General features: G+C 36.9%; 3 protein-coding genes across 3 annotated transcripts; all 3 read right to left on the bottom strand.

Moving 5' to 3' along the window:
* Window positions 1-10,314: 10,314 nt before the first annotated feature.
* On the bottom strand, window positions 10,315-11,259 carry LOC107135369 (olfactory receptor 1009). The gene has a single exon (XM_015477251.1). The coding sequence runs from the start codon at window positions 11,257-11,259 to the stop codon at window positions 10,315-10,317; it is 945 nt and encodes a 314-aa protein (XP_015332737.1).
* Window positions 11,260-23,899: 12,640 nt separating this feature from the next.
* Window positions 23,900-24,844, bottom strand: LOC107135370 (olfactory receptor 1002-like). Its single transcript, XM_015477252.1, has one exon. The coding sequence runs from the start codon at window positions 24,842-24,844 to the stop codon at window positions 23,900-23,902; it is 945 nt and encodes a 314-aa protein (XP_015332738.1).
* Window positions 24,845-44,666: 19,822 nt separating this feature from the next.
* LOC107159689 (olfactory receptor 5G3-like) lies at window positions 44,667-45,611 on the bottom strand. Its single transcript, XM_015506297.1, has one exon. It carries the CDS (start codon window positions 45,609-45,611, stop codon window positions 44,667-44,669), a length of 945 nt encoding a protein of 314 aa, XP_015361783.1.
* Between the last annotated feature and the right edge of the window lie 6,957 nt (window positions 45,612-52,568).

The raw sequence follows: 52,568 nt of genomic DNA on the forward strand, positions 1-52,568 counted from the left end.
ACCTCCCCCTCCACCCTCCTTTATTCCCCTCCATTCCCCCCACCGCCAGGAGGTTGCAGTGTTCAATCTTTGGAGAACTCCAGCCCTAGGCAGCTGAGCCCCTAGTGCCCTCCCACCCCTGCAGACTCTCACCTGTCACTCCAGTCCACCCTGAATCCAGCACCAGGTTTTATGTGGTGAGTGAGATGGACCAGGCAAAAACCTTTTAATAAGTTGAGAGTTTGACTCAAGTCCTTCATCTTCCAGATCTCACAAGTCCTGCTACAAACTCCTTTCCATCATGATATCTCACCCCTGTCTTTACCATGGAAGTGCAATCTCATGGACTACCCACTCCTCTCACTTCTGAATTTTGGGTCACATCTAAATGGGACCAGTCCAACTGCAGCCCAGTCTTCAAGATAGCTCAAACATGACCTCCTCCACAAAAAGATGTTCTTCCACCAGCATCTGTGGTTCAAAGCAGTATCTCCTTCTATGTTTCAGACATGTGGTGACCTTGAAGCCAGAATTAGACAGGCAATCAGTATAGATAGGCAAACGGAGTCAGGTCAGATGAGTCAGGCCAATTTTAAGTGAGTCCCAGGAAGTAAGAGACTGTCCCTCGAGGGATTGAAATGTTAATTCCTTCAGAGCCCTTCCTCCACCTTTATCGGGATCCAGCCCCTGCTCTCACCTGCAGCTAAGGTAACCTGTCCCAGGAATTGCCCTTCCCTACAGGGAGCTATAAAGTTGTTAATTAATGTGTCCTGGGCTGCTCCATCCTGCCCTTCCCCCTTCAGCCCACCTGGTTCCCATCTTTTAGCCATCCCACCTAGCATTCCTGGGCCCAGTCACCTACTCTGGAAGGAGAAAGATAAGGGGAAGAGCACAGGAGAGCAAAGGAAGACCAGGTCACATAAAAAGGGGCAGAACATCTCGCTTCTGGGATACCAGGATACCAGCTCTGGCCCCTTTCTCCCTCTGGGGAGAAGGCTATGTTACCTCTTTTTAAATAAACCATGCTTTATATGCTTGCCTCGGCTGCTTCTCTAATGTTCAAACTTCAACATGTGAGGAAGCAGAACTTGCCATAACCGGCGGTATCAACCTCACCTATGCAACTTACCAAAGTGATCTTCGATTATGGTAATTTTGTGGAGGACTTTGTATCCCTTTGACCCAAGATAATTAAGGCCATAACTTAGTTAATTCAGCAAAATCATATATAGTGTCCAGGGTGACGCTTAGTCTGGCTGCATCTGCTGCTAAATATCAAAATACACCCATACTCTTTGGAAAATAGCAGCCTAACTCAACCCTCACAGGCCCGCCACACCTGCTGACCACTCTCTAGCTCCTCTACTCCAACTGAAGACAACCCTACCTCCCAGTCACCAGAGCAGGGGCTGGTACGCAGGAGGCTTCAGGAGGCTGCTTAAGCCCACTTTCTTTCTGAGGGTTCAATATCCTCGTCCTAAAATTTTAATGCTGACTGATGTCCACTCTCTTAAAGACTTCATGACATGAGCTAAAGAATGACCAAAAATTCAGTTTACTTTCTTACATATGTCTTTATAAGCTGAACTACATTAATCACACACATACACACACAAAAAAAAAATTCAATATTCTTGGGTAAGCTTGTATCAGGGAAAAGGAATCACTAAAGCAATTAAATTACTCCAGTTAATAACCTTTTATCAAATTTTCCACTGAGGGATGATCAGATTTGTACAGGGATTATGTCTTTTAAAATTACCCTTTAAATTAAAACTTGATTCCAAATTTAAGTCAAACATTTCACTTTGGAACTATATCAGGATAAATTCCAAAAATAATAAGTGGTGCATAATAATACATCATGCACACTAAATAATAGCATTCTATGTAAGTAAGGTTTTGAGCAGGGAGACACTGGCACAAAGAGCAGAAGACAGAATCAAATTGATATTATGTGTGATGTTTCCTAATAACAACATACATGGCAGAGGAGGTAGTTTAATAGGGAAAGGAGAATCTGAGAAGGAAGAATTTAACTGACATCTGTGCCTGCCATTCCCTGCCATCTGGCTTCTTGCAAGTCAATACACTTTAAGAAATGTCAAGTTTCCTTATCTCTTGACTAAAGATAATCCCCACTTCACAAGAGTTGTCTTAAAATAAAACTTTCTGTGCACAGCTTACAACTCCAACAGTTACTTAAGAGTTTTATACACCTGTTTTTAAAAAGCATCTTAAAAGCTCAATTGATATTAACATTTAAAAGTTACCATTGTTATGAATATGGCATTGATAGTAAGGTGATTACATCTTAGATATTTTAGAATTAAAGTGAAATACAAATGTGAAACAGCCATAAGAACACAAAAATAAACATTTGCCAATTATTCTAATCTATGGTCAGTATTGAAAGATGAAAATAGCAATAAGAACAGAAAATTTTATTGTTTTTACTTATTTTTAAAGCATCAAAGAATAGACTAGAAAATTATTTGCAAATAATATTACAAACTCTACTGACTTTTCATTGTTTTAATGATGTAAGGAGTGTCAGAATATTTGATAAGTCAAAAGCTCTGAACTATGAGTTTCTAAAACAGATGTGGTGTAATTCCATCATGTATCCTGGGAAACTAGTTTCCCTTTATAATTAAGTTTCACAATCCAAACTTAAGTATGTTAAAATACAACAGCAATTTAAAATATTTATGAGCCATGAATTTGACAATCTAATGAAAATTCTGGTCCTTCCCTGTGGAATAATTGTTCATAGGCACCAACACACAAAACCTGTATGTGATTTCACAGCCCTCCAAAACTCAATCTCAGCCTTTGAACGTTTTTTTTCCAAGCCTAAACTCTTAAAGGCAACGCCGGTTTTGTGGATGACGGTCCGATGCTGCCATCTAGTGGTCATGTCTAGCAACACCTGAAGTAGAAACAGCCCAAGGAGGCCGTCTCCCTTGCCTTGAACAAGGCTTGCTTTCCCTGAGACCATGAACAGATGCCTGGAGCTAAAGGAGAAGGAGAAAAAAATATATTTTGTGGGGCTGTGACATTCTCATGCATGGTTACTGTAAAAAAAAAAAAAAGTTTGATACTAACGTTCTGAAATAGAACCAGTATTTAAAACTAGATTTGTAAAAATTCAGGATACGGAGGGAAAGAGGAAGTGTTGGAGAATGATATTGGCCAAATTATATTGTTATATTATGTACATGTATGAATATGTAACAACAGATCCCACCATTGTCCACAACTATAATGCACAAATTTTTTTAAATGGAAAAAATTCAGGACATAAGTTCATTTAGGGGGAATCTTTATTAGCAGAGAAATTGGAGAAAGGTAAATTAAACTTCTGAATTTGTCCCTAATACAGTCCTTTTAAAATACAACTAGAAGAAACTGAAGCCTGACAGACGTGCTCAGGTGCAGGTGAGAAGCCTGACAGACGTGCTCAGGTGTGGGTGATAGACTTCTGCTGAGTAGCAACTTGGCCAGATGCTACGCAGGACTCTCACCATTAAGAAGCAGTGTCTGCTCAGGAAAAAGATGAGAAATAATTCCTCTATTTCTTGTCCAATAAAATTTTATAAATTTTAATTAGGAGCAGATGATGTTGAGTCTTTCGGATATCCACAATGTTGGCCATATAGAATTTATACTAATGGAGATCAATAACAGTAATAATAGAAATATCAACCATCATCTTCTAAATATTCCCCTCTAATGTCATTTTTAAACAGATAATGATATAATGTCCTACATGATGTTATCCCCATTTCATAGATAAGCATATTAAATTTTTTGGTTTAAATTATCTATAATTTTGGATATGATTCATATTTGAATTTTTTCAATATGTAGCCCCAATTGTACAACCTGAACATAACCCTGCCACCCACATCTGAAGTTCCTTTCTCCCTCACCATCTCCCAGCTTGCCAACCACCCACCATATCCTTGAACTAAAAGTATTAAAAATGGACTATTTTAAAACTACTCACATTAGTAAAGACAGAGAGTGTGAAAACAGTGTCTCTCTCTCTCTTTTTTTTTTCTCCCTCCAAAACATTTTTGCTTAAATTTTTGTCACTTTTCAAGATCCCATTCCAGATGTTCATCTACCCAGCTAGGTTTCTCTTTCCCTTTCCCTTCTCTAGGCCATAGACCCATGGCTCTCAGTGTGGATGACTTGTGCCTCCCCCCCAGGGGGCTCCGCTGTCCATCAACCAGAAATAAGCCTTTGATCCAGGAGAGGAAGTCAGTCAGAACATCAAGGCCCTGAGCACAGCTACCAGAGCAGCAAACATTGACCAAACGTGGTGGTTGTTTTTCTCTCTGTTTTTCTTTGAGGATTTCAAATTAGTGACAGAGAAATGAGTAGAAACATTCTCCCAACTGTATTCTTCCACTTTTATTCTTTTCCAGTGTGCTGCTTAAAAGCCAAGCCAATTGTCCAGATAAATGCAGAACCCAGAAAACCTGTTGCTGCTATTGATGCATAACATACTGTTATTATTGATCTTTATACACACACACACACACACACATAAAATTGAATTTCTGGAAACTTTAGCTTTGCTGTCAACTTTGGGAAAAGTAACCCAGTTTACAATGTTGAATTGGTATTGTACAGAAATTAACAGCCATATTGATCTGGAAATATTAAATTTATTTTTTTCCATTTGTACAAAAATAACACACTAAATTAAATATGTAAGGTCTTATGTACATGGATTTGATTACAGAAACTAATAAAGTATTCTCTAAATAATGGTGGGGAGTTATTCCAATAGTTTATTGAAATTATCATGTGTATTTACTTCCCTGGACCCAACCTCTGAAAGAAGGACTTGTATGAGTTTGGCTTAGGTTTGCCTACATGAAATAATAATCTAAAATACTAAGAACTTAAAGAAGTGATTTAAAGGACTTTATTTACTCTTTCATAAGACAAATCTAGATCTAGTCACCAGATTTGAGCTGATATGGCTGAAATACAGTTAAGGTATCTAAGTATTTCCTATTGGTACAAGATGAATGCTTAAGTCCCAGTTATTATAGACATCCCAGGTCACAGAAAAGAGACAGGTGACAGGGGAAATACCTTGAAAATCTGAAGATATGCTCAAGAAACTCACAAATCTTCCATTTAAATGTCACTCATTGGTCAGCACTTGATCACATGGCAACAGCCACAAGGAGAGAACATTTGGAAACAGTCTTTTACCTTGGTTGCAACATGCTCAGTTAAAAAAGAATTACTAGAAGACAAGGAGAATGAAAAATGGGACTCTGCTGTGGTGTTTTATGACACAGAGGTAAATGCCACTTATTTGGCTTCTTTCCTTCTTCGCCAGTCTTTATCCTTGGTGACCATACTATCATGTCAATGTCAATATAAAAATAAAAACCTTGAATTTTGCTGCCTTGGGACCTGGGTTAGAATGGTTGCCCCGCTACATATTAGTTGCATGATCCTGCTGAACCCCAGGATGTCTTACACCCTACTATGCTCTGCTTTTTCTTTCCTAGTGCTGGTGCCTGGTAGGTTTGTCTTCATCTGCTAGCCCATCCCCCTCCACAGAGGAGGGAACTTGCCCTGGGTCACTCACAACTGTAGCCCAGAACACAGAATAACGCCTGTGAACTAGGAGTCATCACATGCGAATTTGTTAACATGATAAATTATTTTGGCAATTAAAAGTCATACTGAAAGGAATACTTAATAGACCCAAATTTATTCCAAAATATTTAGATATTATGATTTAGTTTAAGACCCGTTAAAAATAATATATTACATGAAATATTATTGCAAAAATATTATATAATTTTGAACATAGAAAAATACTAAAAGAATACGAGCAATAGATTTAGCATTGATTATCTGTACAAACAAAATTATACAAGAACATGTGCTTAAAAGTCCTATTGTCTTATAAGATGGACTATCTAAATTATATATTTCTAAATTCTAAATATACTATATAAACATACAGATTCAGGGAAATATTCAAAGTAAATATATTAAAATAGGCACTACCTTTATATATGAATAGTAGAGTTTCATGTTTTTTTAACTTCCTTTTGCTCTATTTTCCAAATATTCATCAATGATTTTTGCTACTACCTCTCTACAAATTATGATTCTCATTGCTTTTTCTAGGCAACAGTAACAATGAATTTAGGCCTGTATATTTAAAATGCATTCTGACTCAACTTATATATTAAATTATAAATAATCTAAGTAAGTTCAAATATTTTACCCATTAAAAAAAATTTTTGCTTCACCATTAAGAAGAAAAGCAAAAGGTAAAATGCATTGGTCAGGGAAAGTTACTCTGGGGTCTCTAAGAGGGACTGCCGTCTTCCTATCACACTGAGTGGAATCTGTTGCTAGGCTACAGAGAAGTCTGCTCTTTGGCAGCACGCTGGGATTTGCTCTGAAAATTGCAAAATATATTTGTCCTTGGAATTTCTTGAGTGAGATTACAGGGGATGGCAGTTCCTGGCTCTGAGTTTAGACAAGGGCCCTGTCTGTGTGAATGCAGGCAGTGGTCCACTCATTGGAGGGGCTTCCAATAAAATACCAAGGGCCTTAAGAAACGTGGCAACTACACATTGACTCCCTTTGTTTCTCAGGGGAATTTCTGAACATGGAAGACCTGCTAGCCACTGATGCATTCTGAGGACGGATTTCTGCATTCGGTTTATTTCAGCTGCACAGGGTAACCCCTGGCCTCACCCTGAGGTAACTCACTTTCTGCACCTGGCCTTGGAGCACACAGGGTCTCCTCATCTGCTCAGTGCCAGCCTGGGACTCAGGCTGAACCAGATCTCCCTGGATCCCACAACCAACATGAGAATGCAGTGATGGATAGACAGCATAGGTGAAGGAGCTGTTTTTGTTTTGTTCTGGGTTTTTTTGTTTGGTGGTGTTTTTGTTGTTGTTGTTGTTTTGATTTTGTTTATTTGTTTTTGTGGGAGTGGTTTTTTAGTATTGCCTGTTGCCTATTTTTCTTACACCAAAGTCATAGAAAAAAAGACATCAGAAATCAGAATTATAGGTGTAATTTATAGCATTAAACTTAGAGATGAGACATTCTACAGCCAAATACTTATGCAGGATTGGAAAGAGGCAGTGGATAATGGAATGCTCTAGAACTTTCCTCAGGTGCACAGATGCGATCATGAACCCTTGAGGGAACGCAATCTCCTGAAAATGAACTGGACGTTCTGAGCATGAGATTTGGTTTTTTCTTTTTCTTATTCAGAGAGAGGGGATGACAGGATAAATGGTAGAAGCATGGGTAAGGGACCTGGAATCCTAGGGTCCTGGATAAACCAGGGTCACTTGCTCTGCCTGGAAGCTCTTTATTTCCCTCTTTTCCACACTAACAATGAATTTAGGCCTTATTCTTTGCAGATAATCGTATTGCTGATGGGACTCAATATCACAAACATCACAACATAGAATGCTGACTCTTTTAAAGAGAGCCAGGAAAACTTGCTGTACATAATTAACAGGTGGGGAAGTGACTCCCATCCAGAACAGACAGCATTCATCATAAGGCACAAGGGAAGACTGTCTTCCAGCAGCAGAATGGATTCCACAATGGCAGTCAAGAAGTAAAGGAAGAAGCTGGGTGTGGTGGGCATGCCTGTGATCCAAGCAACTCAGGAGGCTGAGACAGAAGGACCACAAATTTGAGGCCAGCCTTGGCAACTTAGGGAGACCTATCCCAAAATAAAAGATACAAAGAGCTTGGCATGTTGCCCAGCGGTTAAATGCCCCTGAGTTGGATCCCCAGTACAAAAAAAAAGAGAGAGAGAGAGAGAAGAGAAGAGAGAGAGAGAGAGAAGAGAAGAGAAAGAATAAGAAGGAGGAGGAGGAGGAAAGAAGGAAGAGGGAGAAAGGGAAGAATATACAGATATTATGCCACCAAAGTTTGCTGAACTTCAGGTTAACTTCACATTTCAAGGACAATGACAACATGGGTGATAGGGACATAAGGATTCATCATTCTATTTTATTAATGTATACAATTAAAAGTGCCTTAATATAATACTTTTAAGGGAAAGTGTATTGGACGAAGTATCAGGATATTCAGTGGTGCATAGTAGAGAGATATCTCAAAAATGATAACGGAGAAGAATTGGAAATCAGCAGCTGTCATGAAATACTAAGGTGTTCATGAACCCAAAGCATGGAGCTTACCCACTTCTGAGACACAGCTGCTGTGGGGACACGGCAGTTAACGGAGCTCTGGGGTTCAGTGGAGCCGTATGTACCATGAATGACCAGAGGAACCCTATGCAGCTACAAGGGTCCAAAGAACCTCTGCTGCCGAGCACAGACCAAGCCTTGATAATTTTCCTTTTTGGAAAAAAAAAAGAAAAAGAAAAAAAGAACAAATTCACCTTGTTTTACTATAAGCAGCAAACACACTCATATCTGTGATTATTTATGCCATCTTCTGCTTATTTCTTTCAAAAATAAACAAATAAATATGAATTGAATGGAAGAATTTGTGAGCTATGGTATGTGCGGTTGGAATCCATTCAATAGCCTCCTGTGGGCACTATTTCTGTCCCTCTGGTTTTCTGGCTCATGACTCATTCTTTCCCCTAATCCATCTGTCTTCATCTGTGTCCAGCTCCCGGCACAGTCTGCTCATCTCCTCTGAACTCAAGTGACTCTCTCATCAGTGCCTGTAAAAAGCTACCTCTAGAATACCTGCAATACCCAAAGCAGCTTCTCCTATCCTTGGCGGAAAAAGCAAGGATTGTGACACTCAGCAGTGGATTCCATCTCTTTGCCTCAGAAAGCCCTAGCACACCCCGCCTCTCATCCCACCCTCCCATGTGGCAGGAGCTTAAGCTAAATCCACACCCTGGTTTTCCCTTGCATGACTTCTTGAATGTGTCTCATCCTGCTTTTAGCCCCCGCCCTCCCCATCCCCCCACCACACACTCAGGTATAAATCTTGACGTAGTCTGAACATAACTGTACATTTTTATATCATGCCCAACTATCAGGACTAAAGAAACACTGCAAACCCTGGTTTTATCAAATAGACACTTTTCAAGCATAATTTTATCTTCTCTGAAAAATAACAGTAATCCTTCTTGGATTCCTCAGCATATTCTCAGATGGTAAAGAGGTGTTAAAAGTACCTTTGAATTCCATTGCCTTACAATTTGGAAACAACAACAAAGACCAGCATGAAAACAGACTATAATTTTTCTACATCTTAGTTAACATCTGACTTCTCAATAACTGTGGCCTCTGAGTTTTTAGAATTTTTCTGGTTTTCTCAATCTTTTTTCTTTTCATTTTATGTTTAATTTCTATAATATGCTATTCCTATTGAATTTTATCTGTAAGAACTAGCAAAAAATAGATATAAAATAATAAAGTAATAGCTGGGATAGCTTAAAGAGTCAAATACACAGAGAAACACCCGGAACTTGTTATCAATATTTGCCTCTGGGTAAAAGAGTATGATTATAAGGATTTTGTATATATTTATGTATTTATTTGGTATTGGAGCTTGAGCTTGGGGTAGTTTACCACTAAGCTACATCCCCCAGTCAGTTTTGGAGGGGTTTGTGGGGTTTTTTTTGGGGGGGGGGATTGTTTTGTTTTTGTTTTTTGTTTTTTCAAGATGGAGTCTTGCTAAGTTGCTGAAGCCGACCTCAAACTTGCAATCCTCCTGTCTCAGTCTCCTGAGTCCCTGAAATTACAGGCATGTGCCACCATGCCCAGCAGGGTTTTTACCTTTATTGTTGTTCTTCTTTTGCTTCTCTATATTTTCTCTTTTTTTGGAATGATTATGAAATTTTATTTTAAGAAAAATAAAGAAAGTCTTCATAAAATAAAAATTTTAAAATAGATAGATATGAGAAATTCCTTCAGTTAAAAACGATCATTTATAGACCTAAATAACTTGTGCGTTTGATATTTTTAGTTCTGCACAAAGGGATGGGGAACATATGTTGCTGCAATGGATATTCACATTATTCCAACTGCTATAGCTCTATTACCAGCTATGTGGTTCCACCATGCATCGAGTCTTATTGTGTTTCCAGTAATAAGGATGTTTAAAAGAAGTAGAAATATTCTGACTCTTGAGTGACTAGGAGTTTTGAGCGTTTATAGGGACATGATGAGATGGAGCTTAAAATATTAAATAGTAAAATAAAAATCATGTGGAAGGAGAGATGACATCCCCCCTCCCTCCAAATTCTGCAAAAGGTTTGGCGCCCAGGTAGTCGAATCGCATCCAGAAGCTTTTTCCTTTGCTCTGATTCCTTGGATGTGAGTTTAATTCTTGATGAAAAACTTCCCCTTGGTGATGGTCCTGCCCATGGCAGCTTTGACTTCTTTATTCCTCAGGCTGTAGATGAGTGGGTTCAGCATGGGGATCACCGCCGTGTAGAACACCGACACCGCCTTATTGAGGTCCAGGGAGGAAATGGCACCGGGGCGCACGTAGATGAAGAAGAGGGTCCCGTACAGGATGGACACGGCGGTCAGGTGGGACGAGCAGGTGGAGAAGGCTTTGCGCCTGCCCTCGGCCGAGCGGATCCGCAGGATGGCCGCGAAGATGGACAAGTAGGAGACGATGATGGTCAGGCTGCTGACCACCAGGACAGCTCCGGCCACAATGAAAACCAGCAGTTTATTGAGGCGGATGTCAGCGCAGACGAGGGAGAGGAGGGGGGACATGTCACAGAAGAAGTGATTGATGATGTTGGAGCCGCAGAAGGGAAGTCGAAAGGCGGCCGTGGTGTGAGTCATGGTGTTCAGGAAGCCCACAGCGTAGGGTCCGGCCACCAGCTGTATGCAGAGTCTCTGGGACATGGCGACTGAATACAGTAGTGGGTTACAGATGGCCACGTAGCGGTCATAGGCCATGGAGGCCAAGAGAAGGCACTCGATGGCCACGAAGAAACCAAAGAACCACTGCTGCAGGGCACACCCCAGGAAAGAGATGGCCTTCCTCTCCGAGAAGAAGTCGGTGAGCATCTTGGGACCCACGACCGACGAAAAGCAGATGTCCACGAAGGACAGGTGGCTGAGGAAGAAGTACATGGGGGTGTGCAGGCGCGAGTCCACACGGATGAGGATGATCATGCCCAGGTTCCCCATCATGGTGATGAGGTAGAAAAGCAGAAAGAGCAAGAAAAGGAAGATCTGCAGCTGTGGATGGAACTTTAAGCCTATGAAAATAAACTCGGTGATCCTTGTGCAGTTTTCATCAGCCATCAGTAGGTTTGGGTCTCTGTGGTGAGAAAAGTCAAGAATTTATAAGGCATGCAATTATCTTAAAACCATAACATGATGCAGAGGAAAATAAATTAGGAATATTGATTTTTAAAGAAAATTCTAAATAAAATGCTAGCCAATCAAGTGTATGTATCATAGTGCTAAAGAGTAATATGACTTACAGAGAAAATGGATGTTTAAGAAAAGTTTGTGGGGCTGGGGATGTGGCTCAAATGGTAGCGCACTCACCTGGCATGCGCCAGGCACTGGGTTCCATCCTCAGCACCACATAGAAATAAAATAAAGATACTGTGTCCACCTAAAACTAAAATATAAATATTTTAAAAAAGAAAAAGACAAGAAAACTTTCTGCACTAGAAAACCTAATCACTACCCTTATAGACTAAATGGAAAAGCACAACTCTTTCAATAAAATTTGAATAAGTAATTTAATAAAATGATACTGTCAGAAAGCGTTTCAAACTAGAAATAAAAAGAACTATTATTTAATGAAAAGAAATCCCCAGTAAATACATGTGTGCAATGATAAAACATCAGAATCATTCATCATTTGTTAACAATGGGCACCATTTGTGGACAAAATGATTATCCACATAGAAAAACCTAGAAGAAGGGATAGGAATATAACTCAGTTGTACAAGCAAGGGCCTAGCATGAGAGAGGTCTTGGGTTCAATTCCTAGTACCTGCAAGCAAGCAGAAAAGAAAGAACAAACGAAGAAGAAAACCTAGAAAAAAATGAGACACGTTTTTTAAAAATAAAAGTTCAAAAATAGTATAATAGATGAATATGAAAAATCAAAAATAATTACATATAAATTATAACAGGAAAAATACATATAAGTTTGAACTGATAAAATAACTGAATAAGTCTAGTAAGAAATCTTCAAGATTTGTGAGAAGCAAAATATACACTATGCAGGCTGGGGTTGTGGCTCAGCGATAGAGCACCCACCTCGCATGTACGAGACCCTGGGTTCGATCCTCAGCACCACATAAAAATAAAATAAAGGTATTGTGTCCAACTACAACTAAAAATAAATATTAAAAATATATATACTATATATGTATATACATATACACACACACACACTATGCAACTTTTACTGAAACAAAGAAGTAAGCAACAAAATAACTGGAAAAAATACATTTTGTGGACTCCCCTCGTAAAGATTCACTTTTTCCTTTAAAAGTTTTTCTGCTCTCACTAGGAAAGTAAGCACCTGCTTGGCCATTCTTCAAGGTGGTCTAACAGACGAAGATCAAGCCAACTGTGAAGTTAGGAGGAAACTGTGTTTATCCCATCCATATGCTGTAGCTACAAACTGTCCCAACAACCCTCTCCTTTGAAAGACTGCTATTTTTTCACACAACTAGTAAAAATTTTTGGATCAAAATTATTTCAGTAGATGAAATATTCTCTCTGAAGGATCTGTGTCACTGACATAGGGAAACAGGGTGAATTTTCCACATAGGTAGAGTGTCAGGTAGCGGGCTTAAGGATGCATTACTCCACATCTATCTTAACTTTGCAGTTTCCAAGGAAACAGAGTCTCGTATCTGCCTTATTTCTAGCTGAGATTGATTCCTTTGCATTCAGCTCTGCTTTGCTGTGAACCTCTTGAAATGCTTTTTTGATATAACTTTCACCTAAACTCAACCCCTGTCAATGACTCCATTTTTCTTTTGTTCAGTAAGACACTGAAAGTTCTTAGGGTGTGTGGTGTGTCTCATTGCAAAGGACCAATAAAGCTGATTTGGTCAGAAAACAGACTGACTCCTGGTTTTCCTAGGCTGATTGAGTAAGGTTACTCACCAAACTATTCCAAAATTGAATATGCAATTCCAATCATAATCTAAAAATAAGTTTTAATGAAACAATCCAATTTTAAAATATGGGGAAGTGCTCAAAATTTGCCAAAATGATTTTTTTCTGTCCATTTTTTTTGTCATTGTTGTTCTACTTAGTTGTACATGACAGCAGAATGCATTTCAATTCAGTGTATACAAATGGAGCGCAACATTTCAATTCTCTGGTTGTACACGGTGTAGAGACGTACTATTCGTGCAACCATACATGTACCTAGGGTAATGATGTCCATTTCATTCCACCATGTTTCCTACCCCTAGGCCCCCTCCCCACTCGCCCCTTTGTCCAATCCAAAGTTCCTCCATTCTTCCCATGCCACCTGCATCATAGATCAGCATCCACTAATCAGAGAAAACATTTGGCCTTTAGTTTTTTAGGGTTGGCTTACTTTGCTTAGCATAATATTCTCCAACTCCATTTGTTTACCTGCAAATGAGGTAATTTTAATTTTGAGTAATATTCCATTGTGTGTATATACCACAGTTTCTTTATCCATTCATCTATTGAAGTCATCTAGGTTGCTTCCACAGTTTAGCTATTGTGAATTCAGCTGCTATAAACATTGATGTGGCTTCATCACTATATTATGCTGATTTTAAGTCCTTTGGGTATAGACAAAGGAGTGGGATAGCTGGGTCAAATGGTGGTTCCATTCCAAGTTTTCTGAGGAATCTCCACATGCTTTCCAAAGTGGTTGCACCAATGTGCAGTCCCACCAGCAATGTATGAGTATACCTTTTCCCCCACATCCTCTCCAACATTTATTATTTCTTGTATTCTTCATAACTGCCATTCTGACTGGGATAGTCAGTTTTGACTTGCATTTCTTTAATTGCTAAATATATTGAACAGTTTTTCATGTATTTGTTGATCACATGTATATCCTCTTCTGAGAAGTATCTGTTGAGTTCCTTAGCCCATTAATTGAATGGGTTGTTTGTCTTTTTTTGGTATTAAATCCTTTAAGTTCTTTATATATCCTGGAGATCAGTGTTCTATCTGATGTGAATGGCATAAAACTTTGCTTCCCATTCTGTAGGCTCTCTCTTCACCTCAATGATTGTTTCCTTTGCTGAGAAGAAGCTTTTTAGTTTGAATCCATCACATTTATTGATTCTTGATTTTATTTATTGCACTTTAGGAGTCTTGTTAAGGAAGTCAAAGCCTAATCTGATGTGATGAAGACTTGGGCCTACTTTTTCCTCTATTAGGAGCAGGGTCTCTGGTCTAATTCCTAGGACCTTGATCCACTCTGAGTTAACTTTTGTGCATGGTGAGAGATAGAAGTTTAATTTCATTTTGCTACATATGGATTTCCAGTTTTCCCAGCACCGTTTGTTGAAGAGGCTATAATTTCTCCAGTGTATGTTTTCGGCACCTTTGTTTAGTATGAGATAACTGTATCCATGCGGGTTGGTCTCTGTGTCTTCAATTCTGTACCATTGATCTACATGTCTATTTTGGTGCCAATACCATTCTATCTTTGTCACTATTGCTCTGTAGTATAGTTTAAGGTCTGGTATTGTGATGCCTCCTGCTTCACTTTTTTTTTTTTTTTTTTTTTTTTTTTTTTTTTTTGCTAAGGATTGCTTTGACTATTCTGGGTCTCTTACTTTTCTAAATAAATTTCATAATTGCTTTTTCTTGTTCTATGAAGAATGTCATTGGAATTTTAATAGGAATTGTATTAAATATGTATAACAATTTTGGATGTACGGCCATTTTGACAATATTAACTCTGCCTATCCAAGAGCATGGGAAATCTTTCCATCTTCTAAGGTCTTCTTTAATTTCCTTCTTTAGTGTTCTGTAGTTTTCATTCTAGAGGTCTTTCACCTCTTTTGTTAGATTGATTCCCAAGTATTTTATATTTTTGAGGCTGTTTTGAATAGGGTAGTTTTCCTAATTTCTCTTTCATTGAATTCATCACTTATGTATAAAAATGCCTTTGATTTATGGGTATTGATTGTATATAAAATACCCATACTTTCACTCATTATTTTATATAAAATCGATACCCATAAGCCAAAATGATTTTTAAAAAGAAAAACAAAAGAGAGAGTGTCAGATGTCAATATAAATTATTAGGATGCCATAATTAAAAGAGTAAGGCATTGTTCATAGAACAGAAAAGGAAAGGAATAGAAAAGAATAGATAAATCAAGAAAACTAAAAGCTGACCTAAGCATATATACCAGTCCTGTATAACAAAAATAAATGTTTATTTATGAGCAGTGAATAAATCATTGCTTTGAACTATGTAACTAACCCTGGACAGTAAGACACTGCTTCTGGGAATTTTTTGGTGGGAAAGTGCCTGCAGAGGGAAACACCCATTTGTAGTTGTCTCCTGTTGATAGGGAGAATTCCTTGCTTGTCATGAAATTTACTAATTCAAAAGCCTTGAATTCAAATCCCAACCACCAGAGGTAGAAGAAATGGATGTGAGCTGATAAGCCCCAACCAAGCTGTTTTGATCACAAACTTCATCCTTTTTACCTTGAAGAAGGCTTTTCCCAGTGAACCCTTTGAAGTTTACACCTATATAATAAATATGCAGACGTTCGCTCATTATTAAGCCAGACTTCATCAGGCTGGTTTACTCACCATGTCCAGCTTCCACTCATAATTGAGTCTTTGTCTTTTTATTTTTATAATTTCTAATTTTCCTAATCCAACCTACCACTTGCGTTCAGAGAACTATTTACTCTCCGTGCAGGTCTCGGCAAAAGGAAATGAAAATAAATTAGTCATCAAAAGGTATTACAATATTTGAATGCTTTTGAAAACATAGTGATGTCGAATATCTACCAAACACTACTAAAACTAAAACAATCTTAACTGTCAACATAAGACAAGAAACAGTAAACAGAATTATTATTTTGTTATGGAATGGTCTTCTTAAATAAATCATAAAATCATTAAAAAATGAAGGAAGTGTGAAGAATTGTACTATCCCTTATAAATTTAAATGAAAGTACACTCTATGTAAAATTAAGATATTCAGACAGGGGAAAACATTACAACACCCACAGCAAGGAGTTAAAACCAGAACACACACACATACACACAAAAAAAAAAAATATCACAGACCATTAACAAATAGCATCCTAGCAATGGACAAGAACATCCTACCATGAGAGACCTGCAAAGTCCAATAAGCATGAAAAATGCTCAGTCTTTCTAAAAATAGACACCGAATTAAAACAGCAATATACAATATACAACTTCCACCATCACATCTACAAAGTTTTGAGAAATATGAAAACATGAAGTTCTGAAGAGGCAATGAAAGTCGTGATCAAAGATACATGAGGGTTCGGGGTCTCTGTCTGGCAATTTCCCACTAGCTACATTTAGTTTTTTAAGTGTTTATCTGTTGAGTCAGAAAATTCCACTAGTCTCCACCTTGAAGACACACACACAGGGGAAAAACAGGGATGCCCATGCCACCATTGTTTAAAATGATGCAAAACTGGAATCCACATAAATGTTCTCTGAAACAATCACAGCAAAATAAACTTGGGTATACTCATTTAGTAAACACTGTACCAAACTGACTCTTCAATATAAGGTGATTTTAGACATGCCAACGTAGTCACTTTTTAAATACAGATTTAAGAGAAGAAACTTACAGCATGATGAATACAAAATTACATTTTAAAAATCTCAACATTTTATTTAATGAGAATTATTTAAATGCGTGCACAAATAATACAAGAGTGTGGAAGAAAATACAACAAACTAGCAGTCTGAGATTAAAAAGGACCAGGAAAATGCGTTTGGTGAATAATCAAATGGAATCCTAGCTTTACTACAATGTTAAGATGTTTAAGACAAGTGTAAATGTATTACCTTTGTTTTTAAAAATTAATCCAAAACCACACCAAGGAGAAGGACAATCTAGAGCAATTCCTTAAAGTATTGCAGCATTTACAAAAAGAGCCACAATCGATCAGTCTGGGTGAGGACCAAGAAGAGGCAAAAAAATCTGTGAATCCTTAACAGGTAGGAAGTGTGTGGGGGGGGGAATTACAAGCTATGCCTTTAGAGCTTTAGATTTCTAAAATTCTAAGATACTAAAAGAACTCTAGCCCCCACCTCACCCTTTAAGAAAACTGACTCTTCAAGCTGTGTACCCAAAGACCACAGAAATTGTGGCAAATTGAAAATCACTTTCTGCCACATAGTGCTAAAGATTGAGTGTGAGTGGCTTCATGATACAGAAGATTTGGGGGTACAGTGAGTGTGAGACTAGGAACAGCAATTGTGCAGTATTCGGGGCTCAGCAGATTCTGCCCAAATTCCTTACCAACATCAGCATATTTATGTGCGCATAAGTCTGGGTAAAGAATGAGGTGATCTGCATCCCACAAAGCAAGCAAGCAATGGAGGCTCGGAGTGTGGATTTTTTTTGATCTAAGTCTCAGGGCTTGTATTTCCTAGAAGGTGGTGTGAGATCAACACTGTTCTGTGTGAATTCAGAGCCTCCAGGCTTTCAACTATACCACTTCTGCAGGAGGGAACCTCAGATCTCTCAAGGGCTTCAGGACGAGTGAAGTTCCGGTACCGCAAGATGGCTTCAACTTGATCCTCACCTCTATATGTATGTATATTCAGACAGGGAAAACACAGTACTTTTTGCTGGAATTCAATGCAATCTCTTAACCAGTTATGGACTGAATATAATATTGTTCTGTTATTTTTTTAAACATCAATTATAATAGTTTTCTTATAAATCCACTTAATTCATTTTGAACTTCTCAAAGTGTAAACAGAGAGACAGAAATGAATGTTAAGTGTCACCTACACTTACTTTCTAATGAGTTCCTTTCTTCTTTGGAGATATCAAAAAGAATTAAATTGATGTGGAGTATAGACCATACTGCTTTGCAGCCCACAGTCCATCCCCCACCCTTACCTGGTGCCAACTGCACAGAGAAGTCAGAACTTCCAGGAGTTAGTTTTATTCTTAATCTTCCTAAGGAGCTAGTAGGAGTCCACTCAGAGGCAAATTAAGTGTCTTATTCATTTGTATTCATTCAGAAGCAGTTACATCATTTTCATTCTGGGAGAACATGTCCCCAAAGTCTGCCATACCTTGGGAATTTTGTTGTTAAGAAAGAAGTAAATTAAAGTTTTTTTGCTCTCTGGGGTCAACTTATTTGTTTTCCATATTTCACTGGATACTTTCCTTTTTCCTTATCTCCTTCAAAGACAAATAAATAAAGAAAAAAACTTTTGTGTAATGATGAGACAACTCTTTGAGGGTTCCCCACAAGAAGTACCATGAAGTTTCTGGAAATGCTTAGTTGAAGGGCATCATAGTAGAGGATGGACCGTGGAGATATCTTAGACCTCCTGCTCCAATCACTGTGCCCAAATGCTCTGAAACCAAAAGAATGTAGACAGTGACATTTGCCCAGGCTGGGGCTTACCTAGCAATGCAAAGGTATCAAGTATCATTCCATTTCCAACCATCTTTAAAATTACTCATCCATCCATTCAGGACTTCTCAGTCACCTCACACGTTTCAGGTATCAATGTCATTGGAAAGATGTTTCTTGACATCAAGCATCCTCATGAACACATGTGCACTGTCAGATGCTATTGGATCCTCATCCACTTTCATTGTCACCTTCTTTAGATAAGGAAACACACACATACTCAAACACATGTGCACACATATGCACACACACATGCATGCACATACGTACACATGTGTGTGCAACACATAAGCATCTTTCTCTCTTTTTAATTTTTTTTTTTTTTGCACCAGGGATTGACCCCCGGGTGTTTAACCACTGAGCCACATAACCAGTCCTTTTTATTTATTCATTTATTTATTTTGAGACAGAATCTCACTAAGTTGCTTAGGGACTCAGTTGCTGAGGCTAGCCTCAAACTAGTCACTGAAATTATAGGCATGTGCCATTGTGTCCGACCTAAATATTCTTTAATAACTTAACATTTGTTTTTCTTCCAAATCTAATATACTTCTTTGCCGTTGATTGTAAAGTATTACCTCACAAGTGTATATGGGTTTTTTTTCTTTCTTCATTCTTGAATGAGGATCTAGGATAGATAATCCCATAGGGTATTCATTTAGTAGAATTTCATACAGGTTAGATAAAATCTTATCTTTCACACTAAATCTTCATAACATGAACCTCTGAACTTGGGGCTATGTGCAAGATTTCTTCTTAGACTTGAACATATCTACATATTGTCTGGTATCTTGTTAAAATATAAGTTCTGATTCAACTGGTGAAGAGTAAGTCTGCATGGGCTAATAAGTTCCCAGAGGATGCCAAGCCTATACTTTGAGTAGGAAGGATATGATAGGTAAGAGGAAATCAGAGCCCCACAGGGCAATGCTGATGCTAGATCTGTTTCCAAGTAGCATTACCTTACTTTGGGAGGAAGTCTTACATAAAACAATAATGTGTACAATGTTCCCCCTGCTCATCACCGGAAAAACGTATTCTCATGTCTCAAAGTAAGCGTCTGGAAAGCAGATGACTAAATCTGAGTTTTCTGATTGATTCTGATCCTGAATCTTCAGACACACCCATGATTGACAAAATATCTTTCTCCCTTTTTAAGAGTTGGGTAAAATGTCATTTATTTTTTGAAAGACTGCTTGAGTTTAGCCACTCATACTTGGTTTACTCCCAGTGCCAATATGATAGTTCCTCTCATTTTCTAGGGCAGACAGGGAAAACACTGCTTTGGAACATGTGAATAAGTTTTGTCATGTAGGAACAGATATTTTCTGAGCCCATCCTAACAAGAGAGGTTGAACCAAGAAATACAACATTGATGCTGCATTTTAAAACTTTACCAACAAACAACACTTGAATGAAAAAGACCATAATTCTTAAGTTCAGTGCTCAGTGAATTATTACCAAATAAAAATACCCATATAACCATCACTCACATCAGAATGGACAATCACCACCACCCATCCTCTGTTGTTCATATATTTTATAGTACTGCTAGTATTCCATGTTACGAATATTGCACAAGTGATTTATTATTTTACTGCTATATTCTTGGAAATATACCAGGGATCAAATTGCAATTGAACTGTCAGGATGAAATTATACCAGAGAGAGTTAAAAAAAACAGGAAATATTTTATTCAACACTGCAATAGAAAAATGACATTGAACGCAGCTTTTCTGGAATAAAATGTAGAAGAGTTTTTAAACACTGGAGACAGCTAATGAGTACACTGGCGTATTAAGAAGGAAGTCGGTCAACTTGATTAGACCATCCATTTACTAATTGCCAAAACCCAAAATTAGGCTCCTATTTTCTCACAGACACTGGAGGACAGGGCACACTTCCTTGATGATTGATTACATATTCAAGAGACAACTCCAAAGTCCTTGAGAAAGATACTTCTGCATTGTATAACTGAGAGGAGGACAGGAAAAGATTCACGCCTCAAAGAGACCAAGAAAGAATGGACAATTTCTAGTTTTCTAAAGTAAATATTCCAAGGAAAGGGAGGTCAAAGGTCTCTAGTCAAGAAGTAGCTTGCCTAAAGTTTAGTCAAGCTGAGAGTCACCGTAAGGTGATCTTGGTTGATAAGATACATCTCAATTAAAATGGGATGATAATCCAAGTTTTCTAATCCAATAGTGTCAAACCCCTAAGTAGTGTATGAGAGCCAATAATAATAATAATAGTATCTCATTGCCTGTTTAGTTGTAATTTCCCTGATTTCTAGTGAAGTTAACAACTTTGTAATATTAGAGTGCCTAACCTGGTGTACTTTCTCAATAGGATGCCTGTCTTTTTTTTAAATCATAGTATAATTCATATATCCTAAATAAGCTAGCTCTATGTATTATAAATATATTTCCCACTATGTGGCTTATGTATTCATGATCTGAATGGTGACTTTCGACATATCAAAATTAGATTTAACATGGTTCAGGATCTCAATATTTTCCTTCAAGTTTAGTGGTTTTGTATTCTGTTTAAAAAAAAAATACATTTCCCTACCTCTAGGCACCACCACAGATCCTAAATACATTCTCTGATAGTGTCTTCTACATTCTTCAGGTCCCTGCTGTTCACACCTTGATCTCCACTCCACCCCACCTAGTGTGTTCTTGGTGTGTGCTGAAAGACAGGGGTAAACTCCATTTATTTCATACAAACATCCAATGGGTCTAAAACCATGTTTTAAAAATCTCTTCATTCCCTGTTACTTTGCTATAAATAAAGTGTTTATGCAGAGCATCTGTGTGTATTCTAATTATAAAGATAATGCATCTATAATCTCTGCAATGCTAACAGGGTCCTTAGTCTATTCTTGATCCTTTCTTGACTACTACATATTCATAAGTCTATATCCAATGGAGAAAGATCCCCACCTTTGGACTCCATTCCAAAATTTTATTCCTCAAGACCAATTTGGATATTTTGGTCATTTATATTTCCATATAAATTTTTCAATCATCTCAGTGTCTTAGGAAACTGTAGGCCTGGACTCATTCTATACTCTTTCTTTAATCCTGTAGAATATGACTTGACTGCTTCTGCTTCCATGATATGGGCATTGATGTTTCATCATGGTCTGTCAATGTGTCATCCCCATGTGACAACCTATGGCCCCTTTTCCTTAACCTATTCTTACAGTCCATTCTCACTTATAGAAATACCGGAGATCAAAATTCCATGTGTTCTATAAAATAGGTGCTAATGATAACCTTATCCAACAAGCTTTGCCTGACCCCAAGCAATCAGAGCAATCACTCCCTTTGAAATTCAACAGCCTAAGACTGTGTGCCAGGATAAGACAGGAGGACTGCAAGTTTGAGGCCCACGTTAGCAACTTAGCAAGGCCCTAAGCAACTTAGAGAGACCCTGTATCAAAATTAAAAATAAATAGGGCTGGGGATGTGGCTTGGTGGTTAAGCACCCCTGGGTTCCATTCCGGATATAGAGAGAAAAATAGAAAAGCGTGCAATGGAATAACTTTTTATCTTGGGCAACCAAGAATCACCTGTTGAAACAAGAATTTTAATAAGCCACAAACAAGATAATGTTTTTTAGTACTCATATAATTCACAGTAAATCTCATCTCCCAACACACCATTAAGTAATCTTTCCCTTATTTCAAACCTCTCCATTCCAAAAACACCCACAATATATAGCAGAAAGGAAAATATCCTGAAAATCAGAAGAAACAGTGATTTAGCAAATTTCAATCCCTCTTCTGGGAAACACAACTTCCCTGTCACCATTTTGTGTAGGGTTCTTTCGTCCTTCTCTTACCCAAACAAAGATAGCAGACTTCATGGAAAGCCACCCAGAAAAACAGATGGTCTTCATCTTTCTCAATCCCTACCCTTTTTAAAGACATTTCTGTCACTACTCTTTCTAAAGTATAAAATCTTCTATTCTATCTTGATTCTTTGATATTTTGACACAGAAATCTTTATAATCAAATTTTTTGTTGTTTTTTAATAGCTTGTTTTTCCAACTCTTCTAATCTCTAAATTACATGAATACTTCTATTCCCACTCAATAGGCATAATAATGACTGGCACATAGTGGAAACACATAATAATGTTACACTAATTCACAGTTGCAGAGTTCATTGAATCTCATTCCACCTTACATGAATAGCATCTATCCCAAATATTTCCCCAAATCATTGGTAAAGACAGCCAGCATTGGGTGCAGAAAGCATGATCAATAAACAAAGTTAAAAAAAAAGAAAGAAATTCTAGGTAATTAAGGCTTCTTGCACCCTTCAAGTTCTATAGAGTAAAATTAAATTTCTCTTCAATGAAGGTCTTCAAAGGAAAGGCAAAATGGGGTTCTTGATGAGTCTTATATCTGTGTCAATCACGCATTCCCCTCATTTCTTTCACCAGTTGCTATATTCCAGTAAAGGAACACAGAAATAGGGTTGAAAAAATATTATATTGGGAGGGAAAAAAACATTAAATCAATTATTAAGGTCATAGGAAATAAATTGACCCTTCATGGCTATCAGATTTGTCTTCTCTAAAATGTTAATTAATGCCCTGCCAGAAACACAAAAACCAATAACGATAGTAATACCTACTTCATGATTTAAAAAAAAAAATGCAGTTCAGGCTGTACTTTATGTACATAAATCATGAACTTGGGTGGCAGAATCCTGACAAGGTGTTACTATCACTGCAGTGCATGTGAAGTAAAAGGTTTTCAAAAAACATTTACTCCAAACATACAGATAGTTTTACAAAGTGTCAGAGTTCCATTATAGCAGAACAATACCATATGTAACCATTTATATTTTAAAGGACTCAAGAAAAATAAAATTTTAAAAAATTTAAAAATAAATTTAAAACACACACACACACACACACACAAAAGACCCAGCTTGCAGGACTTGGTTCTGAGTACCAGCACTGAAGTACTGTTAACCTCATAGGTTATGATTTTTACATTTATTCAGGTTTTAATAAAGAATATTGATTTCCTAGTCATAAATGTAGGCATTATTTTCTGAATTTGATGATTATACAATCTCCCCCATCTCAGTCTGAATTTCAAAATCTCATTCTTACTGATGAAAACACTGAAATAATAAAATTTGACCAAAGATTTTATAAGACCTAGCAATGAGACAACAATAAAGAGGGAATGTCATCTTAAAATCTGGACTCCTGTCACCCAGTCCAGTGGTTTGGGCTCCATCCCATGTCACATCTTCCCAGTGGTACAATCAGTACCCTACTCTACCTGCCAATAAGAAGCTTCTTCCTCTCCAACACTCTTCTGAATGAATCTTTGACTTCCTTGTTTCTCAGGCTGTAGATTAGTGGATTCAACATGGGAATCACTGCGGTGTAAAACACGGAAATCACTTTATTGATATCCAGAGAGAAACTAGAGCCTGGACGAACATAGATGAAGAAAAGAGTCCCATAAAGGATGGAGACAGCCGTCAGGTGGGAAGAGCAAGTGGAGAAGGCTTCGCTCCTGCCAGCAGCAGAGCGGATCCTCAAGATGGCGACCCCAATGTGAATGTAGGACACCAAGATGATCACACCACTGAGGACTCCAAGGGCTCCAGCCAAGGCAAAGAGCAAAATTCTATTGACCTGGGTATCCGCACATGCCAAAGAGATGACAGGAAGAAGGTCACAGTAGAAGTGGTTGATGATATTTGGACCACAGTACGGTAGGCAAAAGGCCAAGGTTGTGTGAGTCATGGAGCTTACAAATCCCATGGCATAAGGCCCTGCCACCAGCTGCACACAGACACCCTGGGACATGATGAGTGTATACAGCAAGGGCTTACAGATGGCTATGTACCGGTCATATGCCATGGCAGCCAGAAGGAAACATTCTGTCACTACGAACTGACTGAATAGCCCAAACTGGGCAGCACAACCCAAGAAAGAGATCACTTTTTTCTCCACAAAGATATCAGTCAACATCTTGGGACCCGTGATGGAAGAGGAGCAGGCATCCACAAAGGACAAATGGCTGAGAAAAAAGTACATGGGGGTTTGGAGTCGAGAATCCATGCAAATGAGGATGATCATGCCCAGGTTTCCAAGGAGAGTACCAACGTACACTAGGAGGAAGGTCAGGAAGAGGAGCACCTGGTACTCAAGTGAATTGGTTAAGCCCATGAAAAAAAATTCAGTCACCAAAGTTTGATTCTCAGAATCCATTTTTTATTTAATCTGCTGAGAAAAAAAAATAAGACATTTTTATTTAATCCATTCTAATTAAAGGCTTTCTAGTTTTGCACCTGAATTTTACTTGTTTTTTGTTTTTAAATTTACACAGCATAGGCTGACAGGCAAATATCTGAGTTCTACCCCGGAGGACCTGCTAAGTCTCTGCTAACCATCTGGGTGCATCTGAGTTATTTACTGAACCTCCCTGGGTACTTCAGTGTCCTCTATAGTCAAAAGATGATTTGGGGGGCTGGGGTGTAGTTCAGTGGTAGAGCACTTGCCTAGCATGTGTGAGGTTCGATTATCAGCACCACATAAAAAATTAATAGATAGAATAAAAAAGTTATTTTTTTTAAAAAGATGACATTTGTCCAGAGTTGGAATTTTGCAGCTAGAAGTGAAATGTGGAGGCTCTCTAAGGGAGGTCCTCTCACTTTTCCATGATACTTATCTCAAAACACCCATTTCAGAGAAAAGGACATTCCACAAAATCTATGAATCCAGGCTGGTATCTACACTCACTCTAGGTTAAGTATATATAGGTATGAATGATGTAACTTCCTTTCTGCTCTTTTAGATTCTATAGAAACAGCCAAATGGTACAGAAGATATCTATAGATGTCTCAAGGACAGGAGGGAAGGCTGAAACAAGGGAACAGAGCTTTGGGACAGGATCAAACAGCTCACAGTCTCTCTTTTGGGACACACATTGTAATATACCACATCCCCTCATGTCATAATACTCATTAATTCAGTTACTCTCCACTGAATTTTGAAACCCATCAAAGAAGGGATCAATCAATCCTTAAGTACTGAGGGGTGTTGTGACCCAATCATTGCTGCCAGGTACTTGGGAGAGACAAATAAATATTTGAAGAAAGAAGGGCATACCTGGGCATTTATCTGAGAGAAATAAAAACTCATATGCATATAATAACTGTACAGAACTTTTTACAGCTGCTTCACTTATATTATCAAAAAACTTGAAATAACCCTACCGTCCTGTAACTGTTGAATGGTTACACTGGATATTGCTCAGTGACGACTAAGGTGTAGCAACACCTTAAGTGAATCTCAAAGGAGGTATTTGTGGTGGTGACATAGCATGTCCTGACTGTGGTTATGTTTAAATAAACCTGTGCATGTGATAAAAATGGTGTGGACCTATACACACATATCAGATGGGCATTATTTTCCAGGTTTTAAATATGCACTACAATTGCTAGAGATGTACTCAATGGTGAAACTGGACATAGATACTGACGATCTCTGGGCGTTGTCTTTGTGCATCTTGTGAATATTCAAATGACTTCAAACTAAAAATTTAAAACAAAGAAAAAGGAATGAAAGATCAGGGAGAAGAGGGGTAAGGGAAGACACTGTGAAGACAGGAAAGTTGAGGAAGGGTGGCATATATGTGGGGCCTTGAAATTTTCAGTGAAAAGTCACAAAATCTATGAATTAAACTGGTATCTACACTAATTCCAGATTAAGAATATATAGGTATTAACGATATATAAAAAAAACCTCTTTTTTGCTCTCTAAGATATGAAACCACAAAAGATATTCATGAGATTTGATATGGGACACTATTGAAAATAATGTAACAAATCCCCCACCTCCCAGGTAAAAAAAAAAATTTAAAAGATTGTGTCATCTGAATATATAGATAGTTGGATATACAGATATAGGTATAAGTATAGGTATAAATATAAACACAGATACAGATATAGATATAGATAGATTTTCTTACTGTAGTGGGAAGAGAATTCAGTCCAATGATTTACATATCAAGCCCTTTTCATTTTCTTATTCTGAGACAAGTTCTCTTTAAATTGTCCTGGCTGGCCTCTCAAATAGCAAGGACTGTTCCTGTGTGCTACTGTATCCTGCTGGCTAAATGAACATTAATAAAAAGAAAAATTACTGATTTCTTGTAGTATCAGAAGCAACGGAAGTTGGATAAGAAAAATCCTGAGGAGATATAATTTAAGATTAATCAGAAAAGCTACATCTGAGTAGTAAAATGTTTCAACATGTCATGTTCTCATGTATTCTATATATAGAAAACAATATCAAGTCCTCCATATTTTTAGTATTTATTTTAAAAGAGAACGGAAAGAAAATATTTTAAGTGACACAATGAACTTAATCCATGGGAAAAGTATACATAGTTGATATTAGAATATACACAGCTTGGGGTGTTTTCATTTGTTCTTTTTAGTTATATATCACAGTAGAATCTATTTTGATATATTTACACAAGCATGAAATTTATCGATATTCTAATTAGGATCCCAGTCTTGTGGAAGTACATGATGGTGAGATTCACTGTGGTGTATTCATATAGGTACATGGGAAAGTTATGTCCAATTTATTCCCCCGTTTCTATGATTTCTATCCCTCCCCCTCCTTGTCATTCCCTTTGTCTAATACACTGAACTTGTATTCTTCCTCTACACATTTTTACATACAACTAATATTTTTCTGTAAAAATTACAGGTAATGAACTATATACAAAATTGATATGAAATTGTGTGGGGGGGACTATTAAGCTATTTTTTCCCCAACTTTAGGTAAGTCAAAGATTTCAATAGACAAAAACCATAAGGTCACATGATCACGTGACTTAGTTCATGAGCAGAAGCAGAATGAACGAAGCATGTTCAGAGGGTGCTTTCCTGTTTCCCTTATGTAAGCTGTGCATAGTGAAGAATAGGACCTGGAGATGACAAGTCCTCTTCAGTTTCACCTTCTATGAGCCCCAAAATCTTCCATCATGAATCTCTATGTCTATGCCAGACCCCAAATTCAACCAAAATGCAGATTGTTAAATTCATAACCCAAAACACCAAAGAAGGCAGAATAAATTCAGAATTGTTCTCCTGATGATCTTAGTAATGTTTTCCATTTTTCTTAATATATTTTTGCACACCTGAGTTCACGGATGCAACTTAGGAACCAAGTTCATCTGCCTCTTTGAAGAAGCAAACCCCGCTTTTGTCAAGCTGAATTACAAAATGAACATTATTTCGGCTCTGAAAATGAATTACCCTGAAATGCAGACTTGTCCGTCTTCTGTACTTCTTCAGATGTACAGGAAGATAGTACAGGAAAACAATATCTTCAAAACTAAGCCTTACAGTGGCACCTTTAAGAACAGTTCATTAACTAATGCTGCAAAGCACACATGAGAGATTTTCCAAAGACCTCTGACTAAATGGCAGCCAACTCCCCAAGGAAATAGAAGCTCAAGAGATTGGGTCTCATAGGGAAGATATTGACGTTACTTTTTTAAATTATTTTAAAAATATTTTTTAGTTGTGGTTGGACACAATACCTTTATTTTATTTATTTATTTTTATGTGGTGCTGAGGATTAAACACAGTGCTTCTCACATGCTAGGTGAGTGTTCTACCACTGAACCACAACCCCAGCCCCTTGATGTTATTTTTTAAGAAAATATTTTTGAGAGTTTTAAATCCACTGCAACTATACATAATAGGACCATCTCCCTTGTAGGCTACCTCTACCTTAGAATTTCTAATTTTAAGCCTTCAACAGCTGCATATTTATGATCCCTTGGCACCATGCAGATTTGAGAATTCTAGAAGAGAAACTTGCTTTGGAGAAATTGCATGAGAAGGGGAGTTTCATGGCACCCCATGGTAGGTACAGGAGTGATTAGGTGAATACGCTTTCAAAAAATTCCTTAGAAAGTACACAGAGGGTTTGAAAATAGTCCCCTGGAGGTGATGAATCTCAAAGGAAGGCTAAAATATAAAGAAGTAAAGTTAAAATGAACTGGGGTTTTCATGAAGCAACGAGCATCTAGAAATTTAGACATCTTTGACAGATAAAGGGTTGTCCACTTTGGCTGTCTAAAAATTTCAAATTTTTGCTTTGAAAACAGAGTTGAGCCTAAATTTGATTGTCATTAGGTTAAATAATTTGAACTTTTTTCCCATTGCACCAGGGATTGAACTCAGGGGTACTTACCATTGAGCCACATCCCTAGCCCTGTTTTGTATTTTATTTAGAGACTGGCTCTCACTGAGTTGCTCAGGGTCTCACTAAGTTCCTGAGGCTGGCTCTGACCCTGCAATCCTCTTGTTTCAGCCTCCGAAGCTGCTGGGATTATAAGCATGTGCCATGGCACCCAGCAAGAATTTGTGTTTTTTTGTTTGTAAATAATTTGGAGTCTTCCAAGTTGTTTCAGAAAACAGATGATATGCATTCAGATAAAATTGCCACAGGACATTACTGTTGCCACTCATGGTGTTTATCATATATGACACTTTCTTTTAAATGCTTTGAGAAATCTCCTTATTGAAACAGCATAAGAACACAAGGAGTAAATGAATAGAGACCTGGAATCTCCTACCTCTCCTTACCCAGTTCATTTTTTCTAGCAAAGCAGGATCCTACCTCAGAATCTTTGGTCTTCTTCTTTCTTCTGCTTAAAATATTTTTCTCTCCATGGAGTTACACAATTTACTTCCTCATTTCATTCATATTTCTGCTACAATACACCTAAGGAAGGGATTCTCAGAGCCAAGATTGGTTTTCTGAACTATGCTCTCTCTGTTTCTACTCTGATTTTGAGCACCCTGTCAGAGTACCATTGGCCAGATCCTAGCCTCATTAACTTTCTGTCTCATTACCTCGTTCTCTTTTTCTTTGGAGAAATGATAATATATAACAATGAATTTTATTGTGTCCACCGACTTCATAAAAACAAGCATAGAATGTGAAAGGACTTTCTCTCCAGTTTCAAAATATTTCCTTTAAAACTAAGTCTACAGGAAATATTTCTACAAAGGCTTTAAATAAATAAATGATTCTAAAAATGTTGCTACAGGAAGAAGAGTCAGGAGATCAATATAACTTCTTTTAGAAGTTGGATAATGAGAAACTCTTCTGAGATTAGAAAGGCATTACTGCTATTTCCTTGAGATGCGCTTTTAGGAAACTCAGGCCTGGATTTTGATTTGTGAAGGAAAAAGAAGGAGTTGAGCCAATACTGAATTCTGAGTGCCAGATTCTGTTTTCAGAACTGTTCTACATTTTCCTTGACTTCAATGACACTTGGTCCTTGATTTTGTCCTCCTGTGGCTTCTGTAATGTAATTACACCAAAATCATGAGTGACCCAAGAGATTCTGAGTTTATCTCAACACACAGACCAACCGTGGGGTTTCGCAGACCCTAGTGGAGACTTACTCCCATTTCTCCTATGTCTTCAGAGAAGACCTAAGTTTCCTTTTGGCTATTCCATGTTTTGTTGTCTTTTTTCATTCCTTGCCTGACCTTGGGTCCTCTGAGAGTTCCAGGAAGATAGACACAGGGTTGTGCATCCACATACCATTTACAGAAAAACTTGCAGCCCAAATACAGAATGTGCAACAGAGGAGTACTCTATACTGTGACCTCACCTCTACACGTCTGAGATGAATTGTTGATTTTTAAATTTATGGAGTTTTTTAAGTCTTTTTTAAGATGGATGGGTGACTTCTAAGTTTCTTACATGCCAGTCTGATGCTACTTTTTAAGCTTTTGTTGACAATAACAGCAGTCTTTACAGAGAGTTGTACTACATGTATGTAGCCTCCAGCCACATAAGAAAATAGAGCATCACCACCATCAGCATCAAATGAATGTATTTTGTGTGTGAAATTCATCTGTTGTTAAACAAACCTGTAGTCTATAAATTTTTATTGCTGATAGTATTTCATTATATGAATATTCCACAGAAGTTTTACCTATTATTTTGTTATTAGGCATTTAAATTTTTTTCCAGATTTTCACCATTGTGAATTTTTCTCAATAAGCATCCTTATATACATCTTTGGTAAATGTATTTATTTTGGGAATATGCCTGGGAATTTATTTTGGGAATATGCCTGGGAATCACCTCATTTGGTTAAACTGTCAAATATAAATTGCACCAGACAGAGTTAAATAAACAAGGGAAGTCTCTATTGAAACAATTACAATGGTGGATGTAATGGTTAATCTGATTTTTTAACTTGATTGGATTGAGAGATGCCTGAGATTAAGAAGATGCTGGGTTGGGCTGGGGATGTGGCTCAAGTGGTAGCGCGCTCGCCTGGCATGCGTGCGGCCTGGGTTCAATCCTCAGCACCACATACAAACAAAGATGTTGTGTCCGCTGAAAAAAAACTAAAAAATAAATATTAAAAATTCTCTCTCTCTCTCTTTCTAAAAAAAAAAAAAGAAGAAGAAGAAGATGCTGGGTGTCTCAATGGGGGTATTTCTAAGAATAACTGGTGTGTGGAACAGTAGATGGAAGCAGAGTCTCACTCTAAGTGTGGGCAGTACTCTCCAGTAGGTTAAAGGGTTGGATGGAACAAAAGCTGGAAGAACAAGGAAACAGCACCTGACACGATCTTGTTTCTTCTTGAACAGGTTCTTGATTGTTGCTGTGATCAACTGAGAACATCAGACTCCAGCTCCTTCACTCTTCCACAGCAGACTCTGCCCAGTGACTCTCCAGGGTGTTTGCAGGCCTTCAATCCTGGACTGGGGATGTATCATTTATTCCTCTGGTTCTGAAGTTTCAGCTTCTTAGACTAAGTAGTTACTTGTTCCACCAAGTCTCCTACCTGCAGACAGCTATTGTAGGACTATGTCGCTCTGGTTATGTAAGCCAATCAAATAAATCAAACAGGAGATTTTACATATTATTTTATATTATTATATTATTATATATAATCTTCTGTTTGATATATATCTTGATTCTTTTTCTCTAGAGAACCATAACACAGTGGAGTATAGTAAACTCACTTCCACTGGAACAAAGCTAGACTTTTTAGCTTCTGGAGAGAGCTACTAAAAAGTGCTGAAGAATATTGCAGGAGTGGGAGGGTGGTCCATGCAATTAGGCCATCTTCTTGCTACTTTCCAAAAATTGAAGTTAGACTTACATTCTTACATTCTTACATTACAGACACCAAGATTTAGGGGCCTGAACCCTCTTGATTATGTGCTTCAAGAGATAGCTCTCGAGTCCTTGAGAAAGATATTTCTGGGTCATAAAACTGTCAAGAGAATGGAGATTTATTTTTTAGACATATGTATTTATGATTTCAATTTGTTAGTAAATGCCCTAATGAAAATGGTGGTCCAGGGCCATAGTCAGTATGAAAATTGTCTAAAGTTCAGCTGAGGGGCACTGTAAGGCAGTCTTGGGCAATGGGAGATGTGCATGTTAAAATGGAATGATAATACAGGTTTTTCAAAGGGTAGCACCACATACTAAAAACTAGTGTCCTAGAGGCAACAATTATAATTTTGGTCATTCTGATGAGTATGTAATGGTATCTTACTGCATGTTTAATTGTCATTTCTCTGATTTCTAGTGAAGTTGAGCAACTTTGCAATATTCAGATGATTAGTTTGGTGTACTTTTCCACTGGATTGTCTGTCATTGTTTTTTAAATTATAGTATAATTTACATATTCTAGATATGCAAACTACATGCACTGTAAATATGTTTTTCCACTCTGGGGTTCCATGTTTATGATATTAATGGTAACTTCTGATGTATCAAAATTAGGTTTAACAGTGCGGTTAATCAATATTAACCTTCAAGTTCAGTGAATTTTGTACTCTTTTTAAACCTGTTTTTCTCTAGAAGGTCTTAACACATATAGCAAATATATTCTCTATATTAAACTCTATATGCTTCATGTTCTTCCTTTCGTATATCAATGTCAATTTCAACTGGAAATAATATTTCTTGTCAGATAGGGTATAAATACAATTATTTTCATATAGACATATTGAACATTCTGCTTTGTAATCCTGTTTTCTTACTATCCTTGACAGAAATAAAGAATTCATGCATGGCATTTATTTATTCTTTAATAATAAATCTATTAGCATACATTAGCTAATGCATCTATACTCTCTACACTGTCCCATGTGGCCCTTTTTTTCTATACTCAATTTGTCTTAACCACTATATATTTATAAATCTATATCCAGAAAAGGAAGGCATCCCTCTATGATATTATATAAGATTAGCTTGGCTATTTTAGTCTTTTGTATTTTCATATGAACTTCAGAGTCATCTCACTGTTTTAGGAAGATCCAGGCCTGGACTCATTCAATATTGCTTTTTTAATCCTAAGGAATATGACTTCACAACTTCTACTCCCACTATAGGGACATTATATGTTTCAGCCTGGCCTGGCAATGTGCCACCCCACACAGAAAACAAACCCTTCTTCCTAGTCTGACATTCCCTTCTCATTTATGAAGGTAGTGGAAGTCAAAATTCCATGACTACCATGACGGACATGTTAATTATAATCCTATCCAGATTGCCTTTCCTGATCCCATGCAATCAGAACATCCAATCCCTTTGAAACTCAACAGCACCTGCTCTTCTCTTCTCTCCCTTAGATACCACCATGTATAATCATTCTCTACTTGGGCTTTATTTTCTTTGCTAAACAATACTCCCACTGTGCAAAGATCATATTTTAATGGTTTCAACAGGCAGTGTCAGAAGTCCTACTATATATACACTTCTGTGTTCCAAGTTGTTGAGCATATGAATATGATAATTACACAAATTACCCTATAGTCAATGCAGTTCATGAAAAATGTTTCTGTATTTTTCAAATTAAAATACATTTAAATAAAAAGAAAGTGATGCTCAGAACACATTTGCAAACTCTATCTTTCTCATGTGTTCTTCTTTTGCCTCAGATAATTATCTTTGATAGCTTTACACTAAACTCTTTTAGTTGAGGAGTTTTATATAATTTTTTAAAGAGAGAGAGAGAGAGAGAGAATTTTTTAATATTTATTTTTTAGTTTTCGGTGGACACAACATCTTTATTTTATTTTTATGTGGTGCTGAGGATCTAACCCAGTGCCTGCACATGCCAGGCGAGAATGCTACCGCTTGAGCCACATCCCCAGCCCCAAGTTTTATATAATTTTTATGGTTTGGATATTAGGTTTTGATATAAAGTGCTCCCCAAAATGTTTCTGTATTAATGCAGAACTATTCAGAGGTAAAATGATCAGATTATGAGAGCTGTAGCCTAATTGGTTCATCCTACTTTGAGCGACTGACTGGGTGGTAACTGTAGGCAAGTGTGGCATAGCTGGTGGAAGTGGCATGCATGCTCATGTGGTCTCTCTCGCTCTCTCTCTCTCTTTGTCAGCTTCCATGATGTTCTGCTTCACCTCCAGGCCCAGAGCTATGGAACTGACAGCTTTTGGACTGTACTTTTGAAACAGTGAGCCAAAATAAACTATTCCTCTTCTAAGTTCTTCTTTTCAGGCCTTCTGATCACACTCATGAAGAGCTGACTAAAACCTGAGGTGTCCTGCCAAGGCTTCGAGCTTCTTGTGATGATGCAGGAATATATGGAGGTGGAATAATTGGATTGTGAGAGCTATAACCTGATCTGTCCATCCCATTTTGAAAAGACTAGTGATAAACTGTAGGCAGGTGGGCATGAGTGGAGGAGGTGGGTCACTAGGGGCATGCCCTGGAAGAGTATATCTTCCTTGCAGCCCCTCTCCCTTCCCTTCCTCTCTGATTCCTGGCTGCCATGAGGTGAGCAGGACACCTCCACCAGGCCCTTCCACCATGATCTTCTGCCTCACCTTGGACCCAGAGCAATGGACTTGGCTGACCATGGACTAAACCTCTGAAACCATGAACCAACATACATTTTTTCTCCTATAGGTTGTCTTATCAGGTATCTTTGATCACAGAAATGCAAAATCTCATTCAAATATTATGTTCAATTCTGACTTTCTAAATAATTTACTTGTAATTTTAGTTTGGAAGAATAAACATATGAGAATCTAAAGATATTTAGACCCTGGGCACATAAAAAATGGGTAAGTTTTATTTCCACCAAATGACCTTCCACTGGTTACTGATGAGACCTTGTCTCTGGAGGACTCTGAGTGACATCAAATGTCAACTCCTCCATTTTGTAGATGTGTGACCTGAAGGAAGTGACTCAAGTTCAATGAAGCCCCAAGTTCTTCAGCTATAAAGCAGAAGTACATTTAATAATTCACTATAAACGGGAGCTAAAGACCCCATGAACTTGTTAATACAACATGTAGTTAATATATATGATCCTCAGCAAATGTATGATTATATCATTACTATTAAAGAATAGAATATTCTAATGAGTACTTTTGAAAATAATGATATTGGCATAGAAACAAACATATAAAAGCATCAAACCTATAGAAACATATACACAAACTTACATTTCAGGAATCAGTAAGGGAAGGTTTAAAGGTCAATTATTCTCCTTACTAGGCAATTATTTGTTTTTAAAATATTTATTGAGGATAACTAAACATCAGTGTGATTGGTAGAATTTCCACAGTGGCCCTGCATAGGTGACCTGGAATCTGTCAACATGATGTTATTCATATCACTTTGTTATGTTATATGGCCCAGCAAACTTTAAAAAGATAGATTATACTGGAGTGGGCCCAGAGCTTTCTCCAGCTGACAGGAACAAAGTCAGAGAGTCTCAAAGTGGGAGAAGAAGCGGTCATGTGCTGCTGGCCTGAAGATGGAGTCTCATGAGAAGCAATGTGGGCAACCCTAATTGGTCAACAGAGGCCACTGGCTGACAGCTGTTGAGGGATAGTCACCTCAGTCCTGCAACCCCAAGTACTGAATTTTGTCAACCACTCAATTGAGATTTGAAATGGATTCTTGCCCAGCACCTCCAGACATGTGTCTAAGCCAACCACCACACGGATTTCAGTCTTGAAATATAAAGTCAGTGATGAGGTGCCCAGACCCCTGAAAGAAATCATGAAGTCGTTACTTTGTGTCATTTTAAACTATAATGTTTGTGATGATTTGTAAAGCAACCATAGAAAACTACTGCATTCCACATTTTATTTTTTTAAATGGAAATAGACTTATTACGAACAACAGAAAAGAATTCTGAACAGCTCACAGCACACTATCTAGGACATTGTGAAAGTTCAGTTATAATTTTAAAAGGAGTTGAATCCTCAACTAACATTTAAATAGAAATATATTCTAATTAAATCTATTCTTTTCTCCTGGATATGCTAAATTATCAATTCTAACATCAGATTATATGGAAGAAATTACTAAAGAAAAAAAAAGAAATTTTGAATACTTTTGAAGGCACACAAAAACTGGGCAATATGTCAGAGACCTTCGGTAGCAAGCAACAGAAATGAAGATTCTTTGTAAGTATGCTGAGTAGCTCACAGCACTAATTACCAAAGCATTTCAAAAACTTCTATTTCTATTACTCTTCATCTGGAAATGCCTATCATATAATGCAATGAAGTAAAATATTCAAGAATCAGAATAAACTGGGTCATAAACTTTGCCCTGTTAAAATTTCCTCCTTTTCTAATCCGAATTCCATGGAAATGGAATTTGTTCATCTTTCCCAATTCCTACCCTATGTAAAGAGTCTTTTCTTACCACCTATTCTAACATAAAACCTTTCACACTCTCTCAGTTCCTTGTCTGTCGTGAAAAGTTGCCACAGTCTGGCTGGGCACAAATCACGAGCCACTCAAGCAGGGACAAACTTTATTTCTGAACTCCACCAGCACACTCCACACACGCTCCCCGGGAACCTCTCTCCAACCCCACCCATGAGGCTCCTCCAGGCACACACCACACCAACTGGAAATCCCTCCTCTGGACCTTCCCCAACCAACGTGAACCCTCCAGGAATCTGAGTGAGAACTCCAAAGCAGCGGGCACCCGAGGCAGCAAGAGCCACCCCATTGTCGGACAGTAAAGGTCAAATATACAATACAATCAATCCAGCATCACAGGAATTATATATAGCTTAACTCAAATCATCATCTCAATGGTTCGCTGGCGTCACCTTTCAAACATTCCCTCTGGCAAATGCCAGGCGTCATTCTGACCAGCCGGCCTTGGCTCTCAACAAAAAGTCAAAAATTTTAAAAAAATAGCTTAGAGTAACTTCGACTTTACTAAGGAACATAGTAACAATGAGGCCAGCACTGCTTTAAGAACTGCAATGCATTCTACACTTTGATGTATAAATCTCATACTAGCAGTGGCAAAATTTTAAAAAAATGCTTCTTTAAGCAACAGTGAATATAGAACCACATTGTTAAATGTCTACTCCAAACATGAAGATACTTTTAGAAAAGGACCTGGTTCCCTACTACCTGAAAATATATGCTTCAAATAAGTTGTTTCAAAAATTTCCAAAGGAAGCTCAGAGATCACTAAAGAATTCAACATCCTATAAACCAAAACTGACCTACTGTTAGTTCTCTGTTTTATGACTTTTCCATTTATTCAGAATTTAACAGTCTCTCATTTCTAGTCACAAAAACTTGGAACTTTACTAAAGGTTTGAGGTCCTATAATCCATAGATCCCAGGTTAAAGCTCTAATTCTAAATTCCTTGGGTTTGAAAAGAAGATAATGGAAATGAGACAGTTGTAACTAAAGATGCCATGTCCCAATTCCCAGCCAACTATTCTTGCCTCTGTACTATATCATCTGCTAGTCTAAGCACAACTTCCATCCCAAGTCCTTCTGGAGCAATCTTTGACCTCCCTGTTTCTCAGGCTGTTGATAAGTAGATTCAACATGAGAATCGCAGCTGTACAAAACATAGAAATCACTGTGTGGATATCCAGAGAGAAACCAGAGCTCAGATTACATAGAAGAAGAGTTCCGTAAAGGACGGAGACAGCCATCAGGTGGGGAGAGCAGGTGGAGAAGTCTTTGTGTCTACCATCAGCAGAGCAGATCCTCACAAAGGTGATGGCAGTAAGAATTAAATGAATTACATGACTTTAATGAATTTCAATGGTTAACTCCCCTCAACTCGGGTTAAGGATAAATAGGTACTCTATTAGGAACATAATTTTGTTTCCTTCTTCCTTAGATTCTATAGAAACAATTCATTGAATTTCCGGTATCTAAGAGATTCGAGGGCAGACAGAGACAAGAGAACATGGCTTTGGGACATGTATTGGCTGATGCCATAGTGTCCTATCTGGGGCATATTCTCTGATCCATCTCGGTAGCTCTTTCAAGAGCACAATTGTCACAAAGACTTTCCCAGGGTGTCTTGCCAGAGAAGTACTGATGGAAGTCACTTGCAAATATCTATAAATCCAGTCATTATTCATATAATTTTGAAGCCCATCAAAAAAAATGACTAATTCTTAAATATTGATTGTTGTCAGAATCTTGGGAAAGAAAATTAAACACTTTAAGGAAAAAAAAAAAGGGCACTCACTCCTGGACAGTTATCCTAGAGAAATGAAAACTGAAGCCCACACAATAACCTGTATATGAATGTTCACAGAACCTTGATTCATATTAGGCAAACAGTTGAAACAACCAAAATATCTTACAATAGTGAAAGGTTAAAAAAATTATGATGTAGACTACCATATAAATGAATCTCAAAGGCATTATACTAAGTTGACTAAAGCCAGGCCCAAAGGTCACATAGCTTATTGGTCCATTTACATAATGTTCTCAGAATGTCAGAACTGTGAGATGGAAAACCTGTCAGTGGTTGTCAGTGATAAAAGCAAGTGGTCTGACGATGAACGGGTATCACAAGGGAGACCTCCGTGGGGATGGAAGAGTTCCATATTCTGATTGCGGTGGCGTTTGAGCAAACCTACAACTGGGATAAAATGAGAAGGAACTAAATGGACACATCCTACCAATGTGATTTCCCCATTTGGGTGATACACCGTGTGCCATAAAATGTTCGCATTGATGAAAACAAGGTGAAGGGTGCACAGGACCTCTCTGTACTAGCCTGTGCTCCCTGTGAATCAAGATCATTTCCAAATTAAGTGTCTATGTCAAAAAAGGAAATGGAAGTAAAACGTGGAAAAAGAAAGGACAGTGCAGAAAAAGTAAAGCTGAGGAAGAGAAGCACACATTTTAGACCTTGCAATAAAGATAGCTCTTGCAAAATTATAACACACAAAGACATTCTCAGGGTGTGCTGACAGAGAAGTATTGACGGGAGTCTAACACTTTCTTCCCAATAAGAAAGCTTGAAAAGGAAGACTATTGAAAGGAAAAGCTGCTGACCTATCGTGGTCTCAGACATAGTGGAGCTTAACTCTGAGTGGTAAGACTTTTCAATAATTTCATACTTTCCAGATATAAATACTCATTTCAGGTGACTTATATTTTATTAGTTATTATATAAGGAAGATAGAAACAATTCATTTCATGCATCACAGCAAATTAAAGCTATAGAAAAAAAATGTATAAGACTGAAACTAGAATACACTTACCTGAGTTCTCAAATAATAATCCCTGTAAACAATAGTACTGAGGGACATGCACCAAGGAAAATTGTTACGATTTTAAAAACTTTGTGCTCAACTTGAAATCCTGCATGAAAACAATAGCTGGTGACTGCATAAAGGTTTATTAAACTGTACTTTTCCCAGCCTGACCCATGGAAAGTTTCTCACTGAGCAAAGACTTGATTCTATACAAATGTGACCTTTGGCACAAGAATATTGAGAACCAACTCAGAGGCTTTCTCCATTTATAATGAATTATTATTGTGAAAGTGAAGAAATTAAGGCTAAGTCAAGACCTCTCAATTCTGACCTTCTATGATCGCACATATCTTCCAGTATATTTCAGTATGCCCAGGGAAAACACAAAATTGTTTTCTAAAATGTGCATTTGAGTTCGGTTGTTTAAAACAGAGGACAGTTTAATATTTCATTTGTACTAAATTAGGCCACAGAGTTCAAGTTTTGATACCTGGCCCACTGAAGGTTATTTAGGTATACAATTAAGTCACATCTCTGAAGAAACAAGCCACTACACCCTTTGCCTACAGAGGTCAAAGTTAATTACAAAGCTAATAGCTCCTTAGTAAGAAAATAAATTACCAAAAAAAAAAAAATGCTGCCTTGCCCTTCTTTTCAGCTTCTTCGGCTACCTGGAAAGATAAATAATAGATAATACCATCCTGAAGCTGAGCCTTCCAGTAGCACTTTAGTAATGAGCTCCCTGACTTAATTCTGCACAACATGCAGGAAAGATTTTTTCCAAATATTTGTGGTAAATTGGAACCAACTCACTGCAAGAAGCTAAAGCTTGGAGGATCAGACCCATAGAGAAGATTTTAAAGGGTTTTTTTAGATTTATTAACGAATCATTGACAAATACAAATTGTAAATATTGGGGCTGGTGCGTGGCTCAGAGGTAGAGAGCATACAAAGCCCTGAGTTCTATCCCCAGCACCAAATATATCATCACATATGTACAGTATACAGTGTGATGTTTTGATATATGTATGCATTGTAAAATGATTTGATCAGTCTAACTAATATATCTATCACTTCATATGTATCTGTTTGTGGTGAAAACATCTAATACCTTCTCTCTTAGTAATTTTAAGTATATAATGTAATATTATTAACTAGAGTCACCGTACCATACAAGAGATCTCCAGAATTTATTATTGTTAGAGAAAATAATTTTGAAACTCAATCACATGTAACCATATGAAATTCCATTCTCTCTTGTGAGTGGCAACCTCCTAACCCATTTAGAAAGTTCAGTTTTCAGAATTTCCAGCTCTATGATGATTAGCCACCCTTGGCTTTGTGCAGATATGAGAATTCTAAAATAGCACCCCTAAATTTAAAATGTTTTAGGACTGGGGATGTGGCTCAATGGTAGAGCGCTTCCCTATCATATATGAGGCCCTGGATTTGAGCCCCAGGACAAGAAAAGAAAAGTAAAAAGTCTGGCATTGAGGTGTACTCCTATAATCCTAGCTACTTGTAAGACTGAGATAGGGGGATTGCAAGTTTAAGGTAAACCTCAGCAGCTCAGCAAGGCCCTAAGAAATTTAGTGAGACCCTGTCTCAAAATTAAAAAAAATAAAAAGGATCAATGATATAGCTCAATGGTAAATTTCCTGAGTTAAATTCCTAGTACCCTCCAAAATCTTTAAAGCCAATTAGAATGTATACTAGTGATTATTAGAGGCCATAAAGGGCTGGGAAAGATAGTATATTATGGGTACTGAAGCTTAGATAGATGGAAGTCACAAGTTCTAGTGTTCAACAGCACTGTGGAGTGCCCATAGTTCACAATAACCTATTATTTATGTTGTGAATAACTAGATGATAAAAGCCTTCAGCTCCAAACATAAATGGTAAGAAGAATGAAGCACTGATTACCATGATTTTATCAGTAAATATTGCATACTTGTTTTGAAATGTCATACTGTACCACATAATTACAGTAATTACATGTTAATCAAAAGAATGTTTTAAATGTTCAAGGAGTGGGAAATATTAACTACCCTCATTTGAACATTGTACACTGCATACATGCACCAAATTATGGCATTGAACCCACAATTTAGTATGATTGAAATAAATAAAATAGAGCCATGGTTCAGAGGCAGCATGGTTCAGTGCTCAGAAACTCTTGGGACTCAGTGGTAGCTGTAGGAAGAAAAGTCAGGAGAAGAGTCCAGACTCTTAGGAGTTCGATATTGAGAACTTTCTGTAGGAATAAGAAGGAACTCAGAATATTTCCTTAAATATATACATCAGAAGATCAAATCTGAAAGGACAAGATTTGGTCCCTGGGAAAGGAAAAAAGTTGAGCCAAGGTTAAACAATGATGCAAAATTCTCCTTAAAATAATAGCAAACCTAATCCAAGAGCACATCAAAAAGATCACATATATAAATCATTATCTTAGGTATGCAAAAATGCTTCAACGTATGCAAATCAATAAATCTGATTTATCACATCAACTGAAGGAATAATAGAAACCTCATAATTACCTCAACAGATACAGAAAAAAAAGCATTTGATAAAAATCAACATCACTTTATATTAAAATCCTCAACAAATTAGAGAAGGAATGTGTTTCAATACAATAAAGCCTGTATATGACAAAACCCACATCATAATGAATGGGGAAAAGCTGAAATCATTTCCTCTAATATTTGTTCCTCTAATAGGAGAAACAAGAAAAGAATATCCACTTTCACCACTGCTATTCAACATGGTGTTAGAAGATTTAGTCAAAGCATTAAGACAAGAGAAAGAAATAAAAGGCACCCAAATAAGAAAGGAAGAAGTCAAATTATCCCTCTTCACAAGTGACATGATAGTATAATTAGAAAAGCCTAAAGATTGCATTAAAAAGCTGTTGTAAATAATAAATTCAGTGACATTGTGGGGTACAAAATTGACGTATAAAAATCATTGTATGTTAATCATCTTTATACACCAATAAAGAGATTGTCACATAAATAATAGCATGTACAATAGTGAAATTCACAAAGAAAAAGGCACAGTGTCTTTATGGCCCTGTTGGGGTTTGGAGACAATATACTCCACAACTAGTAATATTGTTCCCACCCATACACTGAATGACACAGGAATCTACCAGCATTAAATGGGATGCAGAGTTGGAAGTGACACCATTGTAGCAAAAATAATCCTGCCACCATAGCCACAAAATACTTCAGACTTTATGGCATTGAAAGATTTAATAATGGGAAGGAAACAATAGGGAACTTATTAAAGCCACGATGTGAGATTTACTAGTATCCTGGGATTCAGGGGCAAGTTCATGCCATTCACATTTAAGAAATTTTTGGCTTTTGCAAAGCAACTTCTGATCTGTATCTGATCACTGATAAGAAAGGGATGTTTGCACACAGGTTTGGCAGTGCATCCATACCTCATGATGAGCAGAATCCTGTCATATTCTCCAATCAATAAAATTATACAGGCACAACAGTGATCTTCACCACAAGGTGAAGATGATATATCTGAATTGAGCCGAAGAGCACCATGAACTAAGCTGCAATTCAAATATATAGGAATTCAAATGTATAGGAAAAGCTTCCCATTCCTATCTGCAGTGCTACTTCCATTGAATAATCATTGTTCACTTTACTGTTTATCCTTCCTAATTATCCTTATGTTCATATACACATACATAGGGAGACACTTTTATTCATCATAGATTTTTGTCTTTTTAAATATGTAATTAGTGCTGTACGTTGATCCATAACTTGATTTTGTTTTCATCTGACAGTGACTGCACAAAATAGTTCTTTCCAGAAAGGATACAGGTGGAGGGAAGAGAAAGTGGAAGTACTGGGGACTGAAGTGGAGAAAATTATATTCCATGTTTATATAATTATGTCAAAATGAACCCCATTATTATGGAAATCTGTAATAATGCACTAATAAAAACATTTTAAAAAATAATTATTTCCAGGTCAGTCAATGAATACCTAACTCATTCTTTTTATTTGTTGCAAAACATTTTGTAGAAAGATTATTCATTTATTTTCTTCTGATGGATAGTCACATTATTTCTTTTAATTTTTCTTTGACACTACATATAATGCTGCAATATATATCATCTTTATTCGTCACTGTTTATATTTCTGTGGTCTAGATTTCTAAATGAGGGGTTTCTAAGTCAAAGTGTTAGGACTCAAGGTATAGAAAGAGAGATCAAATGATGGGAAACAGAACACAGTTAGATAGAAGGAATAATTTCTGACCATTTTGCAGTACAGTGGGGTGACTATAGTTCACAATAGTCCACTACATATTTTATGAAGCTCTGGAAAAAAAGGAGTTTGGAGACTCCAAGCATACAGAAATAATAAGGACGGGCAAATCTTAAATACTATGACTTAACTGGTACAAACTGTTACGCATGTGATGAAATATCAATCTAAACCCCATTAACATGTACAATTAATACACATTAATTAAAAAAATAATTTTTAAAAAGCATGCCTGGGGTCCTAATTAGAATAAGATATATTCCATGCATATATAATTTTATCAAATACTGTCACATATAACTAAATAGAGCCAATAAAAACAACATATACATTTATCTTTTTAAATGGAAACTACCAAATTTCTGTAAGGAAATGGAGTCATACACTATCAGCAGGAAACAAGTGCACATAGTCAAATAAGAACCTCAACATGATTAAAACCATTCATTTTCCTTCTGTAATGAAAAGCATTGCATTTGTTGTTTGTTTTTTTAGAGTGGATTTTTAAAAAAGTATTGTTGTAGATGGACACAATACCTTTATTTTACTTATTTATTTTTATGGGGTGCTGAGGGTTGAACCCAGTGCCTCACACATGCTAGGCAAGTGCTCCATCACTGAGCCACAACCATAGCCCCTATATTTGTTTTAATTTTACTTCATTTACCTTATCAATAATTATTTTGAACATTTTCCCAACATTTTTGGCAATTAGCAATGCCATTTCTGTGGATTGTCTATTCATCCACTGGCTTGTGAATTTCTTTTTGTAGGTTTGAGGCTCTTTGTGTATTAAGGATATTACCTCACTGTTGTCACATCCACAAAAACATTTTCTCACCTTTAATTGTTCTCCTTTTAACATTGTAGTGCTTTGATCTTTCCTTTAGCAATCCCAATTTTCATGTCTGGATTAAAAAAATATTCGCACACTCAAGATTCACCTAATTTTCCCCTAGTATATTTTTACATTTATGTCCTCAATTCATCTCTAGAATATTTTGAAATACTCATCTGTCACAAAGAATAAGACAGAGATGGGAAAAATATTTAAGAACGTCCCCATTTTAAAAATAACCTGTGAAAAGGCCAAATCAGGACTGGCATGCAGCCTTTGATTCCCAATCCAGGGCTCCTTTTACTATATATTTAGCATTAACATCTATGGCCCTGTGTAAATAGAATCCTACCTTACCTAGCTATTAGAAAATGTTTCCTCTCCAACTGTCTCCTAAAAGCATCTTTCACCTCCTTGTTCCTCAAGCTGTAGATGAGGGGGTTCAACATGGGGATCACCACTGTATAAAACAGAGAAATCACTTTATTAATACACAGAGAGGAACTTGAGCCAGGGCGGACATAGATGAAGAAAAGCGTCCCATACAGAATAGTGACAGCTGCCAGGTGAGAAGAGCAGGTGGAGAAGGCTTTCCACCTCCCTTCTGCAGTCTGGACCCTTGAGATGGCCACGAGGATGCAAACATAGGAGACCATGATGATCAGGCCACTGAGAACTCCGATAGCTCCTGCGAAAATGAAGAGCACCCACTTATTGACGGAGGTATCAGCACATGCTAGGGAAAGCAATGGGGAAATATCACAGAAGAAGTGATTCACAGTATTTGGACCACAGAAGGGTAAGCAAAAAGTGAGTGTTGTATGGGTCATGGTGCTTATTAGAGCTATGGTGTAAGGCCCTGTAACCAGCTGCACACAGACTCTCTGGGACATAATGAGAGTATACAGCAAGGGCTTACAGACAGCTGCGTACCGATCGTATGCCATGGCAGCCAGGAGGAGACATTCAGCTGCCACAAAGAGACCAAAGAACCACATCTGGGCAGCACAGCCCACAAAAGAGACGGCTTTTCTCTCTGCAAAGATATCACTCAGTGTCTTAGGTGCAATGGAAGAAGAGGAACAGACATCCACAAAGGACAAGTGACTAAGAAAAAAGTACATAGGAGTGTAGAGTCTGGGATCAAGGCATATGAGAATGATCATCCCCACATTACCCCCAAGGGTGACAAGATAAGCAAAAAGAAGCAGGATGAAAAGGACAATCCTCTGATGGAGAAGGTCTGTGAAACCCAAGAAAAGAAATTCTGTCACTGCCGTTCTATTCGTTTCTTCCATTGGTCAGTTGGAATCTGTTGCAAGAAAGAAAAAAAAACTATTTTATTTCAAAAAAATCAATCTTTAACAGCCATAAATAATAGTTTTATCCAGTGACAGATTATCTTAAATAGGCCTATAACAGACAATTGTGAAACAGCCTTGAACAATAATATTCCCAGCTACTAGATCTGGACTGTTGTGCAAAGATCCTGTGTAAACTTGGGCAACCTGCCTTACTTAGGTCTCTCAGTACTCTATCCCCACCCACATCAAGAATGGTTCAACTACAGGGTATAAAACTCCCTCGGATTATAAAATTACACTTGAAATGAAAATTACTCTCCATATTTCAACTTGCTCTGTGATGAGACTATAAAACCCACCTAGCAATACCTTTATGGAGAGTACTGTAAAAACCAATGAGAGGTTCAGGTCCAGATGTTAGACATCAGGGAAAAGCTACGCAAGGGAATTATTATTCTTATTGAATGCTCAATAATTTCATGATGATGTTAATATGTGATTTACATGTATCTCTCTATTCCCTATTCCTCCTTATAAAGGGATGTGGGAAAAAGACAATATGCACATTTGACAAAGAGGTTGCTCATCTGAAAATTAGTAGAAATAAATGATAAGTTACTTATGTTCTTGAAGAAGAGAAAATAGATTTACTTGATGACAGATGTGAAGTCAGAAGAACTATCATGAAATATATATATACGTATATATGTATATATGTATATATGTATATATATATATATATATATACATATATATATATATATATATCAGAGGAGAAGAAAGAGAAGAGGGTAGAATTTTTTCTTAACTGCATAATTCCTATAAAAGAATGAGATGCTGTGGAAGGACATGAGGTGCTCTGACTTAGAGATCAAGTGGTCTGACAAATGTCGACACAACTCATCATGGAAATTGTATACAAAATAAAGCATCCATTGAGCTGAAATGACACAAAGCTCTATTAATGATTGCCTATATTATACATAACTTCTTTTAAGAAGTTATATATATATACATATATATATACATATATACTGAAATCAATTATGCTAACAATGGAGTGAAATGTCAACTGTACTTTGAGGGACAGCCCTCAAGAAAATATTTTATGAGTGATTCATTAGTCAAGTAATAATAAACAAAACGGTTTAAATTTCCTAGAAGAAGACAATTATGTCACATAAAAAATTTATAGAGGAAACTTCCAGTTTATTCAATATAATCAGTTAATTCACTGTGTACATAAAAGCCATCTTCAAGTTATATGATGATTATTTCCTGGAGTTCAACACAGAATGTTTTCAAATAATAATGACTTCATCTACTTGATTTTTTAAAATTATTTTTTCATTATCATTAGTATTGGATTAATGCTCTAGGAAGTATATTTTTAGCAGTTACAAAGATAACTCTAGATTTTCAATAGGAATATTATCCATTAAAAAAATGATTTTGTTGATGTTCATCTAACTATGACAAGATAGGAGGGTGGGGATAGAAGGAGTGTAGATGGCTTCTAGTTTTTGTCCAGTGACCATTTATTTATTCATTTATTTATTTAGATACACTTAACTTGAGTCTTCTACAAAATGAGAATGATCATTATGTCTTTCCCATGTCTAACATTTTGTGATCTTCAAGTTCTTTATGCATATAATCTCTCTTTTTTTACAGAATTTATTTTTAATTTACAAAGAAAGACATATATTTATCGTGTACAATGTGATGTTTTGAGATATATATACCTTGTAGAATGGCTACCTCAAGCTAATTCACAGAGAAATTGTTTAACATGCATTGTTTAGCAGGCTTATGATATGAACACATGAAATATTGCTTAGCAATTTTCAAAACTACAGTACATTATGATTAACAGTATCTCTATATTACTTTTAAATAAATGCAATTCAGTCCAGGAAAAGACACACAACCCCGTTGTTTGACTTCAGGAAGATGTGAACAAAATGTCCAAGTCTGCTCTCTTTAGAGCACTTGGGGTGGGAGGTTAGACTCCCAGGGCTCACACTAGTCCTCATGCTTTCCAGCCAGATTTCAAAAACTTCATATTGTACAAAATGCAGTCTACTTACTTCTCTAAGGATGTCCTTCATGTATCCCTTCATCTACTTCAAAGGAAATAATCTATTCTCCAGGTAATCTCCAGGAAGACTCAACTTCCTTCCTGGCTATAACCTTGCCAAAAGCAAGACTTTCCGGGCACTTGGTGAAGAAGACAAACCCCTGGTTATCAAGAGATCACACTTGTCCTCTTGTCCTGCGCATTACACAGTCTGTACACATACTGTACAGAACAAGGGACATTTTCTTGGGAATTTTCAATAATTTAGAGCCAGGCCCCTAAAGAATTTGAAACCTCATGGGCTTACACCAAAAGGGACAAAATTTAAATGATCTCAATGGCATTTGGGCCAAATTTTATTTCCTAATAGTATCTTATCTCAAAGCCAAGATTCCTAAGAAAAGTGTGTGTGTGTGTTTGTGTGTGTGTGTGTGTGTGTGTGTGTTCCTCTTTGGGATCCTCCTTGCCAAAGCCAGCCCTCTTTTCTCTCAGTAGAGACTGATGCATGAAATGGGGTGAAGTAATTCATTGCCTGGACTCTGGAGCCACGTTATTTTGGCATAAATGCCAAATTTTCAGTTAACTGACTGTCACTTCAGAAACTATTTCATCCTGCCCATACCTCATTCCTGTCATCTCGAAAATAGTAACAACAAAGGTTTATACCTCACATAAATGTTGGAAAGATTGATTAAAGTAGTACACGTACTTAAAAGAGTCCCCAACACAGTAGGTTCTTGTTAATGTCACTTCTTCGAGATCAAAGCATGGCTAGAATACTCAGACTTAAAGAAGTAAGACAACATGGCATTTACTTGTTTTTTTTTTCTTTCTTTTTCTTTTTTTCTTTTTTAATCGCCATTTGCTTCTCTCTAGGTAATCTTACAATGCAATGGTCACTGAAGCCCAAAGGAAGCTGGAGTAAATGAGAAAGTTTTCCCAGGAAGAATTGTTAAGACAGTATGATTTAGGTAAACTGAATTAAGAAAAAAGCCATTCCAGAAGTACTAATTAGATGAACAGAAACAGAAGCAGGAATAGAAGTAAGGAGATCGGGATGGGACGATGAGAAAATGGGATGATAAGGGTTGAACTACCACTGTCACCGCCTTCTCTGAAGATCTTGATGCTTATCTCATCAGGAAGAGCTGACGTCTCACTCTACAAACTCCCACAACATTTCTTTGGCAGCTCACTTTTAACTCCTATTAAGTATCTATCTCAGAAGAAGATAAGCTATATTAGCACCTGACTTAGTATACATTACCGAGGATATCGTTTAGCAGAGATAAAGACAGAAAATTCATGATACCAAAGGGTCCAACTTAACAAAAATATGTAACAATTCTTAATATTCATCTAAAAAGAGAGCATCAAAATATATGAAGGATTGATGGGACCGGAGATAGAAATAAGTGAATCCACAGTTAGAGTTGGAGATCCCAACAGTGTACTCTCAATATTGATAAAACAAGGAGACTACACATCAAAAAGAATATAGAAGGCTTAGACAACACTATGAACACACAAAAAAAATGACATTTATATAACACTCCAACCAACAAGTTCATAATATACTGTCTTTGAGTACATTTAGAATTGTCATAGGGATATATGATATTTGGAGCCATAAAAAATAGATTTTTAATGTTTCTATTAGTGCATTATATTATATTGATTTTACATAATAATTATACATAATATGTATGATTTTGACACAATCATACATGCATGGAATATTATTTGCTCCACTTAAGTCCCCAGTGCTTCCTCTTTACCTCTGCTCTTCTCTTCCGCTGTTTCCCTTCCTTTACTCCATTGGTCTTCCTTCTGTTTATCTATTATTTTTTTTTAATTGGTGTTTTATAGATACACAGAAAAGTAATATTCACTATAGAGTATTATATATGTGCATAGCATATTTTATTAGTAGTATAATTTATTATTATTTATTATCGGGCCTTTATCAGATGTATAGTTTACAGATATTCTCTCCGGGTCTATGAGGTGTCTCTTTACTCTGTTATTTCCTTTGCTGTGAAAAGCTTCTTTATTTAATGCAATTCAGTTTATCTAGTTTTAGTTTTGTTTCTCATGCTTTGGGAGTGAGTCATATCCAAAAAAATTGTTACCCAAACCAAAGTTGTACAGCTTTCCCCCTCTATTTTCTTCCATTGGTTTTACAGTCTCTAGTCTTACATTTAAGTTTTAATCAGCTTGGGGTTATTTATGTATATGATATGAGATAGAGTTCAGTTTCTTTCTTCTGCATGTGGATATCTAATTTTGCCTACAACACTATTGAAGAGTCTATCCCTTGCCTATCATGTAATCTTGTGATCTTTCTCAAAAATCAATTGACCATAAATTAATGCTTTATTTCTGGGCTTTCTCACCTGTTCCATTGGCTACCGTGTCTATTCAGGCTAGTACTGTGCTGTTTTGATTACTGGAGCTTCAAAATATATTTTAAAACCTGGTAGCATGTGCCTCTAGTGTTTTTCTTTGTTCACTTCAGGTCATTTTAAATTTTATATCAACTTGAGAATTCTTTTCTATTTCTCTGGAAAATACCATGAAATTTTTCATAGAGATTGCACTGAATTTTTAGATCATAGATTGAATTTGTAGATCATTTTGAGTAGTATGGGCATTTTAACAATTTAAATTCTTCCAATTCATGAACACAGGATAAATCTCTATTACCTTGTGTCTTCTTCAATTTTTTCCATCAATGGTTTATAATTTTTCCATAGAGAGATTTTTCATCCTAGGTTAAATTTACTCCTATTTTATTTTTTGACACTTTTATAAATGAGATAATTTCTTCTTAAGATAGTTTATAGTTGACATAATCACACATACATTGGTTATAATTTCTTCTATTTCAGTCCCCAGTACTTTGATTCTTTGGAATTTGTTTATTAATTCCATCATGTGTGTATGTGTGTATGTGTGTGTGTATTCTTTATTGTTTCCTACATATAAGGTCATATTGTCAGTAAACAGAGACCAATTTACTTCTTTCTTTCCAAATTGAATCTATTTTTATTTCTTTTTTCTTTCCTAATTGCTCTAGCTAGGACTTCTAGTACTATGTTGAATAGAAGTGATGAGAATGAACATCCTTATCTTGCTCCTGATTTTTGAGGAAAGCTTTCAACTTTTCTCCATTATTTACGACGTTAGCTTAGGGCTTCTCATCTATGGCCTCCATTATGTTGGGGTACATTTCTTTTTTCTTTAATTTATATGTTTCTTTTTGGTATACATGATAATAGAATATATTTTTATATATCACATGTACATGGAGTATAACTTACCATTTTTGTAGTTGTCATGATGTACAGTAATACTAGCCATGTATTTATATATTATATAGGAAAGTTATGTCCAATTCATTCTAGTGTCTTTCCTATTTCCCCTCCCTTTCTCCCAGCCCTCCCACTCCAATCTAATCAGGTGAACCTTCATTCCTCCCTCCCCGCTGCCTATTATGAGTAAGCATCCACAAAACAGAGCGAATATTTGGCTTTTGGTATTTTGGAATTGGCTTATTTCACTTAGCATGATAGCCTTCAGTTCCAGCAAAAGCCATAATTTCATTCTTTTTTATGGCTGAGTGATATTCCATTGTGTATGTGTACCATTCATCTGTTGAAGAGAACCTAGGTTGGTTCCATAACTTAGCTATTGTGAATTGAGCTGCTATAAATATTGACGTGGGCACATCACTCAATAATGCTGATTTAAAGTCCTCTGAGTATATGCCAAGGAGTGGGATAACTGGTTCCATTCCATTTTTTCTGAGGAATCTTCATACTACTTTCCAGAATGCTTGCACCAATTTTGCAGTCCCACCACAATGTATTGTTATATGTATTCTTGATAATTACCACTCTGACTGGAGTGAGATGAAACCTCAGTGCAGTTTTAATTTGCATTTCTGTAATTGCTATTGATGTGGAACATTTTTTCATATATATGTTGACTGGTTGTATTTTTTTTTGTAAAGTACTTGTTCAGTTCCATTGCCCATTTATTGATTGGGTTATTTGTTTTTTGGTGATAAGTGTTTTGAGTTTTTTATATATCCTAGACATTAATACTGTATTTGATGGGTAAGTGGCAAAGATGTTCTCCCATTCTGTAGGCTCTCTCTTCATGTTCTTGATTGTTTCCTTTCCTGTGAAGAAGATTTTTAGTTTGATTCCATCCCATTTATTGATTCATGATTTTATTTTTGTGCTTTAATCATCTTGTTTTGGAATTTGGTTCCTAAGCCAACTTGATGGAAAGTTGGGCCTACTTCTTATTCTAGTAGGCACAGGGTCTCTGTTCTAATGCATTAAGTCCTTGATCCACTTTGAGTTGAATTTTGTGCAGAAAAGAGATAGCATCTAATTTCATTTTGTTACATATGGATTTCCAGTTCTCACAGCTCCATTTGTTGAAGATGCTATCATTTCTCCAATGTATGTTTATGGTGCCTGGTCTAGTGTGAGATAACTGTATTTATTTGGGTTTGTCTCTGTGTCTTTTATTCTCTATTATTGGTTTTATGTCTGTTTTGATGCCAATACCATGCCATTCGTGGTACTACAGCTCTGTAGTATATATTGCTTTGGCTATTCTGGGCCTCATATTTTTTTTTTTAATTTTTTATTGTTGGTTGTTCAAAACATTACATAGTTCTTGATATATCATATTTCACACTTTGATTCAAGTGGGTTATGAGCTCCCATTTTTACCCCATATACAGATTGCAGAATCACATCAGTTACACATCCATTGATTTACATATTGCCATACTAGTGTCTGTTGTGTTCTGCTGCCTTTCCTATCCTCTACTATCCCCCCTCCCCTCCCCT

The sequence above is a fragment of the Marmota marmota genome, unplaced genomic scaffold, assembly GCF_001458135.2.
Source record: "Marmota marmota marmota unplaced genomic scaffold, marMar, whole genome shotgun sequence".
NCBI classification, from domain to species: domain Eukaryota; kingdom Metazoa; phylum Chordata; class Mammalia; order Rodentia; family Sciuridae; genus Marmota; species Marmota marmota.

Coding starts and splice junctions, on each gene's coding strand:
- LOC107135369 (XM_015477251.1), bottom strand. CDS start 11,259: ATGGCTGATGAAAACTGCACAAGGATCACCGAGTTTATTTTCATAGGC.
- LOC107135370 (XM_015477252.1), bottom strand. CDS start 24,844: ATGGATTCTGAGAATCAAACTTTGGTGACTGAATTTTTTTTCATGGGC.
- LOC107159689 (XM_015506297.1), bottom strand. CDS start 45,611: ATGGAAGAAACGAATAGAACGGCAGTGACAGAATTTCTTTTCTTGGGT.